The sequence below is a fragment of the Giraffa tippelskirchi genome, chromosome 1, assembly GCF_054371585.1.
Source record: "Giraffa tippelskirchi isolate mGirTip1 chromosome 1, T2T-mGirTip1v1.2.pri, whole genome shotgun sequence".
In the NCBI taxonomy this organism is placed as follows: Eukaryota; Metazoa; Chordata; class Mammalia; order Artiodactyla; family Giraffidae; genus Giraffa; species Giraffa tippelskirchi.
In genome coordinates this window covers 127,527,503-127,599,591 of record NC_137275.1, presented here as the reverse complement: position 1 = coordinate 127,599,591, position 72,089 = coordinate 127,527,503, and the positions used below count along the sequence as shown (strand labels likewise).

General features: G+C 38.4%; 1 protein-coding gene across 5 annotated transcripts; it reads left to right on the top strand.

The window, feature by feature from the left end:
- The first annotated feature begins 22,700 nt into the window (after nt 1–22,700).
- HPGD (15-hydroxyprostaglandin dehydrogenase) lies at nt 22,701–61,238 on the top strand. Of its 5 annotated transcripts, none has more exons than XM_081569258.1 (7): nt 22,701–22,822; nt 23,105–23,228; nt 25,732–25,838; nt 36,002–36,098; nt 49,643–49,719; nt 52,889–53,052; nt 61,063–61,238. In XM_081569258.1, exons 1-7 carry the CDS (start codon nt 22,730–22,732, stop codon nt 61,169–61,171), a joined length of 771 nt encoding a protein of 256 aa, XP_081425384.1. In that variant the 5' UTR covers nt 22,701–22,729; the 3' UTR covers nt 61,172–61,238. The 5 variants fall into 5 exon arrangements, with proteins under 5 accessions (XP_081425384.1, XP_081425374.1, XP_081425394.1 ...); XM_081569248.1 differs by lacking the exon at nt 61,063–61,238 and adding an exon at nt 55,029–57,249; XM_081569268.1 differs by lacking the exons at nt 52,889–53,052; nt 61,063–61,238 and adding an exon at nt 55,029–57,249.
- The last annotated feature ends 10,851 nt before the right edge of the window (nt 61,239–72,089 follow it).

The following is a 72,089-nucleotide window of genomic DNA, read 5'->3' as shown; positions in this document are numbered from 1 at the left end:
ATTCAAATTTATAATTACAGATACTCAAAGCATACTTGGAGAAGGAAATGGCAACCCACTCCAGTACTCTTGCCTGGAAAATCCCACGGATGGAGGAGCCTGGTAGGCTGCAGTCCATGGGGTCACTGAGAGTCGGACACAACTGAAGCGACATAGCAGCAGCAGCAAAGCATACTAAGGGGGCATGGAAATTAATAAAAATACTTAAAATAGTCTATCATGATTTAGTGGATTAATTTTGTGAAAAATTATAGACTTTTGTAAATTTGTAAGAAGTTAACTAGAGGAAAAATCAGGAATATTTTTTGACATATTTTGAACATATATTTATGTTTGAACAAACAACCCTTAAGGCATTTAACAGTTTATTCTGGCATAGGGCTAAAGGTCATATACTTAGCCTCTTTGTGTGACAGATGACTTTCTTTTATAATCTCTGACAACATCCTTAAAGGATTCCAGCTGTATTTGTCACAAATATATCATCAGCGACAGAAAAACAAGTCAAAGTACATGCAGATTGGGCCAATAACTTCATGATTTGCATATGTACTACAAGACTTTTAAATCCTGCTCTCTTGTTTCAATATGTCAATATGTTACATTGTCACTATAATCCCAGATTGTATCAAGGATATACAGAAGAGGTGTGGTTTTCAAGTGGCAGTGTGTGTGAAACATATTTAGTATAAATGGCTCCTGGAATTGTCAAAGAGTAGAAGAGATGGATGACTCTTTCATTCTGGTAAAACCCCATCATCTCAGAACCCAGCTTAAAAATCGTTTCCTCTGGGAAACACTGAACTACCCTCCACTTATCCACCTCTTCAGAACATTTGTTTCCATTGGGCTACATGGGAATTCTACTTCCTGCTCAATTTTTCTGCAAACCTGAAAGTGCTCTAAAAATTTACATCTACTCACTTAAAAGATGTCCTGAAAAATAGAATGCGTAGGGGGTCACGATTTTGTTTCACATCCCTAATTGTGTTAAATTTTTTTCTTAAACTTTTCGACTGCCATTAGAGTATTTAAAAACTCTAGTGTCAGCATATTAAGATTAATTTGGCCAAGCTATAGTTTGACTATCTCAGATTCTTTACATTTCTGACACACTGCCAATAATCATTACTTGGCAAAGCAAGTCTCTCCTTAGGGAAACTTCCCTTCTTCTAAACATGCTTTTCTGCCTGTCATAAAAGCTGCTAATGTTCACAGTAGATGTTTTTGCAAGGGAAGAGTTCCATGTTTAGTTGTAGTAATATTTGTTTGAGGATTCTATGTGAACTTTTTAATAACTTGTATAATGAATTTATTACACTAATAGATGATATTCAAATAATATGTATGCCTATATTTATTTATGTTTGACTGTGCTGGGCCTCTGTTGCTGCATGGGCTCTTCTTCTAGTTGCAGCGAGCGGGAGGTGGGGGTGGGTGGGGGTTTTCTAATCTCTATTGCAGTGCATGGGCCTTTCATTGCGTTGGCTTCTCTTGTGTGGAGCACCAGCTCTGGCGTGCTCGTACTTCAGGAGTCGCAGCACATGGGCTCAGTAGTTTTGGCTCCTGAGATCTAGAGCAGAGGCTCTATAGTTGTGGCACACAAGTTTAGTTGATCTGCGAAATGTGGAATTTCCTGGACCAGGGTTTGAACCCATGTCTCCTGCAATGGCAGGTGGATTCTTTATCACTGAGCCATCAGGGAAGTCCCTCAAATAGTATATATATACATATATAGACTCAAATCTATAGTGCTGAAACTATTTCCTCCATCAAAATAAATCTTTAAAATCTGCCCCATAAACACTTTCAACTATTATGTACTCCATACTATTAAGCTCAAAAATAGTGAAACAATTAAAAAGGATTACAATTTATCTAGAATCTCTTATCCTTCCAACAAATGTTTTTGATTACATAACTTCCAGACCAGGTGTGAGAAGCTGGGAATATAACAGAGAACATTCTTACCACTAAGGAATTTACACTTTCTTGAGTGAAAGGGACCAATGAACAGACAACTATACTACAGCATAATAATTTCTACAATAATGGGTAAGTTTAAGATTGTTAGTGAGTAGAAAGTATTCACATACCTATTGCTTTTATTGTCAGTCTGAAAATACTGCAGAATTGAATTGACTGGATAAGAAAAATGATTAGGAAAGGGAAGAAGGGATGAAGAAATAGTAAGGATATCACAATGATTTCTGATTTGGGGAAGTGAGATAGAGACACAGCGCACATGAGCAGGACCTAATTCTGGAGTCCGATGGAAGTTAGAAGGGGAGAATGGTCTATGTAGATGGAATTTCAGGTTCAAGAACTGGGCTTTAGATTTGAGAATGGTCTATATTTAGATAAAACTGATGCCAGAAAATACATGTGCATAACCAGGGAGTCTGCATAATGTGTGAAAACAAGAGAAGGCATTAACATTTAGAAGTTGACTTCAACAGATTAATAGAAGACTTTGCAAAGAACCTTGAAAAGACTCAAAAATTAGAGGGGAAAAATACAGAGTGCAAGGTCAGGGAACTTCAGGGCAGGAAAATGTTTCAATAGGTAAGTTATAAAGAGGGTCAGGTGGGTAAGATAAGTAAATGTGATCAAGACTGAAATGTGCATGGGCCTTGTGGTGTGGGTACTATTGTCGCCTCAAGGAAAATTTAAGACAGTTCTGTTTCCTCTCCCCACTCTTAGTGGGGAGTCTAGCTTGGGATCCACCATCCATTTGCTCACTCAAAAAATATTTGTTGAGGGTCTATTATGTCCCAAGAAATGGAGTTTTTTTGAAAGAAAAGAGCTCTTTGATGCTCTTTCAGGCTTGGGATACATCAGAACCCAAAACAGACCCAAACCTATGCCTTGGTGGTGCATCCCTTCCAGAAGTAGATAAGACGGACAATAAAAATACTTTTTATTGAAAATTAATAATTTTTGTATTTATTTTTATAAATATAAAAAGAAATTTTATATTCTTCAATCCATTTTTAATGGATTAAAGAATAAATAGAATAAATAGAATAGAATAAAGTGATAGATTTAAGATAATCAGTATATACCAATGTCAAAATTGTTGTTGTTGCTGTTTAGTTGCTAAGTTGTGTCCAACTCTTTGCAACCCTAGAGACTGTAGCCTACCAGCTCCTCTGTCCATGGGATTCTCCAGGCAAGAATACTGGAGTGGGTTGCCACTTCCTTCTCCAGGGGATCTTGCGGACCCAGAGACTGAACTGAGGTCTGCTGCATTGCAGTTGAATTCTTTACGGCTGAGCCAATGTGACAGGAACAGATCTTTTTTTTTTTTTTCTAAAATATTTGCATAGGATTGCTGACAACAGAGAAAGAGGAACTGAATATAAGGGGGAAAGAAAGCAGATGAATGGTGAACTAACATTGCCATGAAGAGGAAAGGACTGGATTTCAAAATACAGATGGAAAAATTGGAGTTATGCCAAAGATGCGACATTGCTAGTGTGATCTGGATCCAAAGAAAAAGGAAGAAAAAGTCATGGGTATGATAATAATAAGAAAGATAATAAGATAATAATATTATGATAATAACACTTTATGCTTTCGGGGAAATTATAAGGTCTCCTCCTGACAGTAAAAGGAAAAGTATAGAGATAGAAGGGTTAGCAGAGACTTTGAATCCTTGAATTATTACCACTGCGTATGAGAGGACAGCAAAGAGTTGGGCATGAGAGGACAGCAAAGAGGGTCACTCTTAGCATTAGAGTTGATGCCCTCATAGGACCCGAGCAGCCTGAATTTGAAAATAGAGAAGTTGGATAGATTTGTCATTACAGATCCAGTAGATGAACATTGGCGCTTAGGTAATTGGCAAGAAGGTAATGCGCTAATGGGTTGTGGATCCTAGAAAATATGTGTGTGCATGTTCAGTTGCTCTGTCATGTCTGACTCTCTGTAACCCCATGGACTGTAGCCTACCAGGCTCCTCTGTCCATGAAGTTTTACAGGCAAGAATACTGGAGTGAGTTTCTATTTCCAACTCCAGGGGATCTTCCTGTCTCAGGGATTGAATCCATGTCTCCTGCATTACAGGCAGATTCTTTACCACTGTGCCACCTGGGAAGCCCAGAAAAGATGAGGAACAGAGAAAATGAGATGCCTGGTAGGCAAGAAGGAGAATGCCTGAAAATCTGGAGGTGCAAGTTTGAAAACGTCATTAGTCCAGCTAATCAATTTTTTCATGGATCATGCTAGATGTACAGATTCATTATCAAACCCAAGGTCAACCAACATAGCCACCTATTTTACCTTCCAAGGATTTTATAGTTTTGCATTTTACATGTAAGCCTGTGATTCATTTTGAGTTAATTTTTGTAAAGGGTCTGTGCCTGTTCATTATTTTGCACATGAAAATATGTGTTCCAGCTGTCCCAGCACTGTTTGTTGAAAAGACTGTCTTTGCACCATTAATATTGTCTTTGCTCCTTTGATGAAGATCAGTTAACTATACAGATCTCTCTTGACTTATGATGGGGTTGTGTCCCAATAAGCCCATTGTAATTTGAAAATGTCAAAAGTCAAAAATGCATTTAATATACCTAACCTACCTCTTAGGAACAGCTCGTTCCTCCTTTCCGACTAGTTAGGACACGGTTCTGACCCCGTTTTGGCCAATAAGACTCAGTCTGGATATTGCTGGCAACTTGCAAAAAACTACATGTTCTTCCAGTTTCAATCTAATTTGAGTTGCTGACAAACCCCACCTAGGAAAGATTACAGGGCTCTGTGGTACTATTTTGAGTTCTGGATGCCGTGGTTTTTTGAGGGTCCAGAGGTCACCCTGAGGAGGAGGAAGCTGTGACAGTCTCTAGTGCTTTCAGGAGAAGGATGAATTGATTCTCTTTTCCCCAGGTGATGTCACATAACACCCAGCATATGGGAGGAGAGCTGTTCCCAGGTACTGCAAAGGAGGGTGCACCCTGACATCCAGAATTTGGTTTGCTAGAATCACTTGTGGTAAGTTGACAGGGGCCAGGCTGAAACCATAATTGGTGCAGAGACACTGCATATGATTAATAGGGTCTGGTGCTGACTGCCCTGAACTAGAGAGAAGGTGCCTTTTCTGAAAGTGCATCCACAGATGTCCCAGTGACTAAGTCTATAAGAGACGAGTGTGTACACCCCAACTAGGACTCTTCCTGGAATTGAGGTCATTGTCAGAGCAAATAAGGGTTTGTTTACTCCCACAGCCTCCAGACTGTTCACCTTAAGGCTATTGCTGCACAATCAAGAAAATGAAGATAGAGGAGAAGAAAATCCTATAGTCTTTTATCATGCAGCCAGAGTTTTGTTGACTCAGATAGAGATGATTTTTACTGCTTGCCAGTGTGGCCAGCTACTAAGGAGGGCTGCTCTTTCCAAGGCACGGAGAGACAGAAGGCCAGGTAATTATAAGCTTGCCAAAGCCTCTGGTTTCTGGAAAAAATATAGATTGAAACTTTTACTGAATCATTTTTAAAAAATTCTGTTGACATCTGACATGCTATAGACTGCACATAATTAAAGGGTACAATTGGATTTGTATGAGGTACATATAAATCCATGAAACCATTGTAACCATTCTAACAAACACATCTATTGCCCCTGTGTTCACCCTGTGTCATTTTATAATCTCATCCTGCCCTCAGGCTCTCTGGGAATCCACTGACTTACTTTCTTTTGCAATAAACTCATTTAAACTTTCTAGAATTTTCCATGACTGGAATCATAACGTTTGCTTTAAAAAAAAAATTCTGGTTTCCTTCATGCTTCATAATTACTTTCAAGTTCAAAAACAGTATTTATGTGAATAGTTTATTATTTCTGTTGTTGAGTAGTAGTCCAGTTTGGATATACCACTACTTCTTCATTTATTTGGCTGCTAATGGACATTGGGGCTCCTTCCAGTTTGGGGCTATTACAGAGAGAGCTGCAGATTTTAAACGTATAATTTGATGTTTTGATACATGCTTAAATCTTTGACACCAAAGGTCTCTTTTCAGCCTTTTTAAATCCATCCTTTGTGACTTGTAAAATTATTGGTACAAGGACTCTCAAAGTGGATATTCACATGGAGTAGATACTGATATGTCCATACAAATGGCGAGGACCGTGTTATGAAGCCCTAGTCCTTCACCGACTGTCATCTCACAGCCATTCTTGCATCATTGGTCTCCACCCCATTACAGGGTTATTTTACTTATAAGTTCAGACATCCTATCACTTAACGCATAACCTCTTCAGAGTGTATTTCTAAAATGTAATTTCATAACCCTGGTAGCTATCACACAAAATAAAAATATTTAAACTATGACCAAAAATGGATAAGGTGAAGGAGTTTACAATTCACAGAATAAAAAAATTAAAATTGACCAATAAACATACAAAAAATACCCAACTACACTAGCAATCAAGATATACACATTCAAATACAGCCAGCTGTATAAATTTTTTTGCTCAAATTTAGCAAAGATTTAAAAGTGTGACAGCATTAGCTAGTAGGAAAATGGTCACTTTTATACTAGTGGGAGTATACATTGGTATCACATTTTTGGAAATTTAACCTGGTGTATCTTAACTCAGAACTTTTACATTTTGGAATTTAAATTAAGGAAATAATTAGAAAGGGTTTTTTAAAGTAAAAATGCAAATAATTGAAATATCCAACAATAAGATATTTCCTTCCATGGAGCAACATGTGTCATTTAAAATAATGCTGTTAAATAAAGAAGATGGATACATATATACAATGAAATATTACTCAGCCATTTAAAAGAACGAGATAATGCCATTTTCAGCAACACAGATGGACCTAGAGACTGGCATGAAGTTAAGTCAGACAGAGAAGGAGAAATAGTGTATGACATCTCTTGTATGCAAAATCTAAAAAGAAATGATACAAATGAGCCTATTTACAAAACAGAAACAGACTCACAGATTTAGAAAATTAACTTACCATTGCCCGGGGTAAGGATGGGAGAAGGGTGATTAGGGAGTTTGGGATTGACAGGTATTTAAAATGGATAACTAACAAGGTCCTACTGTATAGCATAGGGAAATCTGCTGAGTGTTACGTGGCAGCCAGGATAGGAAGGGAGTTTGGGGGAGAATGGATACATGTATATGTATGGCTGAGTCCCTTTGCTGAAAGGGACTTTGAGTCCACCTGAAATTATCACAAGTTGGTTAATTGGCTGTACTCCAATATAAAACTAAAAGTTTAAAAAAATTAGATAATGCTGTTAATAGGATAGCAAATGCATTTCAATTCATGTGCGAAGTCTAAAATATGACTTTTCTTTATGGATCACATTATTATGTAAATATAAGTAACACTGATTTATTTGTGTGTTTAAATGTCAACATTTTGTTAGCAAAGTCATACCTGTGTTGGAAATAGTGTGTCCATGGCAGTATAATTCAAGCAATCAATATTCAGTTAATATATCCTTTGTAGACCTCATGAGTTTAGTACAACAGAAAGACATTTGAAATATACAATGTTCACAAAAATATAATAAAAAAAGAATTACAAATATATATGTACAGAAACATTTATAAAATGATTATTGTTAATAATAATAACAACAAAAATAAAGATAATATAGTATTTGCAGCGTGGAGTAACAAGAAAGCATTGTCTGGCATTATTCTGCAACTTACCCATTATATCTTTCATCTTAACTTTTAAATATAATGCTTATTCTATACTTATGTAGGATAATGTTCTTGTTTATTGACCCAAAATGTTATGGGGTTATGGGGCAATGTGTTGACAACTTATTCTCAGATGGTAGTGGGAAAAAAGTTCCTTTTATTATATTTTGGATATTTTTCCAAGTTTGAGATTATTCCAAAATAAAGACTAATTTAAAAATCTTACCAAGTGAATGAATTCATTCATAAGTCACATGTGTAGCATTATGACTCACTAACACACCAGACAGACAACACCCTCTGTACATAATTTTATTTATCATTGATTGACGTGTATTATTTAACTCCACATCTTGATGGGATATTTTCACTTTCAAAGCATAAATAAACTCAGTGTTTCATAGGGTCATATACTGTCTTACCAGATGTAGATACAGCCACATATTCATTATAAATAGACTTATCCTGTCTTTTAGTATTCAAAGGCAAATTTGGAACTTGTTAGTTTATTATAAAGCAAAAAGGGGTATTTTATTTACTGAAAACAATTTGCCATTTGCCTTACACATTTTATTTGGAATGTAAATCACTAAAATGAAAGACAGTGAGAGAGAGATCAATAACGAAATTATATGCTACTTTACTACCGGCAAATAAAATTGCCATTTCTAATGTAGCTACACAGTTTCTGAAAATAACGGAAATTTGAAAATTTTGCAAAGTAACTTTAAAAAAGCAAGCTATCAAACCACACTTTTTCCTCATATGCCTTTCTCAAATCTAGAATTGTTTTGCCTACTGAACTGTTGGGTGGAAATTATATTAGGTTAGTTTGACATGAGGAATTCTTATGGAACCCAGACTGGCTCCTAGTGTTAACCATCCCAACTCCCTGAGAGCTTAAAAAACATTGATTCATGTTAGAGCATAAAAGTATGCTGGAGATGGATGTCAAAGTTATCCCACTACAACTTCTGGAATGTTCCTATGCTAACTTCTTCCCCCATCTTGCTTCCCCGCCCCCATTTTGACTTGTCCTTTGAAAACATAGCCATTTGTGCATTTCTGGTCATCTGACACCTGGCACAGTCCCCTCCAAGAATCTTCTCAGCATATCTTCAATCATAAAAGAAAATACTTAGACGTTGAAGAATGTCATTTATTTGGATTAACAAGTAACTCATTTTAAAATGGAGAAGGCAATGGCAACCCACTCCAGTACTCTTGCCTGGAAAATCCCATGGACGGAGGAGCCTGGTAGGCTGCAGTCCATGGGGTCACTACGAGTTGGACACGACTGAGCGACTTCACTTTCACTTTCATGCATTGGAGAAGGAAATGGCAACCCGCTCCAGTGTTCTTGCCTGGAGAATCCCAGGGACGGGGGAGCCTGGTGGGCTGCCGTCTGAGGGGTCACACAGAGTCAGACACGACTGAGGTGACTTGGCAGCAGCAGCATTTTAAAACTAGACCTTTCAATCTTCTAAAGTTCTTGTGTTCTTCAGCCCACATTTCCTTTGTTCTATTTAGTGTAAATAACGCTCTCAGAGATGGCTACAAATAAATAGCATCGCCACAGTGTTATGGATATTCAAGTATTCATGGTCATTTGTTACATCAGCCACTCTGTAAGCTCCTCTCCATATGTTTGTGCGTGTGAGTGCTGTGTGTGCTCAGTCACTTCAGTTGTGTCCAGCTCTTTTCAGCTCTATGGACAGGAGCCCACCAGGCTCCTCTGTCCACAGGACTTCCCAGGCAAGAATACTGGAGTGTGTTGCCATTTCCTACACCAGGGGATCTTCCCAACCCAGGAATCGAACCCGCCTCTCTTATGTCTCCTGTAGTGTGGGTGGATTCTTTACCACTGGCTGGAACTGGGAAGCCCATATTTGTGTATGTATATTTATTTATTTATTTATATGTACATATTTTTATTTTTAAACATTTCACATACATTTATCTATACATAAACATACACACATATGTGTTACTTTTTTCACATATTTTAAAGAGCATTTTATAACCCATCCACAGTTTAGAAATCTCAGTTCATGAGAGACTTTGAGTGTTAGTCACTCAGTCTGGTCTGATTCTTTGCAACCCTATGGACTGTAATCTTCAAGGCTCCTCTGTCCATGGAATTCTCTAGGCAAGAATACTGGAGTTGGTATTCCCTTCTCCAGGAGGTCTTTCCAACCCAGGGATCAAACCCAGGTCTCCTACATTGCAGGAAGATTCTTGATTGTCTGAGCTACCAGGGAAGACTGACCTTCATAAAACTCTTCCTCAAACCTTGCGCTTGCTTTTTTCTACCAATCTTCACACAGCTCCTCCTCCTTGTTTTCTCTCAACTCCTGGGGCACTTCCTCAGAGGCCTCCTTTTATGGCTGGATCTCATGAAATCCTTCCACTTCTCCCGCCCACATCACTGGAACTCAGTCCTGATTTATTGTTTTTGTACCACTATTCCTACCTGCAGTAATTATTTTTCTGTCTCCTTCAACTAGAAGGTGAGCTTCATGAAGACAGGACAACTATTGACACCCTAGGGCTTAGTCCTGACACAAGCACACAGTAAATATCAAATAAATATCTGTTGAATACAGTGCTGATGCTCCAAACATTAACTGGTACAGGACAGACACTGGACAATCAGAACAGGGGTGAGACGTGAACAACTGGGGGTGCCCTCCTGGCCTTCCATAAATGAATGAGAGTCTCAGCTGATGTCATCGGCCTTCTGTCCAGAAATGGAGTACTGCTTTTCTCATTGGCTTCTTAGGAATGTCTCTCAGATTTGTACTTATAAGAGTGACCACTTGTAGTTTAAAGCAGAACGTTATTACTGCAAACCTCACAAATATTTCCAGTAGTATTTCTTTATATTGACATCTAGTCATGGGTTCTTTCTCATACTTTCTCAGAATTTTCCATAATCTGGCTTTTAAAAGACTAATCCTTTTTTAAAAAGTTTGTTTATTTATTTGGCTGCCCTGGGTCTTAGTTGCATCATGTGGGATCTAGTTCCCTGAGCAACGATGGAACCTGGATCCCCTGCCTTTGGAGTTCTGAGTCGGCCACTGGACCACCAGGGAAGTCTCAAGACTGATTCTAATTCTAGCATTTCTTTCTTTGTCCAATGTGAACACAAGATGCCCAACTTATTACAAAGTCTCAGTATACAAATCAGTTCTACCTTTTAGATTAGAATGCAACATTGTGCACTTTCCCCTTTTTTGCTTCATCTCTCTTGAGATTAAGAATGAGTAAAAACAAATATATTTCACATGCTTTGCTCTTTCAGTTGAAAAGAGATACAATCCACCACCCCATCAACCTGTCTTCCTTCTGGGCGAGTGTTGCCCACCTGCTCTACTCACAGCCCCCAGGGAGTAAGTTATTTAAAGTCATGACTCATTTATTCATTTTTTCAAATCCTCACCACTAGGCAGCAGAGTCTGACTACAAATGGGAGCAGTAGCTTTAAGTGAAATTGAATTGAATATTCTTTTTCCTTCTTTATTGGCCCAATAATTTCTTCTTTAGCTTCTTGGAATTTCAATTATGCACATGCTGTCTACTCCCCTCTTCCTGTTCTCAGAGATCTAATACAGGGAAGCTTTTAGCCTGCCATATTCCAGTCTTGACTGTCATCTCACTAGTTCCCAGTAATTAGGGAGATCTAGTTTACCTCTTTCTGGTTCATTTAAATTTCATTTTATTCATTACTCCAAATCACTCACTTTTTTTTTTTTTTTTATAAATTTATTTATTTTAGTTGGGGGCTAATTACTTTACAATATTGTAATAGTTTTCACTCACATTTTTTTATTCATTTTCCTGTTGCTTTCATTTAAGAGTTACCAGGACTATCCATGTTGCTGCAAATGGCATTATTTCATTCTTTTTAATGGCTGAGTAATATTCCAATGTATATATGTACCACATCTTCTTTATCCATTCATCTGTTGATGGACATTTAGGTTACTTCCATGTCTTGGCTATTGTAAACAGTGCTGCAGTGAGAAGTGGGGTCCATTTATCCTTTGGATCATGTGTTTCTTCAGATATATGCCCTAGGAGTGGGATTTCTAGATCATATGGTAGCTCTATTTTTAGATTTTTAAGAAGCCTCCATACAGTTCTCTATAGTGGTTGAAACAATTTACATTCCTACCAACAGCGTAGGAGGGTTTCCATCTCTCCACACCCTCTCCGGCATTTGTTATTTGTGGATTTTTTTTTTTTTTTGATGATAGCCAGTCTGGATGGAAGTGGGGTTTGAGGGAGAATGGATCCATATATACATATGGCTGGACTTCCCACTTGGCACTAGTGGCAAAGAACCCGCCTGCCAATGCAGTAGACATAAGAGATATGGGTTCAGTCCCTGGGTTGGGAAGATCCCCTAGAGAAGGATATGGCAACACACTCCAGTATTCTTGTCTGGAGAATCCCATGGACAGAGGAGCCTGGTGGTTACAGTCCACAGGGTCGCAAGGAGTCCAGTACAACTGAAGCGACTTAGCATGCACACAGAGCACATATGTATGGCTGAGTCCCTTCGCTGTTCACGTGAAATTACCACGACATTGTTAATCAGCTATACCCCAATACAAAATAAAAAGTTTAAAGTTCAGAAAAAATTTTTTGTATTAAAATTATCATTCTGTGGAAAAAAAAAAAAGTTACCAGGAAACCCAGCCAAAGTATTTGGATTTTAATTTTATCTAATTGTGTCCCCCTCCCTCTGAAATTTTTTCCTTCCATCCATCTTTTCTCCCTCCTTTCCTCCCTTCCTTCCCTGCTTCCTTCCTTCCTTTCTTCCTTATTCTTTCAGCTTCTGCCTCTGTCCTTTCTTTCTCACTTTCTAAGCCAGACCATTGACCCTAATTCCGCAAGATACCCAGGTAACTTGCATAGTTACAGTTAAAACCCATAGCGCCTGTCAGCAGGAATTTTTCCATCATTAGCTTCCATTGTTATTTAGACAGCATAATATAAGGTCTCACCTTATTGGTTCCAAAGTTTGACAGCAATTAAGAAAACTAAATTCCAAAGCAGAGGGAAAGCAAGTTAGCATATTCTCCCAGACGTTAAAGTCTTGAAAAGACAATCTCAGCGTCAGTTTTCAATTAAAGAGCCTGATTGTTTGAGTTATTTAGGTGTGTCCAGATATATTTTAAAACAAAATAAAACAAACTACAACATTTTAAGGGGTGTCTGGAAAAATATACTTGCCTAACTTCTCCAATTATTTGTGGCCTTTTGTGAGTCAAAGAGCAAATGAGAAGGTAGAAGGCTTCTTTGGTCAGATAGAGCTCCAGAAATTCCAGTGTGTTCCCAGATCAATGAGAGAATGTTCCTGAAATGTAACCAATAAATTATACAGCACATAACTAACCTTTATTTTTAAGTCATCTTGAAGAAGTCAGTTCATAAATATTAATGGCTCCGGATCAAAGACAATAACTTTATTATGTTTTTCTGTTTTTTTGGAAACTAAAAGTTAACCTAATTGTCCCCATTTGAAATAGATGTGCCTGATCATGGGCCTCTGGTATAGAGATGGCTAGTCCTGATTCCATATCCTAATATATATTATGTGTTAGTGGTGTTAGATCCAAGATAACTGAGACTTACACTTCGAATTTCCTAGTACTTGCAAATGCTATATCTAGTCCTTCCTATCTTTTTCTTTCAAATGACTCTGTGTTGTTACCATTTGTCACTGATCTACACCAATATTTCAAGAGCAGAGAGCACATGGTAGGTGGGATGGACATATGTGAACCCCTGAAACTTGTCTGCCCCACTCTGCACAATAGCTTCTCCTATCTTCCACCTTAGCCAGGACTCAAGGGACCCTGAGGGACCTGTCCTGAACCTGCACACATAAAGCCTCCAAACCAAGGAAGAATTTTGCTTGATACCCAGTTCCCTATCCTACTTCCATTCTTCATTTCCTATTTTCAAGGAGTTCTAAGCCTGGATCGGAGTACAGGGTGAAGGGGAGGAAAGAGGCAGAGATAGAAAGAAAAAGACGAGGGGTTAGGGAGGAGCTCTCCCATCTCCCCAAGTCCTAATCTTCAGGACCAGAAAACTGAGGATTCACTTTGCAAATACCCACAAAGCCTACAGGGGGGCAAATTCTCCAGGCTTCCAAGTCATATATCCTAGAAGTTTCTGAATTTGGTTTTCTGTTGCATATTCTAACACTCAGAACCAAAAATAGCTTCACTGAGGAACATTTTTCAACCTTCATTTATAAAGGCCATTGAATGGCTTGCCTTATGCCCTGCCCCCAAATTTACAAAACATGGAAAATCATGTATTTTAAAAGTCCCTTGCAAGTCTAGGCACTGGATGTCTCTGAAAGTTGTCCTCTGCCATTACTAGAAGGCTGACCATAGAAGAATTGATGCTTTTGAACTGTGGTGTTGGAGAAGACTCTTGAGAGTCCCTTGGACTGCAGGGAGATCAAACTGGTCAATCCTAAAGGAAGTCAGCCATGAATATTCTTTGGAAGGACTGGTGCTGAAGCTAAAGCTCCAATACTTTGGCCACCTGATGTGAAGAACTGACTTATTGGAAAAGACCCTGATGCTGGGAAGTACTGAAGGCAGGAAGGGAAGGGGACAACAGAGGATGAGATGGTTGTATGGCATCACAGACTCAATGGACATGAGTTTGAGCAAGCTCTGGGAGATGGTGAAGGACAAGGAAGCCTGACGTGCTGCAGTCCACGGGGTCACAAAGAGTCAGACATGACTTAACGACTGAACAACAACACAAAAACCATTACTAGGTGCTAAAGAGCAGGGCCTTTTTGACAACTAAAAAAAAAAAAAAATCTCGGATCACCAATGGCACATGAGCAACATATACACTTCTGAACTCTTAAATCTTTCCTCCAAAGAAGACTTTGCTTGTGTATTTGAGCATAGTGAGGCACAGGCCAGTTTTGCTAGAACGTTTCATAGTCTTCCTGTCTGTTAAGTCCTCCTACTGGAGAACCACAAGAATGGGGAAGTGTTTTCTCCACGGTGCATGGGAGGGTCTAAAAATTACATAGAAAATCTTCAGTGCAGTAAACTTGGATCTCATTTTCCCCATCATACTATGACACTAGAAAAGACTAATCTGATTACCCTTCTGTGACTAGAATGGTTAAATTGACAAATAAAAATGTACAAACCACTAGGTATAAAATAAGCTACGGGGTATGTTGTACAATGCAGGGAGTATACAGCCAATATTTTATAACTAATAAATGGAGAACGATCCTGAAAATTGTGAATCACTATATTGAACACCCGTGGCTTACAGAATATTGTACAGCAAATATGCTTCAGTAAAAATAAATAAGAAATTTTAAGAAAAGGGCCAGTCCTAAGGAATTTTCTAGGACACTACCTAAAAATTCAAAAAGAATAAATAACATTCCAAAGATAAAACAGCTCAGCCAAGTACCAAGAAAATTTCCTTCCCCAAGATTAAAAACCAGATGTATAAGCCTTAACATCCAGCATTATACATACACAACATATTTTTTTTCACTTATTAAGAGTGCTACAAACTCAAAAACAGGAAACAATCCAATGGAAATGTGACTAGGTGGCTGTCCCAGGAGGTTTCACTGACACGCATCCTCCTGATTCTATCTTACCAGGTGGATTCTTGTGGTCAGTGTCATGAAGGAATCTTCCCTTCTCTTGCTGTCCCCACCAGAACTGTTCCTCCAAAACCCCTAGACTCTGTCAATGTAAAACAAGATAAATACAGTTGATATTCCCTTGCCCTCAACTTCAACTCACTCTCCAAATGGAATCAAGATAAACTTTTTAAAAAATTCTTAATGAATCCTTTATTTGGACTATACTCCACTACATAAAATCATAAAGCAATAAAAAAATTTCAAATTGTTGTTAATATATATATATTCTCTTTAGTAGACAATGTGGTAAAGAAGGAAATAGCAGTTACCCCAAATCTCACCACTAAAAACCTGTCACCATTAAACATTGATAGATTTTCTTACAGTTCTGTTTTCACAAGCAATATACATAATTTTTAATCAAGATTTGAGTGTTGCTATATTTTGAGTTTAGCATTCCATTCCATTAGGATTCCAGCTTACTGCTATATCAGAAGATTCTCTAATTTTTAAGCATTTGTTGTCTAATAATCTTTATTCATCATACCATTAACTGAAAAGTGGAGATGAATTTAGCTTTCAACAACTGAGGAATTGTTAGTACCTCATTGTACATCTCCTCCATCAAACATTTAACCAACATTAAAAATAATTTTCCCAAAGATAAACTTTTAAACACTTAAATCTGAGAGCAATCTCTGGCTTTTAAGGCTGTTCAGTGACTTGTTAATGTCCGAGAGTGAAATTTGATGTTCATGTCATTCCTTCCAAGGTTCCTGGGATCTGGTTCTTGGCTTTTTCTCCAGCCTTACCTTCTGCCATTACTTCAACCCCCACCATCATCATCAAGTCAGGAATTTCTTTTTCTGCTCCCTATATCCCCATCACAGATCACCACCAAGTGAGCATTTAGCAGCTGTGACCTTGACCATTTAACTCTCCTTCTCCCATTTCCCTTGCCTTCCAGCTCTTATTGCCCACAGGAAAATGTGATCCCTTGTCAATTACAAGTCACAAGACTAACTCAGCCTCAAATGCCATGTAGATTACAAGGTTCCCCAGTTTGGTAGAGTCAATAAACGGAATTCCATTTTCAAACTGGAAAACCTGTTATGGGGTGAACACTCTCCTCCCACCAACCGTAAATTCATCTGTTGGAACCCTAAAGCCCAGGACCTCAAAATGTGATTGTATTTAGAGATACGGCTTTTAAAGGAGGGATTAAGTTAAAGTAAAGGCCATAATGATGGGGACCTAATCTAATTATTATCCTTATAAGAACCAGAAATTGGGACACACAGGGTGACAGCAGGAAAGCACACGCACATAGAAAGACCATGTCAGGACACAAGGAGAAGGTGGCCCTCTGCAGGCCCAGGAGAGAGGCCTCAGAAGAAATCACTCCTGCTAACACCTTGATTGATCTTGGACTTCCAGCTTCCAGAGCTGTGAGAAATAAATATCTGTTGCTGAAGCCACAGAGTCTGTGGTGTTTTATTATGGCAATCCAAGCAGACTAGTACAGTATGAAAAGTTAGAAATATTTCACTTGCATTCTGGAGCTGAAAATCTATCCATATCATCATTATTTTTCCATTTTCAACTGTCATTACCTCTAAATCTAGAAATAAATATGAACATTAAGGAAGAACCTAATAACAAGGATTCATTCATTGGTCAACATATACAGGGCAGGCCCTGTAATGGGTGCTTCATGAATGCCAACTTATTCTCCACATAACAGCCCAGGACACTTAGGACCACACAGGTTGAGTAACCAGCCCAAGATCATACCATCAGCATAAAGATAGAGATGACATTTCAAAGTACATCTCTGTGTGAGCTGAGTTTGGTAGAAGGAGCAAAGGCTTGAACCCAGAAGTGTTGCTAAACCTCCAAGTCTGATCTTAAGTCAGATTGTTTGTCTTCCATGAGCTCAGTTTCTTCATCTGTAAAATGAGGATAGTGTGATATTTACTTTGCAAGATTGGAAAAAGGATTAAATGAGATAATATGCAGAAGAATAAGAATGCAGTAGATGTTCAAAAGTTGTCAACCCCTCTATTGTAGCTTGCCTCAGAGGCAAAGCCAAGAAAAGAATCCTTAATGCCAATATCAGCAGAAACTGCCTTGTTTCAGCAGGGCCCTTCAATTTCAATAAAGAAAAAGCCTATTTCTCTATTGATTTATATCTGATCATTTATAAATTAAATAGGCCTTTAAGTGACTGATTTGCCTCTGTCTAAGCTGGGGCCTGTGACTAGGTGCTTTTGGGACGTCTGTGCTCACTGATGGAGAACAGGACAAAGGAAAATCAAGTGGAGACTGGCCCATCTTGACAAGTCAGAGCTAAGATAACAAAGCCTAGTGCCTGTGTGAAAATATAAAGTGAACGAGGAACTCTGATTTGAATTAAAGTCTATTTGTGTTTCTTAAAGAAATCACTATTCAATCATAGTGAAAAGTACTGCTCAGCTACAATTATCTCAAAAAATAAAAAGTTTAATTGAAAAAAAAAACAAAAACAAAAAGAAACACCACTCAGGAGTCAGCCACACTTAGATTCAAAGTCACCTCCTTCAATTTTAGAGATAAGTGACCTTGGCCAAATTCCCTAACCTCCCCAAACTGGTTTTCCTCATCTGTAAAATAACCACAATAATAACTGCCTCATGGTCTGGTTGTAAATAATAAATGCAATTATATATGTACAGTGCTTCATGATAATAGCATTTACATAACACTTGCTAATGTGTCAGCCACTGGCTTAAGCACTTGACTTATATTTATTCAATTTCGTATAGTCTTCATAACAATTTTTTGAAATAGGTACTATCATCAGCTTCATTTTACTGAGGAGGAAGCTGAGATTCAGAGAAGTTAAGTCACTTGCCCAAGGTCACACAGGAGTAGGTGGTGGAGCTGAATTCCAGAGGCTGTCCATTTAGCCTTTATGACATGCCTGCCTCTGAGTAAATACCTAAGTTCAGTTCAGTCGCTCAGTCATGTCTGACTCTGTGACCCCATGGACTGCAGCTCACCAGGCCTCCCTGTCCATCACCAACTCCTGGAGTTTACTCAAACTCATGTCCATTGACTCAGTGATGCCATCCAATCATCTTAGCCTCTGTCGTCCCCTTCTCCTCCCGCCTTCAATCTTTCCCAGCATCAGGGTCTTTTCCAATGAGTCAGTTCTTCACATCAGGTGGCCAAAGTATTGGAGTTTCAGCTTCAGCATCAGTCCTTCCAGTGAATATTCAGGACTGATTTCCTTTAGAATGGACTAATTTGATCTCCTTGCTGTCCAAGGGACTCTCAAGAGTCTTCTCCAACACCACAGTTCAAAAGCATCAATTTTTCGGCGCTCAGCTTTCTTTATAGTCCAACTCCCACATCCATACATGACTACTGGAGAAACCATAGCTTTGACTAGATGGACCTTTGTTAACAAAGTAATGTCTCTGTTTTTTAAAATGCTCTCTAGGTTGGTCATAACCTAATACTTACAATTCCATTAAAGAAAAAATAATCCCTTTTAATTTGACTCTTAATTTTTGTTTTTTTATTTTAAGAGGACTTTATACAACAAACTAAAACATAACCTATCAATAGGAATACTTTCAAAAAATCATATGAATATGGTTTGTTTCAGATTTAATCTAGTTTTAGCTATGAATTATGTTGTTAATTACATAGATTACATTGATGATAGAATCACAGTAAGTTAATATAAATGAAATTAAATAATGTTAGAAGCACAGAATATGAGAAGTGTTTATCAAAAAGTCATAGAGGAATGGAGGATTTGTTTGCTGAATATAGAGTATCTTTTTTGATTTTCAAATACACTGTACATAATATCCTATAGATAGTTTTAAGTGAAAATGTACCTTTCATATAAAATATAATAAGATCTCAAATCATTCTTCTCCAAAGATATAACACCCATGTATTTTTTTCCAATATTATGTTTCAGTTGTGTAAAAAAGTAATCATAGTATATGGGAATTTTCACCATCTAGTTCAAATTTTCTGTCTTCTCTCGAACACATAGCTCACATTTATCTCACATATCATACTTATTATTTTTCTTCATTCAATCCTGGTGGCTCAGATGGTAAAGAATCTGCCTGCAGGGCAAGAGACCTGGATTCGATCCCTGAGTACAGGAGATTCCCTTTGAGAGGGGAAAGGGAATGGCTATCCACTTCAGTATACTTGCATGGAGAACTCCATGGATAGAGGAACCTGGCAGGCTACAGTCCATGGGGTCCAAAGAGTCAGACATGACTAAGAGACTAACACTAAACTACTAACATTTACTAAGTACTCACTTTGGGTGGTCCTGCCCTGAATGCTCAGGACACAGCTGTCCTTGAAGACACTCAGAGACAGGAAGGTAATTAAAATAACATGAGCAGTTTCCACTGTAGTTCTTCAGCTCAGTAGGAAGACGAGTGAAGAAGGTAGGAGAGGACTACGCTCAGGTGAGCAGATACTGTACTGATATGCCAAAGGCCTGAGCCTGGGCAGTGAGGTCAGTTTTAATGGATGCAGCTTCCCAGGCTGTAAAGAGGAGCTAAAAGAAAGATAAGGGGTGTGGAATGCCTCCCATGCCATGCCAAGGATTGAGATATTTTAAGGGTTTTAAACATAAGAATGTCTAAACATAATCAGATCTGTGTTTTAGGATTTGTATTGGAAAGGGTGTGGAAACTGAATAGTTTTTTTTAAGTTGGAGGATAATTGCTTTACAATGTTGCGTTAGTTTCTTCTGCACAACAATGTGAATCAGCTATATATATACATATATCCCCTCCCTCTTGAACCTCCCTCCCACTCCACTCCCCATCCCACCTCTCTAGGTCACCACCAAGCACCGAGTTGAGCTCCCTTGTGCTATACTGCAGCTTCCCACTAGCTATCTGTTTTACGCATGGTAGTGTATATATGTCAATGCTATCTGGAGGCAAAGAAATAATTCAGGAGTCTAACTGCTATTTGTGTCAGAAGAGAAAGTATAAAGGGTCTGAACAAAGACAGTCACCATGGAAACCAAGGGGAAGGAAAGGGGTGGGGGTTACCAACTGTGCTCGAACTCCCAGTCTTTCCTTTCTACTAATAAAACTGTTTCTCACATTTTTCTCCATCTCATATGAGCTAAAATTGTTATCAATTTATGCCAGACCTAATTTCATTGTCCCTAAAGTCTGATAGGAACTGCTACTTACCAATAAGGGCTCTGAAACACAGAGTTGAAGCAACTAACTCAAGGTCATACAATCAGGCAGGAGCAGAGAGACAAGACCCAAACCAGCTTTGTCTGAATCTGCAGCTGATGCACCCACCTACTCCCTTACGGCTTCTATTCTCCTGTTTTTCACTCTCACTGACTGGCTTTTAACCTGAATCCATTCCTGTCCTTTCTTAAAAGAATAACTCATCTGCTTACTTGTCTTTCCAACTACCGTGCAATCTGTTGCTTTCCATGTCATGTTGGTCTTAAACCTCTGCAATGTTCACCTTCTCATCATTTTTTTCCTTAAATTTCAGCATTTGGTTTCTGTGCCATCTAAATATTCTGACGCCGCGACTTCCCTGGGGGTCAAGTGGTTAAGACTTCGTGTTCCCACTGCAGGGGCATGGGTTTGATCCGTGGTTGGGGAACTAAGATCCCACAAGCCACAGGATGTGGCCAAAATATAAGTAAACATAAACATTGATTAAAAAAAATCCATGATAAACAAAAATCAACTTTAAAAAGCAAATATACTGACACCAATTATTGTCTGGAAAATTTTAAAGTTATTTCTTCATCCTTCTTTCCGTGTGCTTATCAGAGTACTTTGCATTAATAATGACTCCTTTATTCCCTGAAACTCTTTTTCCATATGCTTTTCCAACACATCCCTGTGTCACTCCGTCACTCCAGCGGCTCCTTCTCTGGCTCTTATGTTAGCTCTTTCCTGATAAAGAAAAACATTTCCTTTCTTCTATGTTCTGTACGTGCTTCTAGAGGTTTGGGTTTTCCTTTGCTTCCTTTTAATTTTTTTTTTTTTAAATCCTCTGCTGTTCTCTTTCAATATAAAGACTTCCGTTTCAGTGGTGTGCTGACAACATATATTTCACACAACCTCCCCATATGTGCCTGCGTGCCAGTTACCTCATCTGCTGCCTCTTGGGAGCAACAAAGAAGTACACAAAGGATTCATCCCTGTTGTGTAAGCTTTATGCCTGACTTCTGTCTCCCCAAGTACTTAGAGTTCTTAGATCATGAAAATAAATGCCAGGCAGGTATTCAGTTTGCAGAACTAGAACTGAAGCCTGCAGATGATAACAGGAAAGAGAGAAAGACAAAGTCAGCGGAATACCCCCAACTGAATGCATCTTAGTGCACAGCTGAAGCTCAAGTTCCTGGAGGACCAGGAACCTCTGTCCCATACTTAACTGGAAGCCTCCAGAACTAGCATGACTCAACCAGCAAACATCCCATTGAACCTGCGCCTCACTAGGCTGACAGCGAGGCTGGAAGCCCAGTGCAGTCAGTGATGATAGTTCTTGCTGGGCACTCTCAGCGTGACCCAGAATTGACGCTGATCTGAAACCTGAGTGTCAACAAGACTCCTAAAAGTTCCAGCCTTGAAAGACAGGATCCATGGGTTTCTGTTCAGAGCACAGTGCGCTTTTCATTTCCAACACCTTTACAGGTTTGTCCAAAGCACAATTCAGTAAGAAAAAAAAAAACACCTAAAAACGGTGTTAGTCACCTCTGCTCCCTCCATCCCCACTTTGATGTCCATGAGATAAGAATTTAAAAACTTAGATTGAGACAAAAGGGCAGTCCCTAAAGTTGTGCTTTACTGTTTGCTTTACTGTTTTTTGCTTTGTTTCTTCTTTTTATATTTTTTGGAGGGTGGGGATGTGGGAGGAGAGTTGGGTGGGGGAGGTGGACCTGGGTAGAGAGGAGGAATCCAAGCTCTTCAACCTCTCCTCTGCCCTCCTTTTATGGGGTGGTCTTCAGCGCACGGAGGGATCTCTTCTTGGGGAGTAATCTCTCTGTGTGCTCCTTAACCAGCCAGCCTGCGTCCAAATCATCATCTTCTCCCCAGCTAGCTTAGGTTACAAGCGCCGCAGAGACAGAGCTGTTTATTTACCGCATGTCTCATGCCCTAATGCAGAGGGAGGCTCCTAGGCTTGGCTACGAGTCAGGAAGGCAAAGATCGCCGGGCCGGAGCGCTCAGGGCCAGGTGACACAGTCCTGAGTGCCGGCGTTGCTTGACAGCTTCATCCCCGCCCACTGGCAGGCGAGCGCGGCCCGGCCAGACATGCGCGCGCGCAGGGTCCTTAAAAGCCGCGGCCGCGCTGAGACGCCGAGCTCGCCCACCGCGCGCAGGCGGCGACATGCACGTGAACGGCAAAGTGGCGCTGGTGACTGGCGCCGCCCAGGGCATCGGCCGAGCCTCCGCCGAGGCGCTGCTGCTCAAGGGCGCCAAGGTAAGCGCGGCGAGGCGCATGGCCCACCCGAGACCTGCCCTCCAGTTGAGGCCCCGGTTAGTGAGCGACACAGGCTGCGCCCCCGGTGCTCGCCTTGCCGCCTCCAGAGCTGTCCAGGCTGGCGCACTCGAGCGGACTTCGAATGCGCTGGCAGAGAACCCAATCTGTAAACTACCCGATCTCAGGTCCAAACGAGGAGCTTCCTGTTGTCTCTGTATTGTCGGTCTGTCTGTCTGTTTTACTAGGCGCGAAGGATCTCGATTCCTCTCCTTTTGTCCGTAGGTAGCTCTGGTCGATTGGAATCTCGAAGCAGGTGTCAAGTGTAAAGCAGCCCTGGATGAGCAGTTTGAACCTCAGAAGACTCTGTTTATTCAGTGCGATGTGGCCGATCAGGAACAACTGAGAGGTAAGCGAGGGGGAAATCAATCCATCAGCGCGGAGCCCGCCTTGAGCAAGTAGCAACCTGAAGGCAGCCCGCACCCGAGAGCCAGCTTGGGGTGGCCGCAGGCTATCTCCTGCAGAGCGGCTACCTCCGAGCTCCGAGAGACAGCCGACCTCTCTACGTTTCCTCTGACATCCCAATAGACATAAAAAAACTAAGGAGGAAGAAAAGCCAAGCATGTTTGAGAAATCCTTTTCTTTTAGTCATTTGGCAGCACATAATGTGATCAAAATTCCTTGCTTCAGTAGTTATTAAATGATTGAACTTGCAAATGGAACTTAGAAAGATAAAGTAGGCTAGGGGAGTACGGCAAACCACTTATCCCAGAAAGCTGGAAGACGGCAGAGTCCAATGGCAATCAAATGTGGCAGTGTTTCTCCTTGGAACATGCTAGAATGCAAGGTCAAGGGTTGTCATTGCAGCTGTGCTGGATGCTTTTGACCAGATGTTCTCTCTGATTTTTCCCCTATGAAATACTTTAAAAACAATAATAGTTGTATTGCAGAGTTAGAGTTGCAGAAAAAAAGTTTCTATCAGACTTTCCTCAATGCTTTCCTGTTTCTGTCTGCTCGCTTAAGACAGACGGATCTACTTGACCAATCTAGGGACAGTATTGGTGTAGACAATAAACAGATTTGGTCATTTAGAATTCCAACAGATCTGTATGAAAAAATACATGTATTTTGAGGAAAAATGAGAAAATAGAACATTTGTATTTCACAATTTTTTTTTTGAAAGACTAAGTGAAAAAAATTGTTAGGCATATCTGTAATTAACGGATCAAAAAACCTTCATGAAAGTTCACTTTAGTACTTCTCTTCTTAACATGGATGAGTCTGTATGTGATTTTTGTTTTTTTCAAATGTTGGGGTGTTCTGTGAAAGAGTGAAAATGGAGTGGTATGTTAGAAGGAAACAAATTGTTGTTCAGGGAAATTGTTTTAAAGGAAATTATGTAGTTAAACTCTGAAAATTTTATAAAGACCCATAACATGGATTATAAGTGTGAGCAGAAGAGACCTGTAAACACAGTACCAAAGGAATGTATTTTGCCAGAGGATAAAGTTTTGCTGATTTCACAGGGTATTTTTCTTCAGGGGTAAAGTCATGTCAAATCCCAACAGCCATGCTGATAGAATAGGGAAGAGTAGAGGTCATCTGAAAGCTATTTCTGTCTGAATTTATGTAGTTTTGCACGTAACATTTAACCTTAATTGTTTTGCTTCCCAGTATTTAAAATTAATACCTTGGCTGTAAACACATTCTTTAAGGATAACTGATTGTGGAGGAGGAAACCAGACACATAATGAGTGACCAGGAGAAGGCATGATGGTCAATGAGAAAGCCATTTGTTTTCTGGACATCAGCGTTTATTTGCATTTTAGGAAAACTTGGCATTGGCTCTTCCAGTTTCAGGATTTAGTGTGGCCTACAACTTTTAAAACTATGTAGACAGGCGGCCCAAGAGACGTCATTGAAATCATAAAACTACAGTGGTGAAAAAGTTCTTGGAGATGACCTGCAGATAAAAAAAAAAAAAGGAACAGGAAGAGTTTAGACAAATTATAAAGGGTGCCACAGCGTTTAAACTTACAATCAGCAAAACCTAGATTGTAAGTTGCTTGAGCCCAAAAGTGAGAAGCCATTAGTATTTGACAACCTAATTTCCTGTAAGGTGGTTGTGAAGTTCTGAAGAGTGTGTGCGTACATACTAAGTCGCTTAAGTCATGTCTGACTCTTTGTGACCCTGTGGACTGTAGCCCTCCAGGCTCCTCTGTCCATGGGATTCTCCAGGAAAGAATGCTGAAGTGGGCTGCCATTCCCTCCTCCCCTGGGTGGGGAAGGTGCGGGATCTTCCCCACCCAGGGATGGAACCCACATCTCTTGTGCCTCCTGTATTTGCAGACAGGTTTTTTACCACTAGCACCACCTGGGAAGCCCACTAGGTACTAGATGCACTAAAATGATCATAATGAATCTGAATACACAAGTGTTTAATATGACACTTTCTGAAGATAATATGGCTTATTTTTAAAAGGATGTTTGTCATAGGCTAAGCCACAGATCTTCAGTAACTTCTTAGGGACAGAGATGCTGGCTGCCCAAACTGACTTCCAGGAGCACTTAGCACAAGGTGCTCAGCTCTCTAAAATTTACTCCATTGAGGTACTGCTTGCAGAACTTTAATGTGCATACAAATTGTCTATGGATCTTACTAAGGTTAAGATTCTGATTCCGTAGGTCTGTGGTGACTACCGATTCTGCATTTTTGACAGGTTCCCAGGTAATTCTGATTGATACTGCTGGTTCACAAACCACACTGAGAAGCAAGGCAATAAGCCACAGTCTAAGAGTATAATTTTTACTAGAAGACTGCATAAGTTAAAACATCATTTCAGGGCATACACTGTGATAAATGTGTCTGTGCAAAGTAAGAACGGATCTATAATGTCTTCTTTTTTTATTAGATACTTTTAGGAAAGTTGTAGACCACTTTGGAAGGCTGGACATCTTGGTCAATAATGCTGGAGTGAATAATGAGAAAAACTGGGAAAAAACTCTGCAGATTAATTTGGTAAGCTGTCTAAACCATGTTCATTCTCTACAATTATTTCATAAAAGGATGTCTTAAAAGGAAAAAAGCGTTTTTTTCATGGAAACAATATAATGACCTACAATTTAGAAAAAGGGAATTTACAAAAAGCTAGGGGAAAAAGCACTTCCTTTCACAAATAGGAAGACATTTGAGATTTTCAATTATGAAAATAAATCTCTCAAAATATTAAAAGGAAATAGGAACAAATCATTGTTTATTGAATAACTTAATGGTTGTCAAGCTATGATCTCCAGCCAGACTAGCCTACTACCTGTTTTTGTATGACCTGCAGGCTACAAATGGGCTTTACGTGTTTTAATAGTTGAAAAAATGGTAAAAAAAAAAAAAAAAAGAAATGTATGAATATATGAAATTCAAATTTCAGTGTCTGTAAAGCTTTATTGGCACACAGCCAAAGTTGTTTATTTACATGTTGTCTCTGGCTACTTTTATGCTACAGCAATAGAGCTGAATAATTGTGACAGTGGCCCTGTGATGCACAAGGCCTAAAATGTTTACCATTTGAATTTTTTCAGAAAAAAATCTTTCCAATTTATGCCTTACATTGTTTATTTAAAAACTAAATTTAATTCCAGGACTACAATATAAAACAAGGCTAAAGTGACCACTGGACTTTGTAATAATTAAGATTTTTATCATTAATGTCAGTGTGTGTGTGTGTATGTGTGTGTGCGCATGTGTGTGTGTCATTTCTACAATGTTTGATGATTATTTAATTCTTCCTTGAATTGTGAAAATGTAGAATTAGGAAATAAAATTTGTTTTCTGCATTGTATTTATTACAAGCTTACTGATTATCCCATTTTATAAACACATGACATAAACCATTGGGGTTTAGAAATACTCAAACTTTAGCTAAAGCCAGATGTCAGAGCTGGGCTGGGCATGGGGTCACCATGCCCTTGATAATTTATTTTATTTGGTAATCTCTTTTATTAGTCTTGCAAAGCAGGCATGTGTAAAGTGCAGAGGGGCCACGGTGTATATATAAACACACGGGGAGTGCTCCCTACTTCACTGTATCCAACTTCTTAAAAACAGGTACCATGTGATGTTTTCCTTAGTTCTCTCAGTAATAAACACGATATCCTGCAGATAGTGCTTAGTCAATAAATATTTGACTTGAATTGACATTCTCATGAGTAATGACTTAACTGTAATAACTTGATAGAATTGATGAGAATTACCCTAACTTGCAAAAACAGGTAATCTGTGAGCACTACTTTTTTTAAGGTACAGAGTTGCTCCCCAAGCTTGACAGATACCTAAAATCCTTTGACCCAAATCAAAAGGTACTATTTTAAAGTGCAAACACCCTCCTTCTAGTTATATCTAAAATTTGTCTCAAGTGTTCCTGGATATCATATTTCAAAATAACTTTAAAAGGTGTTTGTTAAGGGTCTCTCAAAATGTTTCTGATGTGTGTGTGTAAGTTTAGAGACCTCACAACTGCTGTTTCTGAGTTGAGACAACTCTTTGATTTTCTTCTACTTTATGCAAATAGTATAGTTAAGTAAAATGAAATATTTTCATTCTGTGAACCATAGTTACATCTCTTGGCTAAATCTTACTTTATCATGGTATCAATGTCTAATACCATTGATTTTGCTTAGTTAACACCTAATTTAATTTTATGTTTGTGTCTCTGTTATTAATGATAAGATCTTATCATTTTCTTAAAATATTTCTATTTGATTTGGCTGTCAGTTATTCCTTGGCTTACTTTATCTCCTTAATTTGTTTGTTTCTGAATAGAATGTAGTCATATCTCAAATGACAATTATCAATTTGCCTACCTCTTTCAGTCATCCTGTCAGTTTTAATTCTGCATAAATGGCTGGTGATCATAATTTATCAACTGTTGACTTTTTAAAGTTGGAACCCCATTGCAACCTGGGATTTTTTGTTTTCTATTTCTTGATATAAAATTGGCATCCATGTTTTCTTTTGATTCTCATTTACCTAGGCATACTTTTTTCCATTTCTTTATTTTGAAAATAAAAATAACCTTTTGCGTTAATTTTGTCTCTTGCTAACAGTATAATGTAAAATCTTATTTTTCAAATCACACCCTAGAACAAATGCTTTTTATATATGTGAATTTAAGCCACTCATATTTATTTTTACCCTTCTGTTAGGATTTATTCCTTTTGCTTTAGTTCATACTTCATGTTCACTAAATTTTCTTTTTGTCTATGTTCTGTTTCCATTCTTATCTTAAATTCCATTGGATAGCCTTAATTTTCTTTGGCTGGTGAGAAAATAGTACATTTTATGTGTACTTTTTGTGGTTATCCCTGACTGATTATGAACCATACTTCAGTATATCCTTTGGTTGCCAGATTAAAAAAAAATTTTTTTTTTGAACGTGCAACCAATTGGAAACTTCAGGAATTTAAAGAAGGTATATTTTTATGCCACTCTCTGAAACCACATAAAGTGACCACATTTTTTAAATTGAGCTATACTAATAAAAAAATCACACAACAGTTCTTTCCCTTGTGTATCACTATTATTTTTAGTTTCATCAGTAAAACTCCAGAAATTTTATAGATACAGGTCCCTAGGATATAAATTTCCCATGTTCAGTTCATTCATGATGGGCACATACTGTGTCTTTTCTCTGGGAAATCAGCTGTCAAAAAACATGTGCCATGATTAGAGTTAATATAAAGAAACATGAGAAGAGTAAAGAGATATCACAGGGGGAATAGGATTGGATTCTAATTATGTGTTTTCATCCAGCAGAGAGGGCATGTTTGCTTTATTATAATAAATATGCAGGTGAATAAACATCTGCTCCAAGCTGGGAAGTTTTTTCATTATCTGAAAATAGAGAATTCTGGAAGACAGGAATTTTATTTGCCCCCTTTGGTTATAGCTCACTCTCCAGAATTCTTCCTTATTGAAACTCAACTGGCCTTTACTTTTCTTTGAACTCTGCTGACAGAGGCCACTCCTTAGCTTAACTCCATCCAGAGACTGATGACATTTGTTTAACATTACAGAAAGAGAACAAGCTATAACCTTTGTCACCCACATATAACTTAAAAACAAGTTCCTTCACTCCTACCTACAACACTCATTACAAGAGTAGATTAGAGTCTGACTAATCATTGTCCTCCCAACTTCTCTGGTAGTAGAATGCAAATATTTGTGTGTGGTTTGTGTATAATAATTTTTTTTCATTTCTGCTCTGGATGTAGTTTGCTTCCTTGTATTATACAATTCTGTGTGTGGTCTTTTCCATGTTTTTCCATATTCTTGTCCATGTCAGAGAGTTACCAGTTAGTTAAAGGACCTCACCACATATCATTCCCTCTTCTGAAAGCTTATACAACATAACTTATCTTCACAGGGCTTATCGGTTTTTGAAACTTTATTAGAATTATTTTGATACATGTACAACTTATGCTAATATGCTGTAAGTTCTTTCAAGGCAGAACATTTTTGTTTTGCATGTTTAGTAGACGTTCAATTAAAATGTATTAGAAAAATAAACTGCTATCCTGTGATATTTTGCAGACATGGATATTCATTTTAGTGTTTCAGTACAATTTTTGGATGGTTTCCTATTACATTGGTGTTGCAAATGGTATTGTTGACCCTTCCACTTTTATACCTTACAAAATTTATCCCTTCTTTATTCTTCAGACAGTGGTTCTCACCATGTGTCCCACACAAGAGCTCCAATAAACCTCTTCTCAGTCTTTTTTTACCATTAGATTTCTCTGTCCTTCCTTTTCAGTCTGAAATCAGCCACAGGAGCCTTATTTCTAGCGGCTCAGACTCAGAAGGAACGATCAGAAAAGAAAAAATTTTTGCATAACTATCAAAGGTTGGTCTGGCCATTGAGCAGAGATAGACTTAACTTTGAATACTGATAAAGTCATTTGGTAATGTATTTATTTCACTATTTGAAACTTTAATAAGCCTAAATAACTCATTCACACTCAGGTGGGACTTATGACTTAATTTGGACATATGACTAACTTGTATTGGCTCCATTAGTATATTCAAATAAAAATTAAATAAAATTGATGGCTATCATTGGGGATTCTTTAAAAGGATTTGTTCTGTACCTGAATTTAAAATTCATGAACTTTTGGGACTTCTCTGATTGTCCAATGGGTAAGAATGCGTGCTCCCAATGCAGGGGGCCCGGGTTTGATTCCTGGTCAGGGAACTAGAGCTCGCATGCCATAACTAAGACCCAGCACAGCCAAAGGAATAAATAAAAGTAAAATAAATAAATATTTTTTAAAATTTATGAATTTTTATTTCATTTCTCTGATTTTGAATTTCCAGATTTGGAAAGGATGGAAGTAATTCTCTTACCTCTAAGGTTGGTTCAGTTCAGTTCAGTTCAGTTGCTCATCATCCGCAGCACGCCAGGCCTCCCTGTGCATCACCAACTCCCGGAGTTTACCCAAACTCATGTCCATCGAGTCGATGATGCCATCCGGGCATCTCATCCTCTGTCGTCCCCTTCTCCTCCTGCCCCCAATCCTTCCCAGCATCAGGGTCTTTTATAATGAGTCAACTCCTCGCATGAGGTGGCCAGGTTAAGCTTCAATAAAGCATAATTTGTATGAAGTCACATTTTCTTCATTCCCACCATCTCATTTCTAAATGAGGTAGACTTTTCTGCTCTACTCTGCCTCTAATGAAGAGTTGAGGAAACAGATAGAAACACTGTTGTCAAGCATACTCCTTTTTCTTGGCTCCCAAGCATGCTGATTACAACTTAAATTAATAACTACTTTCTGTTATTGCAACTCTATCACATATGAAGACCCTATAGAACTATTTTAGTTAGTTAGGCAAGGCTTCCTGAATTATAAGTAGCTTCTGCAAGGGGATCACAATCATATTTTCCCCCTAAATAAGCAGAAATTTTGAAAGATTGAACATGGAAGAAAAAAAGATGGAAATAGCTTTCAGAAAAATATGATCATCTCTATTAGTATCCTCTGAAAACTGACTGGAGGAAAAACAAGAACCTGAGAGGTAGAGTTTTATGATTATATGACAGAAACTTTTTAAATTGCTTTAGTTACTATGTAGCACAAGAACTATAAATAAAGTGAAAGCATCTCCAGAGTGGAGGCAAATGAGATAAAGGAAATAACAGATTAGAAAATTTCAGTAGTAAACACACACATGCACACACACACACAAATATAATAGGAACGTGTGTGTGTGTGTGTGTGTGTGTGTTGCTCTGTTGTGTCTGACTATTTGAGACTCCATGTTTCCTCTGTCCATGGAATTCTCCAGACAAGAATACTGGAGTGGGTAGCCATTTTCTTCTCCAGGGATCTTCCTGACCCGGAAATTGAACCCAGGTCTCCTGCATTGCAGACAGAGTCTTCCTTACTGTCTGAGCCACCAGGGAAGCCCATGCCCTCCTGTATGGGATCTTCCCAAGCCAGGGATTAAACCCACGTCTCCTGGGTCTTCTGCATTGCAGGTGGTTTTTTTTTCTGCTGAGGTACCAGGGAAGCCTATCTATACATATATGTGTGTATAATAGAAGACATGATGCTTAATGAGAGGAGTTAAGTTCATTTATCCATTTATTACTAGAGAATTATTTCCAGGATAGGGGAATTTATGAGAGTGATTTTTAAGTTACAGAATGCCTTAATTCATGAAAAAAAAAAGTATTTTAAGATTTGAAATACTAAACAATTGTAATTTCAGTATACATATAAAAATTCTCTCTTCATAACCAAAAATATTGAGTAAGCATGTGTTCATTAGATTATTTTGTCAATAGTCAAGTTTTCATTTATTCTCACTATGTAAAATTAGGGCTTCCCTGGTGACTTAGTCAGTAAAGAATCCACCTGCAATGCTGGAGACCTGGGTTCGATCCCTAGGTTGGAAAGATCCTGTGGAGGAGGGCATGGCAACCCACTCCAGTATTCTTGCCTGGAGAATTCCCATGGACAGAGGAACCTGGCAGGCTGCAGCCCATGGGCTCGCAGAGTTGGACACGACTGAGAGACCAACCACATGTAAAATTATACATTGAATTTTCCTTAATATATGATCTGGGATGTGGAAGAGACTGTCATAGTAAAGGAAAAGAGGTGAAAATATCATATTTGTTCAGCTAAAACATTAGGGTTTTTTTTTCTTGTAGATTTATTTGAAAAATACTTTCATTTGAAAAATTACTCAATTCTTAACCTGATAATAGATGGCATGATAATTATTTTTCCTCCTCCATCAAAAACCAGGAAATAAATCTGACTTTTTAAAAACTTAGAAACATTCCCCAATCTTCTATCTGGCTGCCATGTAGATGTTGAAAACCCAAAACAGGTGTCAGCAATGCTGGAAATACCTGAGAATAAAAGAGTAGTGCCAATACACATAAACAGAAATTCTGTTCAGACATGCTAGAGACCTGGGCAGAAACCCACAGAATCTGACTTCAGTAATTCCAGCCATGTACATTTTTTAATCCTTCTTATATAAACCACTGAAGGGTTTTTTTTCCTATTAAAAGGGAATCATGTGCAAGTTTTATGCATTCTCCCTGAGTTGGCTTAATATCACACTGATGCATGGCTTGAGTGAATAAAATCTTCAGTTTACTTCTTTGTGCTAAAACTGCTGTTAGGTATAGAAGCAACTCTGAATGCTTGTCAAGAAAACTCCAAAAGGTAATTTTAAAATAAAAAGAAGGTAACCATCAATATATGCTCTCAGGTTCAGACTCATTATCTCATTCTCTGTTATACTGTTTTCTTTGCAGTACTGTAAAGAATGAAAGTCATAGGAATTAAGATGTCAAAAGGAAATTTTCTTTTAAAAGTCTGAGTTGGAAGCGAGAGGCATTCTTAAGTCTAAAAGGGAATGTAAGGTTTCAAATATGTTGCATGTCACAAGTTGCTTTTTTATAGTGGTTAATTCTTATTTATTTATTTATTTTTGGTTGTGCTGGGGTTTTGTTGCTGCACGCAGGCTATCTCTAATTGTGGAGAGCAGGGGCTGCTCTCTAGTTACAATGCACAGGCTTCTCTTTTTGTGGAGCACAGGCTCAGTAGTTGCAGCACACGGGCTTAGTTGCTCTGTGGTGTGTGGGATCTTCCAGGACCAGGGGTCAAACCGGTGTCTTCTGCATTACAAGGCAGATTCTTTACCACTGGACCATCATGGAAGTGCCAATTAATTCTTAAATGTTAGAATAAAACCAAAAAGGTTGCCTGTATGTGGGTGTTGGTAATAAAACAGAATAAGCTATCAAAAAGATAGCTGTAGGAGTGATGAACAAAATTAAGTGATTTCATTACTGAAGACCATGTGTCCAGTGAAAAATAATCCCCCACTCAGTCTGGGTGAAACAGCTATGTGGTCTCACAGGATGCTGAGTTCAGGGCTGCTTGATGCTGCAGCTCTGTGATTTCATCAGGACAGTCCCTGTCATCTCTCCCATCTGCCATCTTTCATGGTGGGTCCCTCTTAAGGATGCTATCTCAATAACTTCATTCCAGCCATTGTTGTCAGTCACTCAGTCATGTCCAACTCTTTGCCACCTCGTGGACTGCAGCATGGCAGGCTTCCCTGTCCATCACCAACTCCCGGAGTTTGCTCAAGCTCATGTTCATTGAGTCAGTGATGCCATCCAATCATCTCATCCTCTGTCATCCCCTTCTCCTCCTGCCTACAATCTTTCCCAGCATCAGGGTCTTTTCCAATTAGTCGGGTCTTTGCATCAAGTGGCCAAAGTATTGGAGCTTCAGCTTCAGCATCAGTCCTTCTAATGAATATTCAGGACTGATTTTCTTTAGGACTGATTGGGTGGATCTCTTTTCAATCCAAGGGATTCTCAAGAGTCTTCTCCAACACCACAGTTGAAAAACATCAATTCTTTAGTACTCAGCCTTCTTTTTGTTCCACCTCTCACATCCATACATGATTACTGGAAAAGGTCAGTTTTCATTCCAATCCCAAAGAAAGGCAATGCCAAAGAATGTTCAAACTACCACACAACTGCACTCATTTCACATGCTAGCAAAGCAACGCTCAAAATTCTCCAAGCCAGGCTTCAGTAGTACGTAAACCGTGAACTTCCAGATGTTCAAGCTGGATTTAGAAAAGGCAAAGGAACCAGAGATCAAATTGCCAACATCTGTTGGGTCATAGAGAAAGCAAGAGAGTTCCAGAAAAACATCTACTTCTGCTTTATTGACTATGCCAAAGCCTTGTGTGGCACATTGACTGTGTGGATCACAACAAATGGTGGAAAATTCTGAAAGAGATGGGAATATGAGACCACTTGACCTGCCTTCTGAGGAATCTGTATGCAGGTCAAGAAGCAACAGTTAGAACCGAACCTGAAACAACAGACTGGTTCCAAATTGAGAAAGGAGTATGTCAAGGCTGTATATTTTCACCCTACTTATTTAACTAATATTCAGAGTATATAATGAGAAATGCCAGGCTGCATGAAGCACAAGTTGGAATTAAGATTGCTGGGAGAAATATCAATAACCTCAGATATGCAGATGACACCACCCTATGGCAGAAAGTGAAGAAGAACTAAAGAGCCTCTTGATGAAAGTGAAAGAAGAGAGTGAAAATGTTGGCTTAAAACTCAACATTCAGAAAACTAAGATCATGGCATCCGGTCCCATTACTTCATGGCAAATAGGAGGGGAAACAATGGAAACTGTGAGAGACTTTCTTTTTGGGGGCTCCAAAACCACTGCAGACGGTGACTGCAGCCATGAAATTAAAAGACGCTTGCTCCTTGGAAGAAAAGCTATGACCAACCTAGATAGAATACTGAAAAGCAGAGACATTACTTTGCTGACAAAATTCATCTAGTCAAAGCTATGGTTTTTGCAGTGGTCATGTATGGATGTGAGAGTTGGACTATAAAGAAAGCTGAGCGCTGAAGAATTAATGTTTTTGAACTGTGGTGTTGGAGAAGACTCTTGAGAGTCCCTTGGGCTGCAAGGAGATCCAACCAGTCCATCCTAAAGAAAATCAGTCCTGAATGTTCTTTGGAAGGACTGATGCTGAAGCTGAAACTCCAATACTTTGGCCACCCGATGTGAAGATCTGACTCATTGGAAAGACCCTGGTGTTGGGAGAGATTGAAGGCGGGAGGAGAAGGGGACGACAGAGGTTGAGATGGTTGGATGGCATCACCGACTTGATGGACATGAGTTTGAGCAGGCTCTGGGTGTTGGTGATGGGCAGGGAAGGCTTCTGAGCTGCAGTCCACGAGGTCGCAAAGAGTCAGACACGACTGAGCAACTGAACTGAACCTTTGCTGACAAAGTAGCATCTCTGCTTTTCAAAGTAATGTCCCTGCCGTTTTCTGTGTACAAAGCAATGAAAAAGGAGTAGTGCAATCATTTGCTTTTCTTAAGAGCACTGAAAATTTTCTCTGCGGCATCCTATTTCATTACCCTCCTCAACCTGGACCCCACTTGCAGCTGACTCCTTCTCTGGTCTTACTGGCTGGGAAATGGGTCACTTTCATCTCCTAAAGCAGTCACAGGCAAGGGGAATGGGATTTCTGTGACTGAATTAGATTAACCACTGTCTGCACTAAAGCAAGGGAGGTCACCTTCCTTTGTATTACATGAAGAAGTAGATACAAATGCAAAAAAGAAGGAAATGAGAACTGTACAGGCAGTCAAGGGTATCCACTATGATATATTCCAAGAGGCAAGAGAATGAAACACAGCAGATGGATGTAGAATACCTGGGCAAGAGAACTATGGGCTAAACATGGTAAATAAATTTTGTATCCAGTATTTAGAAGAGAAAAAGAATATATAGAATTCTTGAAGGTGCTATGAATTAATGCAAGTTAACAAGACACTGTTGCAATATAACATTTATCATAAAATCTCAGAAATCGGGCAACTAAGTGAAGTTTTGCAGAAATGTGATGAGCTCTACAAGTTTAGGTGAACAAAAGAGTTAATGACTGGCTTTAAAACAAAAACACGGCCATTTCATAACCTTTCAATGATAATATTTGCAGGAATCTCCATCAGTGTCTGAGATAGCAATAGAAACGTTGGGGTGTGACTATATCATAAAATATAATGGTTCTGTTGCTTTTCCTATTTCTGCCCCTGGACTAGGTTTCTGTGATCAGTGGAACCTACCTGGGCTTGGATTACATGAGCAGGCAAAATGGAGGTGAAGGTGGCATCATTATTAATATGTCCTCTTTAGCAGGTAAGGACAATTATGATGTTAATAATGATTTCTTACTGGTCATTTGGACCACAGAAGTATCTCTTCAAAGTGTATTTATTACCAACTCAGGTTTGAAATGGCAACTTGGTTTACTTTTCTTTTTACTGGTTCTATGAGATTTTCTGTTCCATAATATAAAAAGTTGAACTCAAAGTTTCTTTCTTTTGTTTTAAATTGTGACTTTAAAGTTACCTACTGCAGTAGTGTTTTCAAGAAACATGTTGTTGTTGTTCAGTCATTAAGTTGTATCTGACTCTTTCAAACCCATGGACTGTAGCACACCAGACTCCTCTGACCTCCACTGTCTTCCAGAGTTTGCTCAAATTCATGTCCATTGAGTCAATGATGCTATCTAACCATTTCATTCTCTGCTGCCCCCTTCTCCTTTTGCCTTCAATCTTTTCCAGCATCAAGATCTTTTCCAATGAGTTGGCTCTTCGCATCAGGTGGCCAAAGTATTAGAGTTTCAGCTTCAGCAGCAATCCTTGCAATGAAATTTCAGGGTTGATTTCCTTTAGGATCGACTGGGTTGATCTCCTTGCAGTCCAAGGGACTCTTAAGTCTTCTCCAGCATCACAATTCAACAGCATCAATTCTTTGGCACTTGGCCTTCTTTATGGTACAATTCTTACATCCATACATGACTACTGACAAAGCCATAGCTTCAACTATTCATATATATTTTCCTAGCATTGCTATTTATCAAAGGTTATTGTGAAATTCCTAAACAGTAAAGTTTGTAAAAACACCTTTGGTGGACTAAAAAGGACTAAAATGAAGTTAAGGTATCTCTACTCATGTGTGATGGTAGTAAGAGTGTATAATTTTAAAATATGGCATATATAGTTAGTTGGGATATACTGTAGGGAAACCAAGCTTTATCTCTTTCTCAGTGTCTCTAGCCCAGCGAGAAAATTAAACTGACGTAAGATAGATCAACAGAGGAGCAAAGCATACAGGTTCTCACATGTCCACGAGAGCCCCCATGGGAAATTGAAGATAAAAAGAAATGGTGAGACCTCAGTGTTTGTAAACTAGGTTGAGCAAAGCGAGGCATTTGTGGGAAAGTAACTAAAATATATGAGGAGATTCAAGAAAGATAAGAGTTATTTTAACAAGATCTGTATAGATGTCTCTTGTCCTTGACACCAGTCTCTGATGATAAAGTTTCCTTCCTCCTGGGACTGCTGCTGCTGCTGCTGCTAAGTCGCTTCAGTCGTGTCTGACTCTGTGTGACCCCATAGACAGCAGCCCACCAGGCTCCCCCATCCCTGAGATTCTCCAGGCAAGAACACTGGAGTGGGTTGCCATTTCCTTCTCCAATGCATGAAAGTGAAAAGTGAAAATGAAGTCGCTCAGTCGTGTCTGACTCCTGGCGACCCCATGGACTGCAGCCTACCAGGCTCCTCCATCCATGGGATTTTCCAGGCAAGAGTACTGGAGTGGGGTGCCATTGCCTTCTCCTCCTGGGACTGGGACAGCATCTTTTACATGGAAATTCTGTGTCCTGTTTTCAGGAAGAAAAGATAGATTAAAGTACTCCCTTGCACCTGCTGTTTTACAAGTGCCTTTAGCTCAAAAGCCACCCTTACGCACAGGTGACATGTTTTGAGATGCCATACTCCACCTCCCTCCAGTGCTAAACTTCTTTCATAAATAGACCCAAATGGGTAGTGGCTTAACTATAGCATAAACTTGTTCCTCATTCCTGGATCAACCTAGGGCAAGATGCTCGCTGCAGGAAACCTTTATTGTACGCAACCTTTTGGGAAACCAGGCTGGCTGAAGCTGGGAGTCTGGGAAATGCAGGCTAATTGCGTGCCTAAGGGTGGACATCAGCAGAGAGCTGATCATTCTTTCCACAATATGCAATTCAAATTGTGTTTTATTCAGGGCAATGTGACTTGTGATCAGCTGATATCATTTTACTTGGTATAAGCCGTAAATCTTTAGGGTTTCCCATGTGTCACAGTGCTAAAGAACCCACTAGAGATGCAGGTTCAATCCCTGGATCGGGAAGATACCCTGGAGTAGGAAATGGCAACCTGCTCCAATATTATTGCCTAGAGAATTCCATGGGCAGAGGAGCCTGGTGGGCTACAGTCCATGGGATTACAAAGAGTTGAGCACAACTAAGCACAGCACCGCAGCAGCTATAATCCTTTTGGCAGGAACTTTTGGAGCAAAAGACTTCACTTTGAAAATTCTAGGAAAATCATCATGAATGGTTCTTGAATAATTCAAATGGAATCATGAAATTTTAGAAACCTGACCAATATTGACAGCAAGTCTAAACTATCTGTGTCCAAAAACAATGAGACTTTCTTCAGTCATCAGATTGGTTTTTGTGGTAATGGCAGAATCAGTGTGTCCACTTCCTGTTCTCCACCTCTCAGCTCCAGCAGCATTGCGAGCATCAGCACTGGAGGTGCCTGTGACATATGTGTCTGAGGCTCAGCATTTTTCTCATACCATTGGGAATCATTGTCAGAGAGTGCATAAACCACTGTGAACTTCACCCAAATAGAAATGTAGACATCTCCTTCTTCAGAGGTTCTCAAAAATAAACTAGCATTTCATTTTCTGGGTTGCTTCAAGACAAAAATGACATCTCTAGAGTTATTATAGATGTAGTTATAGAAACTGTTCAGGGTAATCTGGTTAGTTTTCCTAATGTGACATCTACTTACAAATTATATTTCATGTCCAACAAAAAGGTGAAAGGATAGGCAATACTTAAAATACATATTTGATCCTAGAGAGGGCTGAAGTTTAGATTCTCAGAGGCTGGAATCCTAAAGGGAAATTGTCAAGGCTAAATTTATACACCTTTGAAATAAATTCCTAAGAAAAATATATAAATGATTGGAGAATTAAGAAAACTGTTTAATAGTTTATTAAAATACAAATGTGGAAAAGAACCTGCGGCGGCAATCGAAAGGTAATTCCATGAATTCCCTCTTAGAGTTAAGAGGTCTAGTAACACTTGGAGAACCATGAATGCCATATAGTGGGAGACCCTTGACCTTGTATCATTGGAGGCACTGACTTCAGTTTCAAGAAGACTAGAAGCTCTCAGTGTTGAATCAATATAGGATTCTCTGGGAGAGATTCTGTAGCAGAAGAGGCTCAATTTTCCCCAAGAACATGAACACAGAAATGCAATGTAGTACTGCCTCTTATCCAATGAAATTATTTAAACATATAACAACAGTTAACTTTAACTGAGCACTCACCATTTACAGGATACTCTTTTAAATACTATGGACACCTTGTGCTGTGCTTAGTCACTCAGTCGTGTCCGACTCTTTGTGACTCCATGGGTGGTAGCCCACCAGGCTCCTCTGTCCATGGGGATTCTCCAGGCAAGCATACTGGAGTGGGTTGCCATGCCCTTCTCCAGGGGATTTCCCAACCCAGGGATCGAACGCAGGTCTTCTGCATTGCAGGTGGATTCTCTACCAACTAAGCCACCAGGGAAGTCCTTATCTCACTTAATTCTCTCAACAGCCCTGTGCTGTAGTTTCTATAATCTCCATCTTGAAGATAAGGGAGCCTAGGCTGGAGAATATAATAAGTATCCTGCACAACCTTGCATGCAAGGAAGCTGGGGAGTTGGAATTCTCACACCAGCAGCCTGATAAGAGATTCCCTATGCCTTAACCGCGAGATTTTCTATCTCTTCTGTCTATGAGTTTGTTAATCTATGTCTGTTTCCATGTCTAGCTCAGCCTAACTGTAAAGAAAGAGAAACTGAAATCCTGTAACTTGATTAAGTCAGTGTGATGTCCCAGTATCTTCAGGACTCCTGGGCACTATTTTAATCTCAGGACTACTTACTCAACCTTCAGTGAAAGCTTAAGCTTTTGCTGTGTTTAACACACACAGAGTAAAGCCCTGGAACCATGTGGGGAGATTACCAATGTCACAGGTCAAAACATGCCATACAGAAGAGCAATTTAGATGTCCATTTGCCTTAGATATCCACTCGCCTTTCTTGGCTGAGAGCTTGGTTTGTCACACTTCCCACCCTGAGTGTGAATTCTCTTCTTAATTATCCCAGGGTTAATATTGGGAGCCACGTGTGAATCTTTTGGTAGTCATGTAGACAAAGCAATGAATGGATAGAAATTCAATGAGGAGACCATTCTGGGTTTGAGTTACTTTTCTGACACTCTTACAATCTAGTGAAAATCAGAGCAATCCAAAATGATTCTCCCTCTGATATTCCTCCCGATAAGCAGTGTAACTCCACTGATGATGGTTCATTAGTTCATCTCTGTCCATTACACTTGACTGGGTACCTTTATAATGCCCATCCTCCAAACCTGCAGCATCTAACACCATTTCCTTGTTGCCTCTGGCCCATCTGGGAAGCCCCTGCTAGCCCTCCTCTGACCCTTGGCTTTGACACTGAGGTTCTCTCATCTCACTGTACTGTTTTGTGTTTTATCCACTCATTAAGAGCCTCTGGTCTTCCCTTAATTAAATCAGTTTGATAAAAATACAAATTTTGTAATAGTATAGCAGAAGATAAATTGTGGATGTCTCACATCTTCACACTTTCCTCAGAAATAATATCAAAAATTTTGTACCCTTGAAGTCAAGCATGTTGGCAGACGTCAGATGACCAAACATGTCTCTGAGAATTACCAGAGTCAAAGTTTTGTTTGTTTGTTTGTTTTTACTTCTCAGCTTATATGAGATATAACTGAAAAATGAAATCATAGGAAAAGTAGTTCTAGTGCTTGCTTCCTGTGATTTCCAGATGTTCCTTCCCTATAGACCTTTCCTCTTTTCCGCTACTGCTCTCTGTGTTGAAGGAATAGTGGGTACTATTCAGTCCAACCAGAGTCCCTCCCATGATCTCGTGCCCAGATCCAGTGGAATCATTTAGTGTCATAGTAAAACCTCAAGTTGACACACTGGTTTGGGCAGAGGAGTTAATGAGTAATGACCACTGACGCAGACAAAGTATCAGATGCAATTAATAAGTTTAACAAACAGAGGAGTAGTTACAGTAGAGAGTGATTCTTTGCTGTGTTGAGGGAAGGGTGTCTCCAGTCTGGAGCCAGGGAAGTTGTTCCAATCTCTGTTAACCACATAGACTCTTCTGTATGAGCTTTTGTTTATAAATGTAATGTATAAACCTGCACTCACTTTGCCACATTCATCTTTACTTATTAAGCAAGAAAAAGTTGAACAACAGAGAAGAGCAAAGTCTGGCTTAGTGCAGATAATCAAACAGCTCTGCTCCCATAAGACATCCCATATATGTGTGCGTGAGTTCTCAGTTGTGTCTGACTCTTTGTGACCCAGTGGACTGTAGTCTGCCAGGCTCCTCTGTCCATGGGATTCTCCAGGCAAGAATACTGGAGTGGGTTGCCATTTCCTCCTTCAGAGGATCTTCCCAACCCAGGGATCAAACTCATGCCTCCTGCATTGGGAGGTGAGTCTTTACTATTGAGCCATCCGGGAAGCCCAAGACATCCAATAGGAGTCAAGTATGCTTCTTTATACTTAGTTACTCAAATAGTGGGAAAAGAGGAGAAGTCGTCATAGGGAAAGTAGTCTGCCGACCAAACCTGCTCCCAGCTGTTCAGCTACTGCAGTCTAGGTGTTTGCTGCAGGTGATCTGTGTGCTTCAGAAATAAGTCACTCAATGGTATTTTGTGAATGACATTATGAAGATCATATCACTGAATTGAAAACATTAAGAGCCCTGTGAAAATATTTGAATATCTTGGAATTTTTTGTAGCTAAATACCAGCCGAGTGACATACTCATTTGAGCTATGTCATATCTAGAACAATATAATTTGTTGTGTTACAATAAAAGTGCTAAGGTTACCACGTTAAATAACACATTCAAGTTAACCAAACATGTTGAACATCTACAGAAAGGAATTGGGGTATGAAAGCAAACTTTCTACCCCGGGAGCTATATATCAGTGTCTCTTGTAAGTATGCAGCACTAAATATTGAGTTGGCCAAAAAAAGTTCATTTGGGTTTCTCTGTTACATCTTATGGAAAAACCCAAATAAACTTTTTTGGCCAACCCATTAGTTAGCATGGCATAGATGAAACAGAAACATAATAAGTGGTGAAAGTCTTTAAGACTCATGTGGCCTGAAGAGAAGCATTTGGACTAGAATGTCACAACAGACCAGAAATCTCAGGTAATCACGTGGTACAACCCTCTGTAACTCTTCTTGCTTTAAAGAAGGGGGACTAACATATTTAGCAAATGCCGAGTTTCAGGCATTGTGATAGACCATTGGCTGTATGATGTCACATTTAACTTTCACAGTTCCCTACAATAGAAATCCGTTTAATTATATCCAATTTATAGTCGAACAACTCATCTTGAACAAGTTGCATAACTTGGGAAAAGTGGTGAGAATTAGTAAAGAAAGCAATGGACATGAGTTTGAGCAAACTCAAAGAGATAGTGAAGGACAGAGACGCTTGGCGTGCTGCAGTCCATGGGATCGCAGAATTGGACACGACTTAGAGACTGAACAACAATGATTTTAGTGTATCTTGTACAATGGATGACACTGCATTATCTGGATCTTCATTGGTCCAAAGAGCCACCTCCCTCCTTTAGTACCAAAGAAATTCTTCATGGTGCCATTTTGCTGTCTTATGACTTAAAATTATAAAGAAGACACACACTAGAATGAATCAGTAGGAAAGATCAAATATTTATATATTGGCCTTTGAGAAATGGATAAAAAATTTAGCATTTCCTAGCTGTGTTGGGGATGGGGAAGACCGTTAAGGAAATAGATAGTCTTTCAGAGTTCAATATGAGAGACATTACCTTTGTTTAGAGGTAAATTCTGACTCTGGGGCGGGTCCTGAAATTATGATGCCAGTCCTTGGCCCCCACTTGGAGGAGCAGGCCCCTAGAGTTTGCACAGGGACATTCTTTGAGTGGCTAAAAAAGCTCATCTTGGTTTCCTCTAAACCCAGCATAGGCAATAACTGAACTTTTAGGAAGGGGTATTTTGATGGGACATTAGGGGCAACTTTCTAAGAATTAACAATCCCTGGAAAGTGCTACTGAAGTTACCTTTTGGAAAGATTTTTATTACAGAAGATGTAGTCTTTTTGTGCAACTTTTTACATCACGGCACATTTCAAAGCATAATTTCTTAACGGCAGGCATTAGACCAAGGGGGAAAAAGCAGCATCAGATAAGGTGTTCTACTGTGTGAAAAATCATATAATGAGGACATCCACCAGTTATTTCAGTTAGCTTTCTGCATAAACAAAGATAAATGCATTCTCACTAGTTCTCTTTTCCCTTTCTATTAGAGAAGTAGTGGTCAAAGGGAGAGAGATGGGTAGACAATGTGAGATGGGTAGAAAATGTGAAGAGTTCAATTCCTGCTTTGGGGCAGAGCTGCTGAGCCCAAAGTTTATCATGCAAAGAAATCAGTATGTTTAGACTCTCAATTTACTTTCCTAAGTCGAATTTCTTTAACACTTCTGTATAGTTTATTTTACATGGTTTCTATCCACTTAAAAGCAAGTATGTTCAAGGATTCAGTACAATTGCCATCTGAGCATATTTCAATTTTTTGCACCAAAACTTTCTGAGCTTTTTACTCTCAGTGAAATGTAGATATTGAAGCTATCTTTTGTATGGGTAGAAAGAATGTTAAAGGTAGAACTAATGTGGAAATGAAAATGATATTTTATCTTTCTGAATGACTTTATTCTGTAATTGCATGTTTAATTTTCAAGTATTTAAATGTTTTTTTTGATAGTTATTCCATCAGTTGGTGTCATTTGGTGTTATTATACTGAGTGGTTGTAGAAAATATTTCTCTGTTTCATGCGTAGAATGTCTCCCTCTGTTGATATTATTTTTCTTAATCTCAGTTATGACAGACATAAACCTGCTACTAATTAGATGTGTTCTATTTTGGTGAGCGCCATTTTGCAATTCTTTAAGTAAACTTGCACAGTGCTGGGCCTAGAATAAATAAGCATTAGAAGTTTCTTCCTAACATTTTTATAATTTAAGGCATCTATTTTTAAGCACAATTGAGGATTCCTCACAACGTCCAACAAAATGACATTTCTTTAGAAACTGTTCTCTCCTGGTCACAATCCTTGTTTTGTTATTCTTAAATCCTTTAACATGAAGACAAAAGAATTTCTCTGTGCATATGGGAATTAATTTGCAAGATTTTAAAATATCTAAATTCATTCCAGCAACTGCGCCTGCAGTCATTATACTGGCAGAACTCCCTATGAAGTCAGATGGGGTCATCTGGCTGGTTGAATATCAAAGTTCTACCCTACCCCTGCACAAGGGGACCTACGGTTTGGTTTACACATTTCAACAGAGCATATTTTAAATACTACTTCATTATCCTTTGTATTTAAAATCGCTGAATACATAGTTCTTAAATGAATGCACTCTGTTAAGGCTTTTGTATTAGGATTAGCAACAGTCCACAGTTGGCCAAGGGTCAGAAACCAAATCATGTTAGGATGCTGTACCCGATTTGTGGCATTTTAGTGTAAAAGATACATTTTCATTAAAAGGTGCACTGTGGATAAACAGGTAAACTAATTAATAAAACAAGACTTTGAGATGTTTCATCTTAAGAAAAATGTTTAATTTGCATTTATAGAAAAATAATAGCAAATGTGTAAATTAGCTCATTTAGGACTCACAATAGCTACTATTACTCCTCAAGTTCACACAAGGAAAATACCACGGTACCCAGAAGTAACCCCTCCAAAGGCAGAGCTCACTGTGGTGGATTCAGGATTTGAGATCAGGTAGTCTGGCACCCTAAATCCAAACTCCTGTAATTCCTCTCAACAAATTCAATTAAAAGGACATTTTTAAATGGTTAAATAATATAAGAGACAACATTCTGGTCAAATGGTGATCCTCCCCTTGGTTTTATACATTTTTAACTAACAGTTTAAAACATGTTTTGGTTCTATTTGGCACCTAATTGGTACCAAACACATATTTCTAAAATGAATTCACTCCTATAAAAGCTTTTGAATTAGCACACACTGTATTTTAAGGGAAGAAAACTAGTGGGAAGTCTCAAGACAGAGGAAGAGATCCTGGCTGGAAATGTGGAATTTAAATTTAAAAATCATGTGTGTTTATGTGAGACAGAGAATGAAAGAGACATTGAGAGAATGAATTTCATCCACAAGAGTGGATAAGTGATGTAGGGAAAGAGTGTGCATAGAAAGAGAGGGGACTTCCTTGGTGGCTCAGTGAGTGGTAAAGCATCTTCCTGCCAATGCAGGGCACACGGGTTTGACCTCTGGTCTAGGAAGAATCTCACATGCTTTGGAGCAACTAAGCCTTGCACCACAACTTTTGAGCCATGCCCTAGAGCCCAGGAGCTGCAACCATAGAGCTCACACACCTAGATCCAATGTTCTGCAACAAGAGAAGATACTGCAGTGAGAAGCCTGTACACTAGATGGTAGCCCCGACTCTTTGAGTCTAGAGAAAGCCCATGCAGCAAGGAAGACCCACAGTCAAAAATAAATAAATAAATAAAATTATTTAAAAAGGCAGAGAAGGCCAAAGTCAGCTCTCGGGTCCTCCTGCCTACTCCTGGGTCTGGTTGAGGAGGAGGAGGAGCTGCTAGCAAGCATGAGGTGGAAGGACACCAGCGAAAGGAGGGAAGTATTTCAAGGAGAGCTTAATTCACTGTGTTGGTTGATGCTGAGGAAAGTGTCCAGGAAGACGAAGGCTTAGCCTTAGCAGACGTAGGTCACTGGCAGCCTCCACAATATCTGTTTGACTGGACTGGTCAAGTGAAAGCCTGATTAGGCTGAACTATGGAGCTATGCAGAGGTAGCTGGAGAAAGAGGTGAAATCAAGAGGGCTACTATTTTTATTTATTTTTTTAAGTTTGATTTTTTGTTGTTGTTGTTCATCATGGATTTTTTGGCACCAGTTTTTTATTTTTATTTACTTTTGGGTGACAGCTACAATCTTTAGATGAGAGATTTTGAGACTTGTTACTATCTCAAAGAAAAGTGATTCTCTTTTGATTCTGCACTTGATAAAAGTAACAAATGTAGGCTTCTTAAAATATTTCCATCTTTAATTTCTATGACACGATGCTTAAGTTGTTTTTTTCCTACCTCCACTGGTTCATCCTCCTCTACCACAGGGGGCTTCTATGTATGGCTGTGCAGGTTATAAACTGCAGGAACTCTGTGGGGCACAATTTCTACAAACTACCATGTGAGTGGTGATCCCAGAGTCATGTTGGACACACCCTGAACAATTCTCTGTGCTGACCCTTATTTCTAGCCTCGGAACAGATTTTTATCTGAAGCATGTGGAAACCATATACGAGTATATGTTAGTACTGTGAGTCTAAGGTCAGTAATAGAGTATGGCTAACCCATACTGAAGTTGACTGCAACAGAAATAATGTTTATACTTGGGTCATGAGACCCAAGAGAAATTATTGCATTCCTGAAACATTTCAACCTCAGTTAAAGTCATTGTCAGAAAAACAAAAACACTTTTCTTTCTCCCTTTAGCCTTCCTTTCCAAAGCAGCAAACTGAGGGAGAGAGAGCAAATGTCTATATCGAAAGTCAGTTGGCAAGTTGGGGACAAAACCCTGCAGGATCTTTAGCTATTTGGAATGTAAGAAGCAATAGTTAAAATCTGCATGTAGTGGGGAGATAAAGAAAAACTATTTAACTAAATTAACTACAACTTGCCTAAATAAAATAATTGAAAAATAGAATTTTCTTTCTTTTATCATCCTCCAAACTGAATATTATCTATCAAAAGAGCAAGGTATATGCAATTCATAGGTATATCCTTATAGTGTAATACTATTCACAAAAAGAAAGAAAGAGAAATGAGCTATTGATAGACATTACAACACAGGATGAATCCCGTAAGAATTATCCTGAAAGAATCCAGATAGAAAAGTTTACGTTGTGTGCTTATATTTATATAAACTTCTAAAAGAAGCAAACTAATCTATAGTGACACAGAACAGATCAGTGGTTGCTTAGAGGGGAGGGAAGGGCAGAAGGAAGGGATGACAGAGCATGCACAAGGAAACTTTTGGGAGATGTTTGTGTTCATATCTTGATTGTGGTCATGCTTTCGTGGGTGTCGACGTATGTCAAAACTTATCAAACCACACACTTTAAATATGTGCAGTTTATTTTATGCCAGTTATACCACCAAGCTGTAAAAATATCTTAAAAGGATGTTTGGTTTTTGAATGTCTGAAAAGGATTTATGCAGCCTTTGATCTATTACCAGAAAGTGAAAGCAGAGCAAGAGGAAACATTTTGCAGGATCACAGTGAAAATATCACTGGAATGCTATGCGAGTTACAAGACCAAGCACCACTTTAAAGATACAGACAAATTCTGATTGCATCTCCAATATACCTTTAAAGGAAAGTGCATTTTGCAGCTTGCTTCTTAGAAGCAACACAACAGTATTAGATCTCCTTCACTGCTGTGACACTTTGAACCAGTTTGGGTTCAGAAGTTCAGTGCTCCCACATACGTAACAGAAATTCATTCCACCTTCATCTTTGACAACATCTGTGAACAGCGTCCTTCTGGGGTTTGTGGCTGTCAACTAGCTCATCTCTGATTCAGGTTCACTCTGCATTTCCTGCTGTCTGTGAACACCACCTACAACCACTGCCTTGGCCTCATAAACATTGAAAGAGATGGTAGAACAGTAACTAACTTACAAGAACAAGAAGCAGCAGTGTCTGACTGTACCTGTTTATTTGCTTTATCTTGATCTCTTAATATACCTGTATACCTAATACATCTGTGAAAGAATCATGAATTCTTGTTGACTGACAGTGAAGACCTTAATTAAGTCGCACATGTTACTGAACAAAAACAAAACAAAAAGGAGAACCACATGTTCCATGCTTTGAGATCACTGGGTGGATATACTCTGTGTGATCTACCATCCCAGGGATTTAAAGTGCTCTTGAGCAAACATACTTCATAAATTGAGACCTGGCAGGCACCCAGGAAGTGGTTAAGGTTCGCATTTATTGCTGAACTTTGGCATAACCGGCTCATGATCAGTAGTGTTCTGGGACTAGTTAGCTGGGTGGAGGTGAGCACATCTCAGCAGAATCATTTAGTAGTTAGTATTAGCATGATATTTGATAGTAATAACATTATAGTAATCAGGAGTTGCTATTTTCTGATTTGCAGAAGGCACAAATTTTAAAAATGATAGAGCACGTTAACTCAGGAAGTTAAAAGCCAAGATGGAAAAATGGCTGTAATTAAAAGTTTCATTGTTGATTGAGATAGAGAATTGACAATTAGGAGAAATAAAAGTGAATTTACTTACAAAACAGAAACAGACTCAGACATAGAGCACAAACTTAAGGTTGCTGGGGGGAAGGATGGGAGAAGGGATAGTTAGGGAGTTTGTGATGGACATGTACATATGCTATATTTGAAATGGATAACCATCAAGGACCTACTGTCTCCCCCCAAAACCCCTCTCATCCAGGGGAGTTTGGGGAAGAATGGATACATGTATATGTATGGCTGAGACCCTTCACTGTTCTCCTGAAGCTATCACAACGTTGTTAATTGGCTATACTCCCATAAAACAGGAAAAAATTTTCAAAAAAATAAGCTTGATAGTACAAATATCTACAGTAAAGTTTGTTTTTATTGTTTTGTTTCTTTGGGTGGGAGGTGCTGTTGGGCTGGGAGGTAGGAGAGGAAAGATACTATATATGCTACAATACTACCTTTTCCTGGACTGTGAATTTAATCATATATTTGAACAGTTACTATTGCATGTCTATGGAAAATTAAACCAATCATAAAATTGCTTGAATTCTGTTGTTGAGTATGTAATTATGAAAGGAAATAAAATAGGATCAAACATTTTTGTTTCTGGTTTTCTTTTCCTAAGTCATGGAATGAGAAGATCTAGGCATCTGCTACAGATCAGAATCAAAAGAAGTTGACTTTTAATTTTCTTCAACACTTGGAGGCATCTTTCAGGGAAGTTCAGGGCAGAGAAATGCTGACCAACTTAAAATGAAGACAAATAATACCCTCCAAATCCCGCTTAAGCTATTTAAATTCCTTCAGCCTTAAAAAATGTAGATTATACACTTTTAAAAATCCAGGCTTAAAAACTGAAAATTTGATAGTAACTTACTGGATTTGAAGATGATTCTTTTGGTCAACTTTTCTTGACTTTGTCAAGGAGGCAGATAAACTTTTATATCACCCTGCCTGTATCCCTAGGCTGTAACTTACCAACTGTAAATTCAGAACAATAGAGCAGAGGTCATGCTAGAAATATACGATGCTAGGACTAGTGAGTTTTACAAAGTTGTCCAGTGATGACCTTAGAGTATTTTCCAAGATTAATCTTAAAATGGAACAGGCACAGATTATTTATTTTCCTAGCAATTGTTGGGGTTTGTCTGCTTTTTTTTAATAAAATTGTTTTTGGTTTTTATTTGTCTGTTTCAGGGCTCATGCCTGTTGCACAGCAGCCTGTTTATTGTGCTTCAAAACATGGCATAGTTGGATTCACACGCTCGGCAGCGGTGAGAACACAGCCACAATATCTCTCTTTCTCTTTCTGTGCAAATGTGACAGATGAGCTCTATAAAGTAGAGGGGAACAGAGGTAAAATTCAGTACACTTAGGGACTTCCTTGGTGGTCCAGTTGTTGAGATTCCTCGCTTCCAATGCAGGGGACATGGGTTCAATCTTTGGTCAAGGAACTAAGATCGCACATGCTGCATGGTATGACCAAAAAAAAAAAAAAAGCAGAAAAAGTAAACAGTGCAGGTCGAGTGCATTGTATGTTTACATTTTTATGAAAAAGAAAAAAGCCAAAATTTGCTTTAAAATTTTTTGATACATTTAGATTAAAGATAGAAAAATAAATTATACTTCAGAGTTGTTGTTCAGTCACTAAGCCGTGTCTGACTCTGTGATCCCATGGACTGCAGCATGCCAGACTTCCTTGGCCTTTCACTATTTCCCAGAATTTGCTCAAATTAATGTCCATTGAGTTGGTGATGCTAGCTAACCATCTCATCCTTATTTATTATTAAAAATAGTTTCCAGGTAACATAAAGGACCAACTATAGAGTAGATTATTTTAACATGAAGTAGATTCTAAACACAGGTTACTGAAAAAATACTTAAGGATTAAAAAAACAAAAAGATGATAGTCTTTATTTTTTGAAATTGACTCCAAATTAAAAAATCATTAACTATAGACTTCCTTAAATGCCCCAGACATTATTTATCCTGAAGATATGATAAAAATGAGTCAGAGCCTGGAGGATGGAAGAAGGGGTGAGGCTAGCTTTTACCTGGTAGCATTGTCAAGGATTCTGTTTCCATAGAGATCTAAGGTAAATGTGTGCGGAGCTTAGAAAAATATTTTAGCTGTAACTGACCACATGCATTGATAGTATGATGTACCTTTTTATAATAACTGAAAAAAAATGTACAGCTCTAAATGGAGCCTGATGAACAAGGGTAAAGTAGAATGATGATTGTTTGGAGGTGTAAGAAAGAACCAGACCAAAGGTGACTTTCGGGTCAAGGCCATGAACTTGGACTTTATTTTAAGTATAGCCATCATTGGGTCTTTTCTGCACAGGACTGACATGATTATATTTCCATGTGAAGAGGACTATTCTTGCTACTATTTAGAGAACATATGGGAATTCCCTGGTGATTCAGTGGTTATGACTCTGCACTCTCACTGCCAGGGGAAAGGGTTCAATCCCTGGTCACAGAACTAAGATCCCTCAAGCCGTGTGGTGCTGCCAAAAAACAAAACAAAGAGAATATATGAGAGAGGACAAAAGTAGAAGGCGAAAGAGCAGTTGGGAGACCTCTGCAGTGGTTAGTCTAGTTGAGACAGAGAGAGGGGTCTGATGACGAGGAAATCATTAATAGCAAGAAATGATAGGCATAGAGAAAGCAGACAGTGAATGGTAAATGTTCAGTCAAAAAGGAAGATGAGCAGCTCTCACTCTCTTAATTGAAACTGATTGGAAATTTTAATTTAACTTGCAAAGTCTTAATCTTTAAATCAACTTTTAATGAACACATAACACTATTACAAAGCAAAGTGCATTCATGCGTGCACGCTAAGTTGCTTCACTGGTGTCAGACTCTTTGTGACCCCATGGACTGTAGCCTGCCAGGCTCCTCTGTCCATGGGATTCTCCAGACAAGAATACTGGAGTGGGTTGCCATGCCCTCCTACAGAGGACCTTCCCGACCCAGCGATCAAACCCATGTCTCCTGCAGCTCCTGCGTTGCAGGTGGTTCCTTTACTGCTGAGCCACCAGGGAAGCCCCGCAAAGCAAAGTAAATCAAAGCAAAGACCAGAAATGCTGCATTTACAGTTACAAAACTGGAACTTGTACAGCTGATGCTCATTATTTGTTAGTTATGTTCTGTAAAATCACTTGCAAACACTGAATTAGAGGATACTGAACTATTGCTCCTAAGGGAAATTTGGGGTTAAGTTCCTGCAAGCCTCTGGTTACAATGTCCTGTTCAACCAATCCACGCATAGCATAGTTTTAAGTATATTTCTGTTTAAAGACACCTTATTTAATATGTATTGTGTGTAATATGTATTGTATTATTAATAGCATGGCCAATAGCATTTATACCTCACGCCTGAAGGACGCTCCTCTAATGTATGTATTTTCTCCCATAAGGCACATTGCAGCCTTCTTGCACTTAGAAATACTAGACAGCACTTCAGCACTATGCCTTGAGGGCATTTGAAGTATCAAAATCACCAACAAAAAGCACAAAGATGAGAAAAACCTGGGCAAGTACCCTGAAAAGGATGCTTGTTTATGGTCGAGGAGCTGAAACAAGAAACCAGAGCATCATTTTGTTTGACCTTAGCCCACATCAGGCAGCTCAAATTTCTTATTACTCTGTGTTTGTCCACAGATAACCTCGAAAGCACTATGAGTATTGATTTGAGGTCTATGAGTAAATTTTAGCAAGGAAGAAAACGGAATCTACAAACAATTGACTTACATTTTGTTTTACAAATAGTTAGTTCAAATAAAATCAATAGGTTGAAAATTAAGCCAAAAGATGTTAGTCTGAAAATACTTAAAATTGTCTTCCAGATAGTGCCAATTACTAAATGTCTTTAGAATAATCAAAGTCCTAAAATTTTCCACTAAAAGTATTTTTAAGTAAGTAAGAATACTTTAATACAATCCCAATTTCAAAGAAAACTTGGGATATCAATTCTAAAGCCTTAGCTTCTTTTTTGATTTTATTTTAAAAGTTTTGTGTGTGTGTGGTGAGGTATAGCTGATTAGCAACGTTGTGGTAGTTTCAGGTGGAGAGTGAAGGGGCTCTGTCGTACATATACGTCTTTCCACCTAAGCCCTAGCTTCTTACCTTCAGCTTCCTGCAATGTTCAGTAGGTAAGAATACTTTAGATAATCAAGTATTTTCAGAAGTGCCCAATACTGATTTTTTTAGAAAGTAATCAAGTGAGGCTTTTGGGAATTAGTTTACCACTTTAGTTATGTATTCCTTTACTTTCTGCCATCAGTCAGCCTTACCATAGCCATATTTATAGAGCTAGAAGAGCTGTGTAGTGGTTTTCACATCAGAGTCTTTTAACTAGCTTTAGTTATCAGTTTATCCTACATGATACACTTACAAAACTCCTGAAACCTGCAACCTTCTACTTCCAATTGACAGATGGCTGCTAATCTCATGAACAGTGGTGTGAGACTGAACGCAATTTGCCCAGGCTTTGTTAATACACCCATTCTCAAATCCATTGAAAAAGAAGAAAACATGGGGAAATATATAGAATACATGGGTCCTATCAAGGATATGATGAAATACTATGGAATTTTGGAGTAAGTAAAGCTATACCTATTTTCCTTTAATATGACAAAGCAAAGGGCTATCTAGACATAAGCAATCAAAAGGAAAAAAATTAGCTTTTACACCTGAGAAACTCATGCGAGCTTCAAAGTTTTGGTTTGGCAAAATCTCTGCAAAAAACTTTTTTCTGGGTTTCTGAATAGACTGTGTTTATATATCATGAATTTTGTTGTTAGATGTAGAGAATGCATTATTAATACCTTCAGCCATAAGGAAGTACTTTTTTAAAAGGCGATGTTTAATTGTCTTTGGAAGAAGTGATACCTTATCTGCCTAAATTCCAAGCGATATTTAAATAAGTATACCCTTCGTGACATTTCATGTGGCCTCCTAACTTCAACCACTTTCCTAACCATGTCTGAGTTAGAGCAGTTGACATTTCACAGGATGGAGTCATCGGTATCAAATCCTGACTCCACCACCGACCACAAACTTATCCGTCAACCTCTGGGTACCTCAATTTTCTCACATGTAGAATGGGCGTGATAGTAAAACAAACTTAAAGGACTTTGGAAAGTCTACAAACAAGTTGATAAATGGAAGGTACTTAAAACAGCAGCAGATAAATAATAGACATTCAATAAATGTTGGCTATAATTCTTTCTCCTTCTACAATTCTTTCTCCTTCTACAATTCTGCCTCCTGAGAAATCCATTTGCAGGTCAAGAAGCAACAGTTAGAACTGGACATGGAACAACAGACTGGTTCCAAATCGGGAAAGGAGTATGTTAAGGCTATATATTGTCACCCTGCTTATTTAACTTATATGCAGAGTACATCATGCGAAATACTGGGCTGGATGAAGCACAAGCTGGAATGAAGATTACTGGTAGAAACATCAATAACCTCAGATACGTGATGACACTAACCTTATGGCAGAAAGTGAAGAAGAAATAAAGAGCCTCTTGATGAAAGTGAAAGAGGAGAGTGAAAAAGTTGGCTTAAAACTCAACATTCAGAAAACTAAGATGATGGCATCCAGTCTCATCACTTCATGGGAAATAGATGGAGAAACAACGGAAACAGTGAGAGATTTATTTTCTTGGGCTCCAAAATCACTGCAGTTGGTGACTTCAGCCATGAAATTAAAAGATACTTGCTCCTTGGAAGAAGAGCTATGACCAACCTAGACAGCATATTAAAAAGTAGAGACATTACTTTGCCAACAAAGATCCGTCTAGTCAAAGTTATGGTTTTTCCAGTAGTCATGTATGGATGTGAGAGTTGGGCTATAAAGAAAGCTGAGTGCTAAAGAATTGATGCTTTTGAACTGTGGTGTTGCAGAAGACTCTTGAGAGTCCCTTGGACAGCAAGGAGATCCAACCAGTCCATCCTAAAGGAAATCAGTCCTGAATATTCATTGGAAGGACTGATGCTGAAGCTGAAACTCCAATACTTCGGCCACTTGATGCAAAGAACTAACTCATTGGAAAGATTGAGGACAAGAGGAGAAGGGAACGACAGAGGATGAGATGGTTGGTTGGCATCACCGATTTGATGGACATGAGTTTGAGTAGGCTCTGGGAGTTGGTGATAGACAGGGAAGCCTGGCATGCTGCAGTCCATGGAACGGCAAAGAGTCAGACACGACTGAGTGACTAAACTGACAAATCTTTAAATTTCTACTCTAAGAACATTTCTGATAGGTCTAAATTCTGCTGATAGGCTAAAGGTGGGAAAATAATCACTTACTCAATGTAAATAATAAGGATAAATTTATGAATCCTTCCTATCAAAATAACAGAAGGTTAGGTGTGAACATCCACAGCAAATTTATAATTCAGTGAATATCTCATTGAATTAAAAAGGCTCAGGTAGCAGTGCTGCATAATATACATTTCCCTATTATTTGTTAAAGGTAATGTATACTTCAAAAATAACTCAAAGGGTTGTGACAGTTATGCCTTATTCTTTAATTTTAAAATATTGATTTTCCCTTTATATTTAGCCCTTCAATGATTGCCAATGGATTAATAACACTCATCGAGGACGATGCTTTGAATGGTGCTATTATGAAGATCACAACTTCTAAGGGAATTCATTTTCAAGATTATGACACAACCCCATTTCACATGAAAATGCAGTGAACATCTTATATGTCAGCTTTAACTGAAAATAAGCACAAATGACATACTCCATTTTCTATTGAATACAGCTTTTTAAGTGAAATGTTACTGTTTTAAGCCTTCCTTTCATGCATTTGATGTTCATTTTCTCTAAATGATTAGTTAAGTATATAGACTTTAAAAAATGAGGAACTATCAAAAATATGACATGGACCAAAGCTAGGTTTTGATGTTTATAATCTAAACAAGGGATATTCCAGGAATATTCTGCCTTTCAGAAGATATATTTAAATTTGTGATTCATAAATGTTAATGTTCTTCAGAACATCATTTTAAAAGAGATACTTGAATTGTTATTTAACTCAAAGCAGATGTAAAAAGCTCATTTTGTCTCTATGTTCACACTTTAAAAGAATGAAGCTACCTACAGTGGCAAATATTTAGTAACAATAACTTTTACTTATGTACCATCTTTCAGCTGACTAGTTCAGCTCTTTGAGAACATGGCATATTTAGGGCCCAGTAGGTAAGGAGTAAATTACTGTATGAATATATCCCAAATGAAAAATCTAATGTATGGAAAAATGACAAAAAATAACTGGCTGAAGTGTTGACCTACAGTTCACCCTTCCATCTGGTGAAAACATCTTTTCCTCCATGCTTGCTTTAAAATTTTTGACTCCAAAAATCTCAGGAATGAAACTTTTAATAGCTATAGCAAACAGGCATAGTTAGTACTCCTAAAATGTTGTATTTAAGACACACTTGTTAAGAAAGAAATACAAATGTAATTTTTTTCAGATTCCTTCTTTACTTGTGCCAATTTCAAAAATGCTTGCTTTTCAGTAAAACTGTTTTTTTTTTTAATCTTCATGAGTTACTCAGTGTTCTGTGTATAGATGTAGAGAAGAAACCAATTTTGTGACAGCCTCAACTGAAGATGTTTTTGTGTTTTCAAAGCCATAATAACAAGAGGTAAAAATAGCTGTGGTATTTTGCCATTTTTTCCTGTCATGTATTTTAAGACAGGATCATTAAATGCACCTGCTTCGGATAATGCTATTTGCAAGCAATAATTAATGCTAATAATAACGATGTGCAAGATTTCCAAATCAATCATTTCCTTGTAGAAATATTGAAAAGTACCTCATTCTGCCTGCTAGCTCCTAAGCTCCCAGGTGGGAGCAAAATCAATCCATGTGAGATTAGTAAGGATTTCTTAGAGATATTGGTGAGTTGTCAGATATGGCTCTGTTTCAGTTCTGACATAGAGATATATTACCTTCACTTTTAAAGAGTGGTTTGAATATGAGGAACTGTTGTCTAGATGTCCGCATATTTGAAAAACACCAAGAAGTGAACATCAGTGAAAATCTAAGAAAAGTTAAGTTGTATAATTAGGCACAAGTGTGTTCATAACTTGTGGCAGTAACAAACCAGTTAGTGCTGTAGATATGAGGAATATCATTTATCTTACTCTGTCTTCCACTGTAATGCTCAAAGCTATAGCTTAAGCTTTTAATTTATGAAGAAGTCTTTGTACTGGTGGCCTTCACTATACACTGTACTTTGAATTATTGTTTTTAAATCAATAAACTATGCAGACATTTAAACCCAAATACTGAGTAGAACTGAAAAAAAAGTGTTCTGTTTTTTAAGATTATTTTTACATTAAAATGTTTCTTCTATAAACAACTTTAAGTAAATCATAATGTTATATGGTGCTGTATATACTGGTTAAGAAAAATAAATATTAAATTTTCAGGGAAAGGAGTGGTGAAATCTTAAATGGAATTTTTCAGTGAAAACCCTAATGTAAATAATTTTTTGAACAAATTTTTCTTATTAAGTGAAGTAGGGCTCCCAAGGTAGCAAAACTAAATATGTATGGGTACTGAAAAAAGATTAAGAGATTGGATAATGACACTGAAATGTCTAACACACTTAGTTGTCCCATATGAAGATAATTTTATATACTTGTACTAACATTTAAAATAGAAGTGATTATGTGATAATTTCTGATTTTTCCCTGTGTATAAATTTAGGACACTGAAGAGGTCTGACAGTGTACATTTTTAATAAAAATTTAAGTCATTTCGCAAATTAAGTATCATTTGTGAATAGCTTTTTCTTGCATGTAGTTTGCAGGGTCAGCCTCTGGTGATATAGAACCAAGCAGTGTAGTGGAAAGGAATGGACTTGAGAATAAATAGGCAAATGACAGATATGACATGCATTTGATATTTTCCCTGATATTGTCCCTGCTATAGACTTGAACTTGTCACTTAGCATCAATTAAAGGTTATTTTTAAGAGCCATGAATAAAGTGAAAGTAAAAGTGTTAGTCGCTCAGTCCTGTCTGACTCTTTGGGACCCCATGTACTGTAGCCCGCCAGGCTCCTCTGTCCGTGGAATTCTCCAGGCAAGAATACTGGAGCGGTTTGCCATGTCCTCCTCCAGGGGATCTTCCCAATCCAGGGATAGAACCTGGGTCTCCTGCATTTCAGGCAGATTCTTTATCATCTGAGCCACCAGGGAAGCCCAAAGATATCACTAACTCCATAATACTATAATGATGTGATGTTGTGGGGTCTAGCTCCACAATAGCTAGTGACCCTACAGTCATCTTGCATGACATATGGATTTACTACTAATTCCTATCACTAATCCATAAAAGCATTTGTCTTCTTTATCTTATACTCAAAAAATACTGTCTCTCCATCACTGTATAGATGATGTGAAGGATGTGCTATGCTGTGCTTAATTGCTCAGTCATGTCAGACTCTTAGTGACCCCATGGACTGCAGCCTGCCAGGCTCCTTTTTCTGTGGGGATTCTCCAGCAAAGAATATTGGAGTGGGTTGCCATGCCCTCCTCAAGGGGATCTTCCCAACCCAGGAATTGACCCCAGGTCTCCTGCATTGCAGGTCGATTCTTTACTATCTGAGCCACCAGGGAAGCCCCCAGGGATACAATGATATTAAAACACATTGCCTGCCTTATAAAATCCTATCACATTTTTTGTGTTTAACCTCTTGGGTTTAAATTAAAAGGATAAACTGGTAAATTCCTAGATTTAGGTTGCCCTGAAGTAATTGCATGCTAGTCAGGCACTATTTTCTAAAATCTAAATGTATAAATTTACGTAAATTTTTATTTCTTTGTCCTTAAATTCATATGTGTGTGATATATACAGAGAGAGACATATAAATATATATTAGCTCCTATAGCCACAAAATAATTTTTAGAACTATGTGTCCATTGTAATTATCTAGTATGAGTAGCAGAGGATTCAGATAAACCTTGAAACTCATGATTTAACATAATGGAATTGTTTTCCTTTGGTCACACAAGAGTCCAGTGCTGGTATTCAGTAAGCGTGTTTCCATGAGGTCGTTTAGACTGCTTCTGCCTTGTAGTCCCACCGCGAAGGACTCTGGAGTCATTCAAATCCAGCCAGTGACTGGAGAAGAAAAAATGAAGAAGGTATACCTGCTTCTTAAACATTTCAGCCTGGAAATAACAGTCATTATTTTTACTCATAGCCCATTGATGAGAGCTAGTCTAAAAGCCCTACCTGAAAGCCAAAGATGCTGGGAAATGCAGACACACAAATGCCTCCCAGAAACAACTCTACATCATAGAAAGGGAGCGTGAATTTTTAAGAGACAAATAAATCTTTTGTCTTTGCCGCATCTGCTATGTCTGTAAATCCCTTGTTTCTCACGTTGGATACATTCACTCCCACTCCAGAGAAACATCCTAAAATTCTATGCAGTTACTGTACCCAACTCAAATCCAGATCTCCAGTAGCTGCACTGACCTCTCCATTAAGCTTCTGTGACTTCTCATGATCCTGGGACAATTTATCTGTCCTGTGCACACACTCTATAGTCATGAGCAGAGAGAAAATCTACAGTCAAATCTCTCATTTAGAAAAGGGAAGAATGGGATCACTGGTCAATAGCCATGGTACAACCCTTCAAGCAGGCACTGTGAAATCTCTGCCCCAAAGTGGGGAACTTTCTTGACTTTACTGCAGTCTTCAACTTGAGAATAATGATTTTTTTTAAATTTTTTATTTTTGTATTTGGGTAGAGCTGATTAACAATGTGGTAGGATCGAAGGGACTCAGCCATACATATGCATGTATCCATTCTTCCCCAAACTCCCCTCTCATCCAGGCTGCCACATAATATTGAGTAGAGTTCCATGTGCTGTACAGTAGGTCCTTGTTGGTGATCCATTTTAAATATAGCAGTGTGTACATGACCATCTCAAACTCCCTAACTATCCATTCCCCCCATCCTCCCCCTACCCCAAAACCACAAGTCAATTCATAATTAAATGATTTTATCATTGTGCTGGAAAAGGGAGGGGTGGGGGTGGACTCTGGCTTTGCCCTAAGAGGAATTCTTTTTACTATATTATTCTGCGTGGTTCGTTTGTTTTTTGGCTTCTTGGTTTTTCTTTTTTTAGTACCAGATCTTCTAGGAAGTGGTATAGTTTTCACACATGCTATCCTGTCAATGCAAGCTTCAAAACCTGAGGGTTTTTTTTCAGTCTTAAACAGTTAAAGGTTGAAAAAGTCTGGCTTGTGATTTCTTTAGCTGAGCAATTTGAAAAAAAGTATAGGCTTCTGATTAGTTGCTTCCAATTGATAGCAATTGGATTATTTGCTTCCAATTGATTTGCTTCTGATTTTTCAGTTGCATGAAAAATGCCCAAATATCTTGAATATTCATAATTAATTATCATAATTCTCCAGCCTGATAAATTTTTTTTCTCCCCATTCCTTCTTTTCTTTCAATATAAGTGCAGCTACACTGAGGTAAGCCAACTTGGAGGGAACTCAACACTTATATTTTGTGGCAGAACTCTGCAGTAATGGATCTTTAATGCAGAAAACATTTCTGAATCAGACCTTTTCATTTTTGGAGTCTAAAACTACTTGAGTTTTCAACCCAAAAGGCTCCAAATTTCTGGATTCTCTCTTCTCCTTTTATTTTCATTTTTACCACAAGCTAGCCTAAACCAGCCTGAACTTACCTCCTAGTTCTATTCCTTGCTAAGTGTAACCAAAAAGCACCAGAAGATATCACTAGCATTCTGTCTTCCAACCTCTTCATCTAGAAATCGGCCTGAGGAGTCAGGAAAGACAAAATACTTGTCAGATGCTTTATCTTTGCTTAACAGGGCTTTCCAGTTTTGTAGTCTAAGTATCCACCTACTAGGGGCTTCCCAGGTAGTACAGTGGTAATGAATCCACTTGCCAGTGCAGGAGACACAGGTGACACGGGTTCAATCCCTGGGACAGAGGAGCCTGGTAGGCTACAGTCCATGGGGTCGCAAACAGTTGGACACAGCTGAGCACAAGTGAGCAGCAGCCATCTACCTGCTAAGTCAATGACACATGTTTTAGATTTGTTTGCTTGTTGTTGTGTTCGGCAGCTCTACTTCTGGTACCAAGTGAATTAGCTAAGGTAGTGTTCAGAGCTATAAGGGATAAATCCCAAAATGCAGAGGCTTGATAAGCTCAAGTTCCTCTCAGACAGAAGGATTTAATACAGGTGTGGAGTGGGCAGCCTTCCAAGGGGCTGAGTCAAGGATTCAGCTTCCCCTCATCCTCCACCTCCAGCATCTTTGGGAGCCTAAGAGTCTATTCATGGAGTAGCCAGATGCACCTGCTTCTTTATCCACTCAACCCACAAACCATTTGAAGACTTGCTCAGACACCCCCCTCCAGATGCAAGAGGTGGGGGTGCAGTGCTGAGAAGTGTAACCCTGGCCAGAGAACCTACTTTCCAGCAAAACACTACTCCCTGGAAAGACGGTATAAATCTTTGGTAAAGAGCTAGCCCTCTCTGCCATAATGCTCTCAGTTTTAAGTTATAATATATGATGTATGGCTTCCAGGTTGGTGAACACATGGAGACTTGAAGAGAGAAGGCTGGAGAGGTCACGACAGCTGTGCACCGTTTTCTCTTTCCTTGTCCTGTGCATTGTTCCATCTGGCTATTCCTGAGTTATGTCATTTTATAATAAATCAATTCTCTTAAGTGAATAAATATACAAGTTTAAATCACTACAAAGTATGTACTTTTGCATATTTTAAATATTGGCATTTAAAAATATCCAATGGGAAAAATAAGCACCATGACTACTTTATACATATCATCTGCTCTAAAATTCAAGAATAAATATTTTTGGAAACATCAGAATTTTTATGTGTTTTATTGTTTAGCTCATCTTTTATAGCATTTTATCCTAAAGAATGCTTTCTTGGGAATTATTATATGATCATCACTCTTTGCAACAAGTGTAAACACACACACACAAATTAAAACTTAATTTTTGTTTTGCATATAAGGCTCTAGATGGTAAAAAATTTCCTTTGGATTTGGTAACATTTAAATTAATAATAACAAGTATATTAAATTTTTATAAGTAATAATTACTCTTAAAAGCACAATGCATCATTATTAATATATGTAATCTTTTAAAAATATTAAAAATCCAAGTCCACTTTCAAAAAATACAATACATTAGAAATATATATGGAAATTGAGATTTTACCCCAAATTATTCATGTATTCAAGAATAGATATAAACAATACTTGTTGATAAAATAAGTATCAGTATCAAATCTATTCTTATTATAACTTTAAGATTTAAGAAACTTTGTAAATAAATAGCTGGGAATAAAAGGAGTTTTGTTGTCTTCTTTGAATTCTCTCTGAATTTTATTCCAAAAGCATGCAATAATCTGTCCTCAAAAAAGTGTTGTTTTTGAAATCTATTGAGTGACAACTCGGTTATTTCCTCCTTCAATTTTTTTTGAAAGTAAAGAAAGGTCAGTTTTTCTGCCAAAGGATTTGTTATCCTTCAGTTGGAATCTGTGAGTTTCCCAATTGCTGAGAAGTGTAACAGAATGGCTATCCAAAATGTTGAATATCTTGGTTTGCCATCCTAGGTTGCTGATATATATAATGACTAACTACCCCTTTGCCTGTCAGCACCTGATTTGGTCCAGTTAACAGTAGGCTCTCAAAACATGTTGGAAGACTGAAGAAAGTGAGGTCAGGCTACTTTTCCTTGGCTTCATTTAGCTATTGGTATTAGCATCTGTCAGAGAGTCCTTCCCCACCATCTCCCCACCCCCCAACTCCACACAATGCATCCGTCCTGGTGACCATTCTCTCTTTTTCTCCTCCAGGTCCAAGGGTGGTAACAATCTGCAGTTTCCACCCCTTGCGGTTTCCCTGAACACCACAGATAACTTTATAAATAATTGTTTTACCAAACTCGCTTCAAATTGCCCAGTTTGAGAGAATGCCATTTCTTTCCTGCCAGAACTATTAGTAATAAACTGAAACTTACCAAAAGACTATTAGCTATAGCTGTTACTCTTTCACTCAATAGCACCCTGTCGATGAACTTTAAATTAGGTGAACCAGGGGTAAAACACTTCACACTATTAAAAATAAAATGAAAATTCTCGAATAACAACTTAAGGAATAAAAACAGTCTCTTTAGAAAATGAAAAGATAGTACAAGGATATTATTAACATCATAATAGTAAATCGGAATATTTACATTAAATGGGAAAACACCTAAAAATATACAATTTATTCAAATGGACACAAGAAGAGAAAGAAAATTGGATTAGTCATATAACTACTAAAGAGATTGCAAATTAGCCAATTTATTTAATCTATAATTAAATACTTCCCAGGACTCTGAGGGAGAAAGTGAGGGTGGGACTTTCTGGGAGAATAGCATTGAAATATGTATATTATCATATGTGAAACAGAACACCATTCCAGGTTCAATGCATGAGACAAATGCTCAGGGCTGGGGCAATGGGATGACCCAGAGGGATGGGATGGGGAGGGATGTGGGAGGGGGATTCAGGATGGGGAACACATGTAAACCCATGGCTGATTCATGTCAATGTATGGCAAAAACCACTACAATATTGTAAAGTAATTAGCCCCCAACTAAAATAAATAAATAAAATAAAATCTTTCAGGATTTTGGGGGAAAAAAAAAAAAAATGTCTCTACCCAGATGGCTTCACTGGTTAATTCTCTCAAATATTTAAGGAGGAAGCAATTCCAACATCACACTGACTCTTCCAGGAAACAGAAGAGGTCAATTCCAACTTATAACCTTGATTTCAAAATATTGATCTTAAAAATGAAACAGCTGATTATTTTACCAGCAAAAATGGGTTTTTTTAGGAATATCAGAGAAGCAGCAATTTGGGAAAAACAAGCTATGACAAAAGCTGTTGGCAAGTCCAACACGATGAAAAGGAAAGTTGAAAAAGGACAAGTTGAAAGGGATTGTTTTGAACAAAAGTCTTTTGGAGAAAAGTGAGTGTTTAGGGTGATGGCGGTTTCTCACTGACTGAGTTGCTGGGGTTGTCAGTTTCCTATAGGAGACACACATCTTTCCCTGTTGGGGCCTGTGCTTGACGGTTCTTTCCTGTTGGTGATTCTTCTGTCGGGATGTGTGATTAATGATTCTTCCTGTAATTGACATCAGGTGGTACTGCCTGAGAGTTTCCCCTTCTGGCTTCCTGACTCTGTCTTAGTGAGGTTTTTCTTTATTTTTTAATTTAATTTTTTTAAATAGGAGGTTTTGTTATTGTTGTTTTATTTATTTATTGGTCATACCACATAGCATGTGGGATCTTAGTTCCCCAACCAGGGACTGAACCTTTGCCCCCTGCATTCCTGCATTGGAAGTGTGGAGTCTTATCCACTGCACCACCAAGGAAGTCCCTTAGGTTTTTCTTTATTAATTTTCACCAAAACCTGCCAAAGATATTATCTTAAAAAGCATAGACCAATAACACTTTTTCTGTAATAAACATAAACAGAAAAATTCTCAATGAGTTAACAAAAAAATTCTTCCACCTCAAAACAATAGCAGAAATCAACAAGTTGGTTAGTATAGTAATTCAATTTGGTCTAATATTTTAATTAAATAAATGAAATTATCATATTAAAATTGTAATAAAATATATGAAAGCACAAATGTTAAGGAGTACATAGAATTAAGGTATTTATATTTTCTAAAATTTGCTAAAACCACTAATTAATATTAGATATCAATAAATCAAGCATACCTAGGGTAAAATATGATAAATCATATATAACTGGTAAGCCAACTGAGAAGAAATTTTAATAATAATTATTTGATAAGTCCAAACAAAAGAAGAAAAAAACAGTACATATGATGGTGAACCCAACAGAACAGTACTAGGTGTTTGTGTGTGCAAATCCTAATATGTCATCCTACACTTCTCTTTACAACCTCCATTGGTTTCCCTCTAAGGTTAAGACAAAATTCTCACTTGAGTTATTGTCAGGAAGATAGAATAGACAAAGTTTTCTCCAGGGAACAGAACTGTAAATAAGTGGAAGTCGAAGGGATGCGATTTAAGGTACCATCAGAATTAAGATACTGGAAAAAGTCAGTTTTCATTCCAATCCAAACAAAGGCAATGCCAAAGAATGTTCAAACTACCATACAATCGTGCTCATTTCACATGCTAGCAAGGTTATGCTCAAAATCCTTTAAGCTAGGCTTCAGCAGTATGTGAACTGAGAACTTCCAGAGGTACAAGCTGGATTTAGAAAAGGCAGAGGAATCAGAGATCAAATTGCCAACACTCACTGGATCATAGAGAAAGCAAGGGAATTCCAGGAAAACACCTACTTCTGTTTCATTGACTATGCTAAAGCCTTTGAGTATGTGGATCACAACAAACTAGAAAATTCTTAAAGAGATGGGAATACCAGACCACCTCACCTGTCTCCTGAAAAACCTGTATGTGAGTCAAGAAGTAACAGTTAGAACCAGACATGGAACAACTGATTGGTTCAAAATCGGGAAAGATTGAATGCAAAAAGAGAAGGGGATGGTAGAAGATAAGATGGTTAAATAGCATCGCTGACTCAATGAACATGAATTTGAGCAAACTCTGAGTGATAGCGAAGGACAGAGGAGCTTGCCTTGCTGACGTCTTTGAGGTTGTAAAGAATCAGACACGACTTAGCGACTGAACAACAACAACAGCAAGTCAAATGCATTTGCCCTGGAAGCAGACAGTTCATTGCTCAGTGAGATGATTGAAGCTGATGCCCACAAACACCCATTAGGAATCTTGTGCACATCATTTCTACCTAAGTGAGAAATTGGACCAAAAGAGCTTTATATCTCTTTTAAACTTCATTTCTATTCTGTGCAAAGACCACTATATAATGGTCTTTGCAGTAAAGTTTATACAGAGTAAATATAATCCATGGTAATACTTTTCTTAATCACAAAAGATTGTTATGAGATTCCTGCACTAGTTTGCTTTCTTTCTAACTTTTTTTAAATGTCTGGTTTCCCCCATCTATTTCACATATGGAGGCTTTCCAACACTCTGTGGCCCTACACACAGGCTGCTTCTGCGGCTTCTACCCCCATCATATAGCCAAGTGTCTACTTTCAGTCTCTGGCAGGACGTTCTTAAATGAACGTCATAATGGCCACCTAACTGGATAAATCCGAAGATTATTTTATTGAGATTTTGTGGCAAAAGGCTCACAAAATGTTAGTTGATGAATGGCCTGCTCCATTCTTCCTGCCCATGGGAATGGGAGGGTTCCTTGGAAAGAAGGATGTTTTGAGCATCGGTTTTCTTAAGGAAATTTTATCATCCTTATCTGATGGCTGCTCAAGTATTATGGCAAAAAAAGATCTTTTTGGTTGCTTCCTCTTCCTGTATCTTATCAATGAGGGCATGTTGTAAGTTTGTAGGAATAGCACAAACAGACACCTAGAGTTTTATAGGGATGAATAAGCTGCTTTATATGAAATTGAGTCAGAAAGTTGGATCTTTCTAGTCTATGATCTTTTGTTTCTCTCATCCCTCTGATTCACTTCTACTGCCCCAAATCAAGTTCTCATAATATCTTACATGTGCTAATTTACTTTTATTTTTCTCATTAACTGCTCTCAAGTCTCCAGAGTCTTTCCTAGTCTATTAATCCTAAATACTGAGTTGGTGTAACAACACATGCTCCATTTGGGTCACTCCCCAGCTCAGACCCTTTTGCCTCCTATTTCCAGAGGCACAAAATCCAGATCTCCAGTTGAACATTCCAGACTTTTCTCAACCACTACTAATCAATCCTGCCTTATCTGGGCTCATCCTCATCAAATTATAGGCTTCCTCAAATTCACTCCAACCCCACCCTGGCTTTTGCTTCTTCTCTTTCATTTTTATCCTCATCTGTAAATCTCCCTCGTATTGAAGAGAGTAAAAGAATATGCCAGGGGGATGCTTCAGACAGAATTCCTGCAAGTGAAAGAAAATTAAAATTGGGAAAAGAGGGAGGGGATAATGGAAATTTTAAGGTAATGATACTGGGAAATTTTTGGATAAATTTCAGAAAAATATGGTTTCCATATTTAGCCTAGTATAAAAACATAAGGAATAGATTTCTGAATCTAATTGTCTGCCTACAGATGTTTGCTATCATTGTGAATTCAGATTCAGCTGAACAATGAATAAGATTTTCTTATAATCACAGCGTTAAATACCTTTCTGTGGTTCCCAATACCTCACTGGTTAAGTGCTTATCACATGAAGTGCTTGTTAATACTTGCTGGTTTACCTGAACTGTTTAGTGATGGGGGCTTATCAGTCATAATCCAATATGTTCCATCCAACATAGGACTTGATCGCTGACTATTCCTTCTTCTTGTGTTCTAAAACATCTAAAACAAGTCAGGCGCCAGTGTTGCGGGGTTGCTCTGTCACTCAGCATCATTTCACACACAGACGACAGAGCCCTGCATGATCTCTGCTTCCCATTATCTTTTTCATCTTATTATAAGTTGTGGTGAGTGACTAACAACAATTACTAAATTCCAAACAGTCCTATTTTTTTTTTGTCATTGCTGTAAAATATTTAAAACTTAAAAAATAAACTAAGAACAGTAACACTATTTGTCAAGCTCTTCATGCACAGACACGCAAATGCACAACTTGATTGGGTAGAAAGCCAGAACGAAGAGAAATGGCAGACTTCCAATAAAACTTTCCTTTTCAAAAATATTTTTTATTGGAGTGTAGTTGATTTACAATATTGTGTTAGTTTCAGGTGTACAGCAAAGTGAATCAGTTTGCATATATTCACTCTTTTTAATATTCTTTTCTAATATAGGTTGTTAGATTCTTGAGTAGAGTTCCCTGTGATATACAGTAGGTCTTCATTGGTTATCTATTTTACATGTGTTAGTGTATATATGTTCATCCCAATCTCCCAATTTATCACTCCCACCCCCTTGGGAACCATAAGTTTGTTCTCTACATCTATAACTAGTTCTAAAATTTTCTCTTTGAAAAGCCTACTCATTTGTAGAGGTTTCTAAGGCAAATGCTGGTATCTTTGTTTCATTGACTTTCTCTTGATTCCTCAAGCATTTTATAGAAGAGAAGAGGCTGAGTCAGCCCCAGAGGAATTCTTAAAGCTTCCCTAAGTCCATTCCTATTGATGTTCTCCCATTTTGTTGTTGTTTTAGTCACTAAATAGTGTCTGACTCTTTGTGATCCCATGAACTGTAGCCCAGTAGGCTCTTCTGTACATGGGATTTTCCAGGCAAGAATACTGGAGTGGGTTACTATTTCCTTCTCCAGGAGATCTTCCCAATCCAGGAATCCAACCTGCATCTTATGCACTGGCAGGCAGATTCTTTACCGCTGAGCCACCAGGGAAGCCCTTTCTCCCCTTCTACAACAAAACCGAATGTCAGTAAAGGGGAAAACTAATCCTTCTTTAACTCCCTCCTATTTAACTTATAGTCAATCAACCCTGTTGTGTTCCAGCTTGTGACAAATTGTACTTTAAAGATGTTTCGACCTGCATGGTAAACATTAAAGCAGTAAAGGACTTTTCTATTCTTCCCTGTCCTTCTATCTCAAGAAAGAGACAAACTTGCTTTACTTTAATATAATGCTCTGTTAAAGAGAAATTTGTAAGGAAAACTAAATAATTTTCTAGGGCTCTGAAATAGGATATCTACTGAGTGAATTTTTAAATTTAAATTACATTTAATACTGTAAATGCCAAGAATATGAATAGATCTACTTTCAGTTACATATATTTATTGTATAACCTCCTTGTTTCAAGCACAGCCCTAGAAACCAAGCCAGCAAGGATGAATAAATTATGTGTTTGCCTTCAAGGAGCTCACAATCATGTCTGGAAAACAAGCATGCAGAGGAAAAAATTACAATTCCAGATTATAAAGGTTGTAACAGATTTATGTACCAGATAGATAAGGAAGTCATAATGGAAACTCTGCTTAAAGGAGAGACTTTGTAAAAAAAGTAGACTCTTGAGCCCAACTTTGACAGATTTTCAAGAATTTGGCAGATGTTCCAAGGAGAAGGAAAGTGCATAGTTGGTTCAACAAACTATAAGAAGTTCCTTATGAGTTCAGGATGAAACATAGGGTTGAAAGCTGGTGTGAAGCATCCTGTGTTTCATTCTAAGGGATCTGCAATTTATTTTGGCAGTAGGGGACCTTTCACAGATGTTGAGTCAGTCCTAATAAGGTGGATGAATCTAGAGCCTATTATACAGAGTGAAATAAGTCAGAAAGAAAAAGACAAATGTTGTATATTAACACATGTGTATGGAATCTAGAAATATGGTACTGATGATCCTATTTGCAGACCAGCAATGGAGATGCAAACAGAGAACAGGTTTGGGGACACAGTGCCAGAAGGAGAGGTTGGGACAAACAGAGACAGTATCATTGAAACATAAGCATTCAGTCAGTTCAGCCGCTCAGTCGTGTCCAACTTCTTGCGACCCTATAACTGCAGGAGGCTAGGCTTCCCTGTCCATCACCACCTCTTGGAGCTTGCTCAAACTCATGTCCATCCAGTTGGTAATGTCATCCAACCATCATATCCTCTGTTGTCCTTTTGTCCTCCTGCCTTCAATCTTTCCCAGGATCAGGGTCTTTTCCAATGAGTCAGTTCTTCACATCAGGTGGCCAAAGTATTGGAGCTTCAGCTTCAACATCAGTCCTCCCAAAGAATATTCAGGATAGACTTCCTTTAGATGGACTGGATTGATCTCCTTGCAGTCCCAGAAACTCTCAAGAGTTTCTCCAACACCACAGTTCAAAAGCATCAATTCTTCAGTGCTCAGCTTTCTTTATGGTCCAAATCTCACATCTATACATGACTACTAGAAAAACCATAGCATTGACTAGACGGACCTTTGTTGGCAAAATAATGTCTCTGCTTTTTAACATGTTGTCTAGGTTTGTCACAGCTTTCCTTTCAAGGAGCAAGTGCCTTTTCATTTCATGGCTGCAGTCACCATCTGCAGTTGGAACCCAAGAAAATAAAGTCTGTCACTGTTACCATTGTTTCCCCATCTATTTGCCATGAAGTAATGGGACTGGATGCCATGATCTTCGTTTTTTCAATGTTGAGTTTTAAGCCAGCATTTTTACTCTCCTCTTTCACTTTCATCAAGAGTCTCTTCAGTTCCTTTTTGCTTTCTGCCATTAGGGTGGTGTCATCTGCATATCTGAGGTTATTGATATTTCTCCTGACAGTCTTGATTCCAGCTTGTGCTTCATCCAGCCTGGCATTTCACATGATGTACTCTGCATATAAATAAGCAGGGTGACAATATACAGCCTTGACATACTCCTTTCCCAATTTGGAATCAGTCCGTTGTTCCATGTCTGGTTCTAACTGTTGCTTCTTGACTCATATACAGGTTTCTCAGGAGGCAGGTAAGGTGGTCTGGTATTCCCATCTCTTTAAGAATTTTCCACAGTTTGTTGTGATCCACACAGTTAAAGGCGTTAGTGTAGTCAATGGAGCAGAAGTAGATATTTTCCTGGAATTCTCTTGCTTTTTCTATGATCCAACAGATGCTGGCAATTTGATCTCTGGTTCCTCTGCCTTTTCTAAATCCAGCTTGAACATCGAAAAATTCTCAGTTCACGTACTGTTGAAGCCTGGCTTGGAGAATTTTGAGCATTATTTTGCTAGCATGTGATATGTGTGCAATGGTACAGTAGTTTGAACATTCTTTGGCAATGCCTTTTTTGGGGATTGAAATGAAAGCTGACCTTTTCCAGTCCTATGGCCACTTCCGAGTTTTCCAAATTTGTTGGCATATTGAGTGCAGAACATCATCATCTTTTAGGATTTGAAATAGCTCAACTGGAATTCCATCACCTCCACTAGCTTTGTTCATAGTGATGCTTCCTAAAGCCCACTTGACTTTGCACTGTAGGATATCTGACAAGTGGCAACTTGCTGTGTGACACAGGTTGCTCACCCCAGTGCTCTGTGACAACCAAGAGAGGTGGGATGGGGTGGGAGATGGGAGAGGGCTTCAGGAGGGAGGGGAATATGTACACTTGTGGCTGATTCATGTTGATGTATGGCAGAAAACAACATAATATTGTAAAGCAATTATTCTTCAATAAAAAAATATTTAAAAAGAAATAGTACAGATGTTTTTGCATTTGAGAAGATGATATTGAAATGACTTCAGAAGGAATAGATAAAAGTTGACCTGAAAGCCTGGGTGACTAAGTGGGAAAACATCATAAACTCCATAGAATAGATGATAGCAAACTCAGTACATCCAGTAACCATGGAGATGAAGATATAAACACAGACAAGGTATGGTTAGGAATCAGAATAGTGGTGCCATGTGGGAAGTGACAAGGAGGACAACTCAAAATTTAAAAAAACCACTAAGTTTAAAAAAGCATCAACAGCATCATTAAAATGCAGCAGTATTATTAGCAACCTTGAACGAGAATCACTTTTTTTCAACACATTTCGATGTTATTTCCTCCACAGCAACATGAGGCAGGGCTCAAATATCAAATCTATTTGTTTTTAATAAATAGAGAAATTGACACATCTGTGATAAAAGCATGGCAGGTTAGGAATAAAACTCTCAATCTCATCATTCCCATCCTGGAGAGTTTTTTTTAACTCTCCTGTGTGTATGCGTGTATGTCCGAGCTCATGTGCACGCACCAGCGCATGCTCAGTTGTGTCCAATTCTTTCGCCATTCCATAGACTGTATGTAGCCTGTCAGGCTCCTCTGTCCATGGGATATTACAGGCAAGAAATCTGTAGTGGGTTGCCATTTCCTCCTGCAGGGGATCTTCCTGACCCAGAGATCAAAACCTCATCTCCAGCTTTGCAGCAGATTCTTTATTGCTGAGACATAGGGGAAGTCCTTTGTCTCTCATAGTTAGTATTGTTAGAGATGATAGTGTCTCTAGTCTGTGTTTCACAAATTACATTTCTGCAGAAGAGATTCTAGGGAAAAACATGAGTTCAGCCTCTTGGTTTCAAGAGAAAAAAATTGTAAGGACACTCATGGGCAGCTGACGGCAGGAACACCTGGGATCAAGATCTCAAAGTATCAGCACTGCTCCTTTGTTCTCATCTACTTGAATCTTCTCTCTCTTCCTCTCTCTGAAGATTTGCTTTTATGAATGTCAGATTTCATTTTCTCTGAGGGCATTAATTTTTTTTTTAAGAAAGAACAACTAGTAACTAATGGGGTTCTCTTAAATTGATATTTAATTTATTAAAGTAAAAAATCCTAGGGAACTTCCCTGGCAGTCCAGCGGTTAAGATTCTGTGCTTCTAATGCAGAGTGTGTTAGTCTAATCCCTGGTTGGGGAACTAAGATCCTACAAGCTTGTGGTGCTGCCAAAAAAAAAAATTCTAAAATTTAGGTTCCCTTAAGCTCTTAATCTTATTGTACATAGACAGATATTAAATAGATAGATAGACATAGATAAATGGATATACAGATATACATCATAAATTTGTCTTTACACCTTTAGAAGTTAACAATGACTTTCAAAC

Bases quoted from the DNA above. Each gene is read 5' to 3' on its own strand.
- HPGD (XM_081569248.1), top strand. From the start codon at position 22,730: ATGCACGTGAACGGCAAAGTGGCGCTGGTGACTGGCGCCGCCCAGGGC. The intron at 23,229-25,731 runs GTAAGCGAGGGG...TTTTTTTATTAG, and splicing joins CGATCAGGAACAACTGAGAG to ATACTTTTAGGAAAGTTGTA. The intron at 25,839-36,001 runs GTAAGCTGTCTA...CCCCTGGACTAG, and splicing joins AAACTCTGCAGATTAATTTG to GTTTCTGTGATCAGTGGAAC.